At 41.3% G+C, this 56299-nt stretch overlaps 11 protein-coding genes and 1 non-coding gene across 20 annotated transcripts; 5 read left to right on the forward strand and 7 right to left on the reverse strand.

Moving 5' to 3' along the window:
- Positions 1-3097: 3097 nt before the first annotated feature.
- Hen1 (Hen1 methyltransferase) lies at positions 3098-10417 on the forward strand. The gene is made up of 4 exons (XM_018105977.3): positions 3098-3445; positions 3519-3582; positions 9287-9456; positions 9523-10417. Exons 1-4 carry the CDS (start codon positions 3279-3281, stop codon positions 10280-10282), a joined length of 1161 nt encoding a protein of 386 aa, XP_017961466.1. The 5' UTR covers positions 3098-3278; the 3' UTR covers positions 10283-10417.
- bsd (back seat driver) lies at positions 3667-9146 on the reverse strand. 6 transcript variants are annotated; one of them, XM_089261563.1, is made up of 5 exons: positions 9034-9146; positions 7341-8043; positions 7119-7274; positions 5014-7055; positions 3667-4943 (listed from the first exon to the last, which is right to left on the reverse strand). In XM_089261563.1, the coding sequence occupies exons 2-5, from the start codon at positions 7810-7812 to the stop codon at positions 4368-4370; spliced, it is 3246 nt and encodes a 1081-aa protein (XP_089117689.1). In that variant the 5' UTR covers positions 7813-8043; positions 9034-9146; the 3' UTR covers positions 3667-4367. The 6 variants fall into 6 exon arrangements, with proteins under 6 accessions (XP_089117689.1, XP_089117692.1, XP_017961464.2 ...); XM_089261566.1 differs by having other exon boundaries at positions 5032-7055; positions 8939-9111; XM_018105975.3 differs by having other exon boundaries at positions 8939-9111.
- A 619-nt stretch (positions 10418-11036) lies between the features above and the next one.
- On the forward strand, positions 11037-12275 carry LOC108654534 (dynein axonemal light chain 4). Its single transcript, XM_018105978.3, has 3 exons — positions 11037-11513; positions 11575-11658; positions 11950-12275. Exons 1-3 carry the CDS (start codon positions 11448-11450, stop codon positions 12112-12114), a joined length of 315 nt encoding a protein of 104 aa, XP_017961467.1. The 5' UTR covers positions 11037-11447; the 3' UTR covers positions 12115-12275.
- A 76-nt stretch (positions 12276-12351) lies between these two features.
- Prp8 (pre-mRNA processing factor 8) lies at positions 12352-21204 on the reverse strand. Of its 2 annotated transcripts, none has more exons than XM_018105974.3 (14): positions 21048-21204; positions 20191-20818; positions 19914-20129; positions 19638-19850; positions 19454-19579; positions 18748-19167; positions 18461-18678; positions 17352-18403; positions 17097-17289; positions 16284-16857; positions 16069-16219; positions 15821-15997; positions 15472-15763; positions 12352-15415 (listed from the first exon to the last, which is right to left on the reverse strand). In XM_018105974.3, exons 2-14 carry the CDS (start codon positions 20805-20807, stop codon positions 12471-12473), a joined length of 7194 nt encoding a protein of 2397 aa, XP_017961463.1. In that variant the 5' UTR covers positions 20808-20818; positions 21048-21204; the 3' UTR covers positions 12352-12470. The 2 variants fall into 2 exon arrangements, with proteins under 2 accessions (XP_017961463.1, XP_089117672.1); XM_089261546.1 differs by having other exon boundaries at positions 20885-21161.
- Positions 19237-19419, reverse strand: LOC115565738 (small Cajal body-specific RNA PsiU2-55). The gene has a single exon (XR_003980875.1).
- A 344-nt stretch (positions 21205-21548) lies between the features above and the next one.
- Positions 21549-22383, forward strand: LOC108654363 (uncharacterized). Its single transcript, XM_018105593.3, has 3 exons — positions 21549-21799; positions 21863-21925; positions 22014-22383. Exons 1-3 carry the CDS (start codon positions 21791-21793, stop codon positions 22221-22223), a joined length of 282 nt encoding a protein of 93 aa, XP_017961082.1. The 5' UTR covers positions 21549-21790; the 3' UTR covers positions 22224-22383.
- Positions 22384-23741: 1358 nt separating this feature from the next.
- LOC108654361 (uncharacterized) lies at positions 23742-25189 on the reverse strand. Its single transcript, XM_018105590.3, has 2 exons — positions 25033-25189; positions 23742-24244 (listed from the first exon to the last, which is right to left on the reverse strand). Exons 1-2 carry the CDS (start codon positions 25042-25044, stop codon positions 23837-23839), a joined length of 420 nt encoding a protein of 139 aa, XP_017961079.1. The 5' UTR covers positions 25045-25189; the 3' UTR covers positions 23742-23836.
- A 1224-nt stretch (positions 25190-26413) lies between these two features.
- On the reverse strand, positions 26414-33225 carry Oda (Ornithine decarboxylase antizyme). Its single transcript, XM_089261578.1, is given in 4 exon segments — positions 26414-27033; positions 27092-27143; positions 27145-27310; positions 33052-33225. Coding segments are annotated over 4 exon segments (768 nt in total). The 5' UTR covers positions 33078-33225; the 3' UTR covers positions 26414-26509.
- Positions 27730-30102, forward strand: SmD3 (small ribonucleoprotein particle protein SmD3). Its single transcript, XM_018105589.3, has 2 exons — positions 27730-28208; positions 28283-30102. The coding sequence occupies exons 1-2, from the start codon at positions 27890-27892 to the stop codon at positions 28417-28419; spliced, it is 456 nt and encodes a 151-aa protein (XP_017961078.1). The 5' UTR covers positions 27730-27889; the 3' UTR covers positions 28420-30102.
- A 302-nt stretch (positions 33226-33527) lies between the features above and the next one.
- CCT5 (chaperonin containing TCP1 subunit 5) lies at positions 33528-35901 on the forward strand. The gene is made up of 3 exons (XM_018105580.3): positions 33528-33760; positions 34185-35166; positions 35226-35901. Exons 1-3 carry the CDS (start codon positions 33653-33655, stop codon positions 35759-35761), a joined length of 1626 nt encoding a protein of 541 aa, XP_017961069.1. The 5' UTR covers positions 33528-33652; the 3' UTR covers positions 35762-35901.
- On the reverse strand, positions 35898-37033 carry EndoG (endonuclease G, mitochondrial). Its single transcript, XM_018105586.3, has one exon. The coding sequence runs from the start codon at positions 36923-36925 to the stop codon at positions 35993-35995; it is 933 nt and encodes a 310-aa protein (XP_017961075.1). The 5' UTR covers positions 36926-37033; the 3' UTR covers positions 35898-35992.
- Positions 37034-37256: 223 nt separating this feature from the next.
- On the reverse strand, positions 37257-52156 carry LOC108654351 (uncharacterized). 3 transcript variants are annotated; one of them, XM_089261561.1, is made up of 12 exons: positions 51970-52156; positions 49876-50452; positions 47998-48133; positions 46847-47916; positions 46655-46717; positions 40074-41267; positions 39675-40019; positions 38955-39272; positions 38742-38889; positions 38480-38685; positions 37943-38126; positions 37257-37875 (listed from the first exon to the last, which is right to left on the reverse strand). In XM_089261561.1, the coding sequence occupies exons 2-12, from the start codon at positions 49985-49987 to the stop codon at positions 37569-37571; spliced, it is 4083 nt and encodes a 1360-aa protein (XP_089117687.1). In that variant the 5' UTR covers positions 49988-50452; positions 51970-52156; the 3' UTR covers positions 37257-37568. The 3 variants fall into 3 exon arrangements, with proteins under 3 accessions (XP_089117687.1, XP_030246882.1, XP_089117686.1); XM_030391022.2 differs by having other exon boundaries at positions 51964-52156; XM_089261560.1 differs by having other exon boundaries at positions 51960-52156.
- Between the last annotated feature and the right edge of the window lie 4143 nt (positions 52157-56299).

The raw sequence follows: 56299 nt of genomic DNA on the forward strand, positions 1-56299 counted from the left end.
CTGAACTAACGTTTGCCAACTTGTTGCCGTGTGCAGCAGCTGCTGTTGATGCTGTTGATGCTGATGCTGCGGCTGCTGCAATTTTGCGGCTACGTTAGCTATTGCTTTATGGCCTTAAATCCTCACCCGCTCACGCCATGACCGCCCCACCCCCGACCCACTCAGCCCATCTCAAATACATTCCCAACCACTCTCATGCCATGCCTCGCTAACCAATGTGGCATGCGCTGCGTATGAGTTGAGCCAACATGAATGTTATTTCATTTACTCAAATGTTTTTCCTACACGCTGTTCGGAGTATGATGAAAGGGTATATGGACTTTTGTTAGAGACCGAAAGCAACTGAACTCCTTCACAATTTGCACATACAGTTTTACAGTTACTGAAGACGTAAGACTGAATCAAAATCAGGGCAAGTAAAGTTACAGCAGGACATGTCTTATTCACAGGAGCTTGTGAGTCTCCTCCTATAAAGAAAGAGTATATCTCAGTCGTTAACATTCGCTTTACAAGCTCTCATTTTTTTAGTGCTTTGCGGCTCAGGGCTTTTGTGAGCTGATGAATTGGTTTTGCGGTCTTCCAGTCAAATGAATTCGGCTCTGAGCTTGGATTTTACATAGTATATTTTTAAACCATTTTTTGTTTAATATAATTTTATATATACTTATACATATATTTATTTGAATTGGAATCTTTTGAAACAAACATAGAGAGAGCGAGAGAGAAGGAGATAGAACACACACACACACCCATACACATAAAAATTCATTAAGTTGCTCAGTTTACCGAACTAATTTCGTTCAAATGCTCAAATGCAAATGTATTTCGTGTGGTTTTTGGGTTCCCTTTTAAACGATGTTCTGTAGCCCGCTATCCGCTGACCAACGACAACAACAACAGCTGCACGATAAGGCAGTGAAGAGCCGAAGCACAAAGCTGATGTAAAATTAGTGCGCACAAATGTGTCCCAAGTGCGTGCGCCTTCCAGACGAGTGTGAGTAGCGTAATCATATTGCTGTCCCAGTCAACAACATCAGCACTAACAACAACAATAAGGACGACGGGGCGAAGCGTAAAAACAGAAATGATATAACGGCACATTTGTAATTTGTTGGGCAACAATGAAGTCGGCGCTTTTGGGCGGCGCGCCTGCATAAAACACATAGCACTTACCCATCGGGTTGCGCCTCTCGCCTGCATAATTTATGCGAAATCAGCGACGCAAACAACCTGCACACGAAGACAGCGCAGCTACCCACCACCCACTAAGCCACCACACCACACCACACCATCAATCCACCTCTCTTGCTCACTCTCGCCATCAAACCCAACTAACAGCTGCCAGCGGCGTCTGCACGTAAAATGCTTTATCCACGTTTCATTGTCGCCCACAAACAACAAAAAACGGAGGAAAAAACGCGAGCAACAAATTTACAAATTTGGGGAAAAAAAAATGTTTAACGCTCGGATTTCATACCTGTCACAGAAACTGAAGATAAAGAGGAGCTGGTAGCAGCGGCAGCAGCGACAACAGCTCAAGCAGCCCAAGCGCCATCTTCAGAGCAAAAGCAAAACTTTGTCTTCACTTACGCGCTACCAGGCACCCCTCTCTCCCCGTCCCTATCACGACCACCTTCTCCTTGGTGTGTTTGCGGGGCTTATGGATAATCACCTTAAAAACAGAGCAGACTTTAAGCAGAGCGCCAAGCGTTGTTTTTATCGCACTTTTTGCTTTCACTTTCGTATGCTGCATGCGCCTTTTCTCTTTCTTTTTTTTTTTGTCTACACTTTGGCTCTGTGTTTATTTTTGCATAATTTTCTTTTATCCTAAGTCCAATGTATTTTTCATATTCTGCTTACCTGCTCTGGCCAGCACTTATTGCTACTCCTCCTTCTCCTGCTTCTTCTTTTACTTTTGTTTGTTGTTGTCGCATTTTGAAATTGTCGTCTCGACAAATTTGTTTACTTGTGTGCGTGTGTACGTGTATGCGTGCCGCACAAAATGGCGCAAAGCCAACTTTCGAAGTGTGCTAGAGAGATGGAGAGAGTGAGAGTGGGCAAAGGAAATAGTGTTAGTGTGAGTGCGTTAGTAAGTTAGAAAATTTCGACTCTGAGCTTTCAATTTGATTCTTGCTCATTATAAAAAAAATTGGGTTCATATAAAACCTGGAAAACATTTTATTCGACTTCTCGGCTTAGATTTTTTTTTTTGGCATTGGCCAAATTCAATGAGACTAAGTTAGCGCCCTTAAATGTTTTCCTCGTAAAAACAACAACAGCAAGTGAAACGGAAAACCGTTTGTACCAAATTATATTATTGCCATAAAGAAAACAGAAAATGGAAACCGAATCTTTTTACAAACTCGTTACGTTTTTTGTTCTTTCCTTTTCAGTGTTTCTTTCGTCATTCGGGCAGAGGTCGCTTAAATGTTTACTTTACTTTATTTCTTGTAGTCTGTTTGTTGTTGTTGGTTATGCTTTCAAGGCAAATGAGTTTGAGCATCACAACAAAGTTAAGAACTAACTTGCTGCTGTCCTGTAACGTCCTTAATGTGTTACGAAAATATCAAACGTAATGAGGGTCAAGCCACGTTTGAGCATTGGCCTGTGCGGCATGGGTGCTGGGCAAGCAGAAAAGGGGAACCTTTTCATTCGGACCAGCTGCGGTTTTTTGTTTGCCTTGCCCGAAGGCAAGCCACCAAAGAGTAAAAGTGGCCGCAAAAGAAAACAAGCACTTTATGCACAACGCTGCACGTTTCAACCTTTTCAGTTAAGAGTTTGAGCAGTCAAAATAGTTTTTAAAAATATAAACACAATGGGGAGTTTCTCTTAAAGGCACCTTAAAACCGACATTTAAATTATATTGATAAGCATATAAATACTTGAAAGTCAAAAAACAATTACCTTATTTATGCACACTCAAAAATGTCGCTCATACTTGAAAGTCAAAAAACAATTAATTACCTTATTTATGCACACTTAAAAATGTCGCTCAAGTCTCTTGTTATCGAAAATTTCGATAAACAACCTTCGTAAACGCAAATTAACAACGTAGACACAATTTGCGCTACGTAAGGCAAATTTTCGTAACGTTAGCTTTGCGCAATTTGCTCACAGAACAGTAAGTTGGCGGCACGCAATTTAACACTATCGTTAAGTTGTCCGCTTAGCAAGTGACAGTGGAATTTTGCTTTATGTCATTTCGGTCGCACTGACACGGAACACAATAATAAAAAATAAATGTAAACAATTTGAGTGTATTCGCAAACCAAATTTTAATGTTTAGCTACACATTGCCTTGCGGGGGTTTTAAAACCTCAACTAAACTCACAGAGACGCGCATATCCTTTGATCCACCTGTTTACGAACAGCGCTACTGCTTGGCCATTCAGATTTTAGAAGATGCGCGTTGGGTAAACGAAATCAAAAAAGTCACCGAATTCGGGTACGTATTGGCTGAACACTTTTCAAAACACATTATTACAAACTATTAATAAATAATTATTTTGTACACGCAGTTGCGCGGAGATGCGATTCTTCCAGCTGATGCGACGCATTGAAACTATCGAGAACATTTTGCAGGTATGTGATACGTATTAGTAATAATAAATATCCGTTAAAGTTTACGTACATACGAATAGTGGTGGGAATTACAAACAACTGATATTTCTTGGGTAATTTTTAAGACATATGATTCTATTTATTTTATTTATATACGCAGTTTAATTCCTAGCTTAGGCCTAGTAATTATGATTTATGCAATAATAACCTTTCATCTAGTTTTATAGTAAATACTTTTTTTTTGTTTTTCTTGTAAGGGGATTATCATTTAGGTAATATAACCGATATCCGGGTAAAAACTTAAACTGCGAAACTTAAAAATTCTTTCAAATAAAAACTATGATTAAACAATAATTTGCTATCAAGGCCAATAACCTATATATATATATATATGTATATATGTCTGTCTGTATTGTAACAATTTCTGCTTAAATTGATGTATAAAAAAGGAAAACAGCAAAAATTACATAAAACATTGTCTCTCTATTAATGTATAGTGCGCTGAACAACTTCAGTATATGAATAGACGACGTTGATACGATTTGAACTGCCTTCGCCTGTCCTTTTGATCATATTTTCTGCTCTGAACTTAACAATAATTTTATTCTCTATAAAATACTTGAAAAACGCAGCATAACTGTTATTCTATATATATGTATGTATATGTAATTTCTATAAGTATGTATCTATATGTAGTTTTTTTGCCAGCTTCAGTTGTTTTTTGCCTTCTTTCTGTACTTGTTTCTTAAAAGTTCGCTCTTCAATATCTAACGTATCGTATCGATAACATGATAACTTGATAACTATCACTTGCGACAATGCCTGGACGAAGAGTTGACATTCCGCCCCTTGCCATAGCTGTTCTCATCATCGTATTGCCACACGCTATAAGCATCGTTCTGCATGTTGTTGTTTGTGGCATAGTTGTTCTCCACATCCGCTTCAGTCTTATATAGACAACGACGCGTCCGCCGCTGTTTGCCTGGATCGTCCGCCACTGCCACCGCCGCTGCCGCATTTCGACTGGACTTTAGCTTAACGGTTTGTTGTTGCACCTCACCGGTGGCCGATGCCATTGTCGCCGTCTGCTGCTGTTCCTTGCGAGTGGCGCAGCCACGTTTATTATTCCCACCCACCGTTGTCAGCGGTGTGCCAACGATTCTGTGTGCCTGCTGCTGCTGTTGAGGGTGACCATTGATGTTCTTTGACTTGTTGCTGCTGCGCTTGCGCGTGGTGCCTTTGCTTTTGCTCAGCTGCGGCAACTGTTGCCCCTGACTCGCTTTGCTGCTGCTGCTATTCTTGCGCGGCTGACGACGTGCGCGACGCGTTTGCCTCGATTCCGTTGTACTTTCACTATCAACACTCTGCTGATCCACATCCATCTGTATCATTGAATCACACATTAATTAGATTTTAGGCATACATATGAAATATATGGGAAGAAATACTTGCCTCTTCGAAATCACTTACTGCCTCTTGCTCGGCTTCTTCTTCGGCCTCTTCTTCATCCTCCTCTTCTGCCTCCTCCTCCTCCTCTTCTTCCTCTTCGTCTTCGGCTATTTCTGCAGCTTCACCTACCTGGTCGTCTGCCTCTTCGCTGTTGTGCTCCTGCACGCTCAGCCCCCTCTCCCTTCTGCTCTGCTCCACCGCCAATATCGCATAGGTCGGCTTGCCCTCGTATCGCCTGGGCAGACGCGAATGTAGCGGGCAGATGACTTCCTCACGCTCAAATTCCTTGACCGCACGCTCGCGTGCAATTTGATCGGGATCTTGCGATAGCACCTCTGCCCAGGAGAATTTCAACTTTTTAGCATTCTTCTTATTGGACTTGGAACGCAGATTCTTGGGTGATACACGATTCGTTAGCGAATGATCTTGGAATGGTGTGCTGTATGTGGAGTTACGCAGCTGGTTGAACGCGCTCTTGCTATTCAAGTCGAATATATCGCATTTGCCAATGCCATCCACCTCATCCTTGATTGAGATGCGCGTACGTTGGATGTCATGACTGCTCAGTTGCATCTGGCTGCAATCGTAGCCCAGACGGCGATACTCCCGCTTAAAGATGTTGCGATAACGCTCATAGTTGGGTCGCTCCTGATAGGCCAGCTGTCCGATCTGCTGCAGGAATTCACCCAAATATTTAGGAACCTGTTTGCCATAGAATTGTCGCAGCATTTCGCACACATCGGTCATGAATAGCTCCTTGGCGCGATGCACCTTCTCCTGCTGCTGCTGCTGCGCCACTTCCTTCCATGGCAAATAACCCTCCGACCAGTATAACAAATTATAGCCCAAGCACTCCAAATCGCTGCGACGCGAATGCGCGCCCAAATGTGCATCACGCGATGTGAACTCCAAGGTGCCGTCGTGGGCACGTCGCTGATCCATAATAAAGGGTCTGTGCACGCCACGATCCTGATACTTGGACGCCAGCCCGAAATCGATCAGGAATATGTGCTCTTCTTCCACCGGAACAAATTGATATTGAGTTACGGTGCGTTTACTTCGTACTCCACCATTTCGCGGATTCTCTGTGATTTCCGCTTTGAGCTGTTTCTGCTTGGTTTCCCGTCGGCGGGTCACCATGCGATTGGAGGTGCGAGCGCGTGCACCTCGTTTCGACGCACTAGCGGCACCCGAACGTCGCGCAAACGCAGGCACAAATTCATCCGAATCATTATCCGAGCTCTCCGCCGACTGTTCACTCTTGGCATCCGCCTTCACTGGATAGCCATCCTCGTTGAAGAGCTCCGAGTAGCTGACACGCTTGGCCGGACGCAGATAATGTGACTTGACCATTTCCTCATACATGGAACTAGAGTTGCAATTATCATTGCGACGGCACGAGCGCATTGGATTCGAGCCACTGAATTCGACAGCATTCTGGCGCGGGCGTCGCTTATTTTTGTTCACTGGCGTCTGATATATATCCAGGCTATTGCTATTGTTGCTATTTGTGGTGGCGCCATCATCAAAATCCTCATCCTCATCCACATCGTCGACATCCTCCTTGATGCCAGCAATGCGCTTCAGCGCGTATTTGTTCTCATTCTTTATAAAGTAGTCATCATCGTTGGTCTCCTGTTCCGAACTGTTGCCACTATCCGTTGTCTGTTGCTTCTCTTCGTAGTGCTCCTCATAGTTCGCTTTGCCGCCCGGCTGCACCGCCTGTCGCTTCAGATATTTGCACTTTGATATCATCAAATTCTGTGCCTTAATATCATTGTGACAATAGCCCTTATCATGCAAGTGCTCCAGCACATTGATGATGTGTATAGCTAAGACTAAGAGTGATTTTTGTGCCACTCGCGCATTCTTGATCAGCGAATGCAAATCCCGATCAAAGCGCGGCAGCACCAGAAACCTGTAGCGTCCGTCTCCAAAGTAATGTGTGCCCGATGCAATATAGCTAGGAATACCAGTGGGCGGGCCATGACTAATGCGTGGCGGCAGCTTCTCTATAGCACACGCCTCGTTGCCATCTGTGGCAGCTGTAAGCGTGAATGGTTTCTCAATAAATAACACTTATATATCATTTCTACAACTCTACTTACATTCCGTCTGATTCGTATTAATGAGACAGTGGATTTCCACAAAGAGTGGTCCATTCGAGTGTGGCTCGATTTTGACCACATATTTAGCGCTCTCTGAGGTGACCGGGCAAACAGTGTCATCCGATGCCAAAAATATTTCGCCAAAGTTGCCCTTGCCTACGATAAGTGAAAGAGCATGTTAATATAAGGCCAATTGTATCAGCTCAGCCCATTTATGCCCACCTATGGGACGTCCTAGGCGCCAGGCTTTGGACAGCAAATCTCTCAATATGGTACCATTGACTACAGAGGGACGTAGTGTATAAACTGGACGCGGCGATTCGGTTGTATTGGAATTATTGTGATCACTGTAGCCGCCGCTGGCGAACGTGGCCAAGGATAATAGAGAGGCACGTGGATTGGACACTGGACACTGGTTGCGTGCTAGATGCTGCTGTTGTGACTGCTGTGGTGTTTGCAATAGTTCGACATTTGCCGAGCCCGATGAGGAGGAGTCCTCATCATCGTTCTCATGCCAATCGAATTGAGTTTTTTGCTCATCGGTCAGGCGCTGACATTTCTCCACCCGGGAGGCTTTAACGGCTGAACGTTTGCGTTTCCGTGCACTGCGATCTGATGGCTGAGTTTTTGTCTCCGTTTGCGGGGACATTCGTTGTTGTTGATGGCTGCGCTCTGCTGCGATCCGTTTGCCCATGTTTTAAACAGGCGGCAGTCGTTGGAGGAATGCTCCAATTTTGTATAATTCGTCAAATTTCCCCCTCTCTAGTGGATTGATCGGTCGGTCAGATGACAGTTTCAGTCAGTCTCAATTTACCGCTGACGGGGCGCATACAGGAACGTTGAATTTGAAATTGAGTTTTGTTTTGTTTTTGTGTATTCTCTTTTGTTAATCAGGTTTTGCTTTTACTGTTGACATTCGTGTTGGCTGTGTGGTAAGAAGAAGAGTGTCACTCAGGAGTTTATTTTCGGTTATGATTTAAATGCCAACACTAAACAACTAGCAAATCAATCAAACTAAACAAAAATCCTATTAGTCATAGCTGTTGTTTAATTTATATTGTTTTTTTTTTCTCTTCATTCTTTTCTATTTTTTGTTTAGCCACCACTAATTCAGGTTTCACGCTCTATTGTTTTGAATTTCGTTGTTGCGCCGGCACAGTGTGAATGGAACGCCGTCGATTTAAACGGAATGGCAAAATTATGGGCACGGGGCACATGCATACCTATCTACATACATACATACAGCCAGGCATAGACACACATGCATACGCACTCACACTGTCATATACTTGCATATGTATTCTGTTCACACACAGAAAACAAATAATTTTAACAAATTTGATAATTCCCCTACGACAATTAATCACTATTGCTAAAAACTGCAAAAACACAATACATATATAATTATATACATAGATTGATGTGAATTTCACATTCATCGACAAAACATACAACACTTTTATCAAGCGCCATGTCTGCGACCGAACGAATATATAAGACAGAGACGGCAGACAGAGTGGCTTGCTTAAATGGAAGGGAATATTGATTTAACTGGACCGCCGGCACAGGCCACAGCTGCTTTGCCAGATCATTTTATTTAATATTAGAACATTTTCCTTTCTCACTTAAGCACACGCACACACAATTCATTGCCAGTTGGCTAAACGTTTGTTTAATTTCCATTTGCCACTTTTCAGTATGTATTTCTTTCACGTATTACAAGTTTTCTTCTTCTTGTTTTCACGTTGTCTTTTCCCCATAAAATGCAATGGCAGAAAAATTTTCATTACGCGTTTAACGGACATACAATTGGTGCTTACACTATTGCATTTTTTTGTTTAACTACACATCCGCTCAATTTTTAACAATTGAATATATTTATTTAGATACTCAATTGATTTTCACAACAAATTACATATTCTTCGTGCACTGCTACCCGTGCCTCGGAACACTCATACACACAAACACACGCACACGGACATACTCAAAAGTGACAAGCCAATGTTTCATTACCAATTTGTTTCGCCATTTTGTTTCGATCCGTTTCTATTCAAAGTGCTGCCAGACTGTTGCACTTATTATTTTGTTGTGAAACAATTTACCATTCGCCCAGGCGGGTAGATTCAAAAATATGTTTAAATTTATTTGCCTAACGTCTATATTTATAGGTGGACATTGATCATGATATCTTAAAGACGCATTTAAATCGCACAAGTCCATTGATTTGTGATTATATGAGGCAAAGGCTAACACCTTTGAAAGTACAAGTGCTGCATGGCAGCGTTGCAGATGCATCGGAGGAACTCAGGAACACAGACGCTGTCATAGCATTAGAGCTGTAAGTTTAAATTAGTTTAATAGTTTTACAATCTTTAAATATATTTATTATTATTATACTTTGCAGCATTGAGCATGTGTATGAGGACGTGCTGGCTAAGATACCTGTAAATATTTTCGGTTTTATGCAGCCGAAAATTGTGATTTTCAGCACTCCCAATTTTGACTTTAATACAATATTCACGCGCTTTAGCTCGCTGTTGCCAAATGGATTTCGTCATGCTGATCACAAATTTGAATGGACTAGGGAGGAGTTCAAGTCCTGGTGTTTGGGCATAACTGAGAAGTATACAAATTATATGTTCTCGCTGCTTGGCGTGGGTGATCCGCCCCAAGGCGAAGAAGCTGTGGGTCACGTTTCCCAAATAGCTCTGTTTGTTCGCAAGGATATATTGGGTATGCCCTTGGCAGAACCACTAACAATACAACCTCTTCCGGATAGTAGCATGTCCACCTATAAAACCTTACGTGTTGTGGATTTTCCATTTCATACGGATGAACGCACGCCAGAGCAAAAAATCTGGAATGAAGTTGAAAATCAGCTATATCAATGTACCAAAGATGAAAATAATTATGATACTGAGAGATATGCTTATAAACTGTCCCTGGATGAGCTAACGCAACGTTTGTCATATCTGGGCGCAACGCGTGAACTATTGGCGAAGCTATTGGAGCAGCATGAGAAAACAGTTGAAAATGATTTTATATTTATTGAGGATAACGAAGAGACAGAGGATAACAGAAATTGGCCGGAACCAGTTTATGAGCAGAACGAACAGAGTGAGGCAATGCAAGCGTATGTAGAGGATGAAAATTGGGATGAGTGAAATGAATAAATATATATATATTTATATATGTTGATACAGCTTCTGTGAAGCTCTCTTTAAAAGGGCAAAGAAAATGTGACTTGACAGAATATCTGAATGCATGTGAATACATATATAATAAACAATATATAACAATTGTTAGTTGTTTGTTGTTTGTCTATAAATATATCTATAAATATGTATATTTTATATTATCTTTAAATACCCAATATCAATTTTCTAGATTTAACACCAACTTTGCCTTCCCAATTAACCAAACCCAGTAAACTCCTTTGGAATACTTCCAAGCACGCAAATAAATCTGGAGTAGAAAAATCTCACATATGTGTGGAATAGTCATGATATATAGTATGTGTGGAGTTGTATAACACACTCATACTCCACAGACTAAGTGCTGCAGCCGCAGCCGCAGCAGCGCATAAATCAAATAAGACAATTCCGTTGAAGGACTCGCTCTCTTTTGGCCAGGGGTTGTTTTGGGTCAAAACTATTCAATTTTCGCAGCAAATGCAGACTCCTGCTCCAGCAACTTGGATAACCAATAAACATATATATATATGTATATATTCAACTCTAGAAAGATGATGACGATGACGAGGCATCCGTTTCGTCTAGCTTGGCACCCTTCGTTGCACGGAAATTGCTTTTGTTTGGCAACTAGAGGGTGGCTAACAGACAGGGCGACATTAAATACACTAACAAACACACAGACACACATATATGTGTGTGCGTGTGTCTTGCAGCAAAGTTAATGGAGTTGACGTCGAGTCAGTTGCAAGTGAAACGAGCTACAGAACAGGCAACAGCACAACAAATTGCCATAGCAGCTACCTTTACCTGGCGTGCCAACAAATTCATAAACATTCACTCATTCACAATAACATTCATTCACATACTTGCCCTCACTCACTCTCACACCGTCTCCCTCACTCTGTATAGAGGTAATACTACCTTGAATTCCATGTCACATATAAATCGGAATTTAACTCAATTTTTATTACATTATTCGTTCACTGTGTGAGTGAGTGCATGAGAGCGCGTGAGTGTGTGTGTGCTTGCGCGGTTTTCGCGTGTCCTCAAATATATATACACCTGCATCCTAGTCGGTTATATAGGTAACATTTATAGTCGCTTAGCTTAGTTACTATTAAGCCTCAGCTTCGACATGGCCGAAGAGGAAGGCGTCAAGGAGGGCGATAAGAAAATCGTGCACATCTATCCGCTCGTCAAGGTTGGTCTCGTCCTCAAGCCAACTCTCAGATACTCTAACCTGATATCCTTTATCCATATAGCACTCGGATATGAAGGAGGAAATGCGTCACGAGGTCGTCGAGCTGGTCGTTGGCATGTGCGAGAAATTCTCTTCCAATTATGAGGTGAGTTCCATGAAAAGACGACAAGGTGAATACCCTGTAATTGCTGATCATGCAGAGTATGATATAGTTGTTGTTATCTATTACTAAGTCCAAGAAAATCTTATGTTAGAGTAAGTCAATTTATAGCATAGTAATATAATAATTTAGATAGATAGATCGCTTGACAACTAAGCCTATAAAAAGAGCTTAACCTCTATCGGTCCTTATCTCACATTTCATCAGACATAGATCTTACATATAATATAAATATCTTATCTAGATCTTAAGCTAAATCCTCTGTCTTTTTCACAGACATGTGCCCGAATGATAAAGGACACCATGGACAAGAAATTTGGCATCTATTGGCATGTGGTGGTCGGCGAGGGGTTCGGCTTCGAGGTGTCCTACGAGACTGAGAACATACTCTATCTATTCTTTGGCGGCAATATGGCCATTGTGCTGTGGAAGTGCTCCTAAATGGAGTGGCTCAAGCAGAGCAACCGACGTACCTAGAAAACTACAAATATAAGTGGAAATTTTTGTATTCCCTCAAGCAGCATATGCCTCCATAGCATATATTATAGTTAATGTTATGTATTAAGTTAAACCGAAATGTAAATATGGCCAGTAGTTAGGTGAGCTGCCATGGCAACTGCAGCAAAAGAGACAACAAATATATATATATATATGTATAAATATTAATAAACAAGTTGGTTAATTTGCAAATATTAATTTGAAGGCTTTTCTTTCTCCTTTCTCTTTTCTCGTTTAGTCACAAAAATTGTCTTATAAAAATGTGTTTTGTACGCGCTTAAAATAGATTTACAATTGCTTTAGGCATAGACATCCTCACGATCAGCGCCGGCGCCATCGCCGCCATCCTCCAGATTGGAGAAGAGCAGGAAATGCGATGTGCGGTGCAGTTCGTGATAGAACTCCTTCGGATTGGCCAATTGCAGTTCGTATTTCATATTCGGATCGTGTCGCACGCCCATGAAATTGTAGTTCCAACTGCCCTGCGCCGGCACCATGAAGAATCCGAGGAACTTGTTGGACAGCAGCATTTGAACGCGTTCATAGTGCGATGGCAGATATCCCTTGGGATTATTGCCCTTGTCCGTATTCTTGGAGCCCCATTCGAAGCCGGACGGCGTCAGTTTGTAGGCCGTCAGGGAGCAGGAGCCGGGCGTGAAGGAGCAGGTAATGACGATTGTCTTCTCGCCATCCCAATTGGAGTTCTCCTGCATGATCTTGGCATGGGTGGTGATGTCCTGCGGCGACAGCTGCGGCAGTTCATTCGGTTGCGTGTGAATCCAGCCAAGTGGCTCCATATCCTTCAGATACTGATGCGTGGGCAGGGCATTGGGCAGATTGATTGTCTGATGTGTGCCCCACTGTGGCGGCATCACAATGCAGCGTATCTCCTTCACCTGCGGATTATCCGGCGGACTCACACCGTACAAATAGCCAGCGATCTGTGCACGCAAATCGGATATCGTGACGAACTTCTTCAGTATATTCTTTGGCAAAATATACGTATAGCCCGTTTCCTTGATATCGTCGGAGCTGACATAGATGTGATTCGTACGCAAGTGCAGATTCGTTGCGGATATCGCACGCACGCGCCATTCGGTCTTCGAGCTAAACGTTTGCGTCTCATAGTTCGAGGTGGTTGACGTGATAATCTCATCTCCGTGCTTGTTCGTTGTGCGCGTCGTGGTGGCCGTCAACTGATTCTGTTCCTTCGTCTGTTTCTCGATCTCGGCAATCTGTTGACGCTGTGCGGACGGTGCGCTGATCTCCATGCCCAGAATGATGTCACGGATCTCGGACTGTGTCAGCGAGGCAACGTTCACGTTGTTCTTCTTGCCGTAATCGGCCAGAATGAGATCCTTCAGCTGCACCTCCACCTTGATCCATTCCTCGTCCGTTAGCGTGGGCCAAATGTGATGCGCCTCCGTTATGGTTGTCTTATCCGGCTTCAGTATGATCTTCGTTCGCTCCGTATTCACGTGCAGGGCACGCAGTATCAATATCAAACGACTGAATGCCGTATATGAGGATATCGTCTTTAGCCAGTCATCGTACAGATTGAACAACACCATTTGCGGCTCGGTGGCTTTCAGAATCAAGTCGCCAAACTTCTCCACCTTGAGGCAGGCCTGGAAGGGCAGCTGCAACTCCGAGCCCTTGATGACAATGTTGGGGAAGTCAAGTAAATGCACCTCAAGCGGATCCAACATGCCTTTGCGTGTGACAATAATCTGCTTCGGCTGCTCCTCAACGGGCAGCGAACGAATCAGGGCAGCCACTTCCTCGGCCGTCTTCCACTTGGCCAGCTGGCCCAAACGCTTCTGACCCGCCCACACGGACGTGTGGATGATCTTCAAGAACAGCTGTCCAGTACGTGGATTGAAGATGAAGATGGCGCCGTTGATGGGCTTCGTGGTCAAATTACCCTCAAAGGTCTTGTGGATGGTGACGCGATAGACATTCGTATCGTCCACAAACCAAATGATTTGATTCGAGAAGAGTTCGCCATAATTCTGGGAGCTAAGGTACGGTTCCGTGGGCTCCGATGAGTACAGTTGCAAGGCCTTGCGTATACGCTCGCGCAGCACATACAGCGCCGGATTGGCCTTCATGATCTTGGCCATGGCCTGTTGGATCAGAGTCTTGCAGCCGGGGAACCAATTGCCGTAGGCCGAGTGCAAATTGTAAGCCAAATCGATGGCAATGAGCACGCCCGTCGGCGACGGATAAATGGACATGTTATCCGTGGTGTAGTCCAGGAACTTTGCCCTTGCATAACGCTCCACGTCGTGCGAATCGTAATCACCCCAACGCAGCTGTATATCCAGCCAATATTTCTGTGTCGTTGTATTGTCCATGGTGTCCTTGGTGTCTGCTAGCAGCGAAGGTCGCGACACGTTCCATTTGTAGGCAGGGAACAGCAGTATATCGGCACACGAGGAATTCATTTTATATGATTTACGCGGATGTATCGTCTCCTTTTGCACCGTCTCAATCTCAAGGGCATCCAGCTCCTGATCGAACACCTGACACAAATCCATGACAATCGATTCGTGTATCTTCTGCCACAAGTGAGCACGGAAGATTTGAATCAGCGAGATTTTCAGTGTGGGAATTTTGCCGTGCATGAAAATGCCCGTTAGATCCAGCTGCACCTGGAAACCGACGTAAACGTTGGCACGATTGATAGTCGGTGACCACCAGAGCGTGAAGCGACGATTGGGTATCTGATTGAGACCAGAGCGCTGAGCATTTGTCAGCTTCTTGTACTTCATGGACTCCTCAAAGCCGGATGCCTTCTCCCAGAACAGACCCTCCCACGTTGGGAAGTAGGTGCCCTTGAACAGTGTATGCTCCAGGATGCCTTCCACACCGCCCAGCGCTTGGATCATGTCTGTGCGATAGTTGTTCAGATTCCACAATTTGCCATCGTGTCGCTGATGTGTCCACCAGAAGGGATTCTGCTTGAGCACCTGATACTGTTTGAACTCAGTGCGAATGCGCCAGCCCTTGTCGTAAGCCAGCGTGTGACGATCCTTCTGGAAGAGCGTATTGATACGCGGTATACCACGATCCCAGCTATCCTCCAGATCCTCCAGTGTCAGGCGACGATTCTGTGCATTTGCTTCCTGTCTCTTTAGCGCATACTCTGCCCAAACACGCTGCGAGTCAATGAATTCACTCTCCCATGGCTGTATATAACGATACAGATTTGGTATAAGCTGATCCTCGTCATGCGACATGCCTGTCAAGAATTTCCCAGTTAGCGAAGAAATGGATGAAATGTATTGCCTCACTTACCGGAGCGGAAATGCGTAATGCCCACGTCGGTCTGCTTGGACCAGCGCAGATCGGATTGCGGTATCAGCACGTGGCCCATGCTCAACATGCCCAAGCCGCCCAGCTCTTTGGGCGTATAGAACACCACGGGCGGGAAACGCGAGGGCATTTTGGAATTCAAGCCAATCTTAATACGCGTCTGAATCTTATTTTCACACTTAACCAGCAAATCGAGGAGCTCCTGCGTATTCACAACAGCCTCGCGGAAATAGGTCATCAGACCAATTAAAGCCGTGTTCCATTTGTTGACAATCTGGAAAGGTTCAATTGAAATTAAACACTTGCTTTAATCAGATTAAATTGAACTCACCTTTGTGAATGTGGTGGAGCCGGAGGCCATTAAAATTTGCCGCACACGATTATGGAAACGTCCCAGCGACTCATCATCGACGCGCAGGAAACACTGAGCCGTGCGCTCCTTTGTTATCTCATTCTGCAAATTCCAAACGCCATCACGATGCGTAAACTCCTCATTTTGCGTGCGACACTAAAGAGTAAACACGAGAAATAAAAGAAATTATTAACTGAACTTAAATGGAAACGGGAAGGCAAAGGAACCTTGGGCAGAATGCGACACTCGAAGCCGCTCATGTTGAATAACAGATTGGGATTGTCCTTGGAATAGACCGAGACGAAAGTGCTCTCCCAGCCAATGGTAGTCACAGAGCGAGGCAAACGGTTCTTGATGTCCCAAAACACAGCGCGACCCCTAGAGAGAGAAAAAAGCAAATATTAGCAAACAATACTGCCAAGAATTGTCATGCTAGACCTACAGATTAACATCGTGCTTCATCAAACGCATTCTCGCATCGCGTGGCCAGCATTTTTTGTTATTGTAGCCCACGATATTCTCATTATTCGGATCTGGATGCTCGGTCAGATAACGCTGAATAAGGTCGCGCGCTTCCTCAGCCGAAAATCTGAAGAACAAATGTATGCGATCCACGTAGCGACAGTAAAGTCGAATAGGATGCGCTGTCTCTGTGACTGCATCCTGGAATGTTAGGAAATCGTTGGGCATTTGCGGTGGTCCAGCCATTTCGCTGGAACGATGCAGACCCAGCACCAACAAATCCAAAACAAGTCCATAGTACTGTGTGATGAACGAAGAGAATTGTAGGCCACGTATAATGCCATAGCTGTTCGTATGATTCATGTCCTTGTAGTTAATAACGACGTTGTTCTTCGCTGTCATATAATCGGCGATATTGTGATCCACAATGAGACGCAACAGACGATTGAGCAAAGTCAAATCAATCTTCTCGTAAAGCTTCTCAAAGCGTGATTCGAGCAGCACATTGCATTCGCCCTCACCGACGTCCCAGACATCCTGCAAATTGTTGATACCTGGCGGAGAGAAGATAAGCGTTAGAATTTGACTTCTAAATTTGTAGATCTCATTAAGTTTACTCAGATGTCTTTCAATTCTTGATGCTTATGCGTCACCTTCGGCGTGAGGTTTGCAACAAGGGGATGGATCATAGCTCATCACTTTGCCACAAATCACACGACCAAAATGCGCAGATATATATGATAGATATAGCACTGCGAATAGTATATATCCAATATGAAAGGCTCTGCTCTACCTTGACACCATTTGTAGGCCAATAGCGGTGGTGGCTCCGTATCGCTGGGCTTGATCCATGGCGGGAACAGTCTGCGTTTGTCTGCCTCATACCACAGATACTGATCCAAATAGGCATCGGTGATCTTCTCCAAGGGCTCCACTTCGTAAACAGGTATTAAATGGCTATACAGATCCATAAATTCGATGCCCACCTGCAAAGAGAAAACGATTAATGAACAACTAAACGCAATCAAGCATTATAAATGGATCGCACCTCCTTGAAAGCACGTTGAGTCAACAGATGACGTTTGATACGGGACAACGCCTCGTGCGGGTTATCGTAGGCCTGCTCAATCAAACCCAGCTCCTCGCGCTGGCTTTGATTCAAGCGCGACTTTACGCTGTACGCTTCCTTCAGACGCTCCAAGGCCAAAATCAGCAGCTTAGTGTCGTGCTTATAGGACAACGGAGGAAAGGGTATGGGCGCAAAGCGACGCGATTCCAACCAATGTACCGTTGTGGTATATATGGCCACCGCCTCTTCGGGCGATATATAAGGACCATCCTTGAGGTAATTATGCTGCCGTTCCTGCTCGGCCTTCAAATACAAACGCGTCAAACGACCCAAATTCTTTTTGCAGACTGTCTTATCGACAGTGGCACCACGACGTATACGCTCACGATTGTAGTGCGCCGTGTTCGTCCACCAATCGGCTTTCATTTTCACATAACGCAATATCATGTTCTCTATGGGTATGGGCAGACCGGGCACCTTCCACGGTATGTTGGCCTTCCAGCAGCGCCAAGCCTCGGACAGGTGCTGGAGTATAGTACGCGCCTTGTTTTGCTTAATACCCTCGGGCATCATGTCCACAATATCGTGCATAACTGAGGCACGCAACTCCAAGTCGAAATGGGATTCAACACGCTGTTTGGTCACCGTCTTGGCCACGCCCTTCGAATGACGACCCTCGAATTGACGCGACAACAGGTTGCCCAGCCAGCGTTCGAGCAGCGGTGTAATGCCACGCATAAAGAACAACCAAACACGCCAGCCAGGCGCCCAGAAGCCACAGCCAGGGCCCTTGCCCACGGGTCCCGTGTTGAAGCGATAGTAGATTAAATGCTTCAAATCCTTGCACATGCGTATCTGCCGCATCAGTTTGTATTTGTAGCGATACATGCCCGTCAGCTGGCCCACATGGGCAAAGATATACTGCAGGCCATCAGCTAGCTGAAAGGCGTCCACGTTATTGAGACGATACTGTACATGCGAGTCAATGATCAGTTTAGTCAGACGCAAAATCTCACGGCACAAATGGAAAGCTGCAAGAAAATAAAATTAATACAAGGCAAGGAATATATCTGATTATGATTAATTACCATTGCCGAAACGGGACTTTTTACGCTCCTTAGTGGTCAAGGTCTTAACCGGCTTCAAGTTAAAGTTGTAGTCCAAATGCAGGTAGTTAAGATTCTTGCGGTGAATAAGCAGATTGAGCATATTATAGCCCTGGCGACACACCTGCAAGCCAGCCTCAACCCAATCCAAGGTGGTGGTTTGGAAGAACTTGGTGGCCTTGAATGAACGGAACAAATAGCTGCGAATAGAAGATATGAAAATATATATAAATATATAACAATTTGTGATGCTGTTTTAATTAACCTACCGTTTCTTTTGCGGCTTCGGCTTGCGGTGCTTCAATGCGTTGAGCACATAGTACTTGAGCAGCTTCTGATAGCTGACGCGCACCTTGACCGGATGACCAGGTGGACAATGTTCCTTGTACCAACACTTGACCAGCGGCACATCAATAGCACGACGTGAGCGACCCGAGCGCATATTGAAGGGACGCGGTGCCCACAGCAGCGCAATGCCATTCGCCGTGTTGTCTGTATAGAGCGGCGTGTCCTGCAGAAAAGGCTGCACATCATCGGGCAACGTAAAGTCCTCATCATCGTCTGGCATGGGCTCCTGGATCTTGGAGTTAGCATTACGATGCGAAATGGGATTGATTAAAGGATCAAAGTAAAAGGCAGGCAAATCAGGATCCTCGGTCTTGATGTAGACAACGTTTGGAGTGTGATACCTGAAAAATATGAATAAATATATTACAAGTATTCTATATCTAATTTCTATATATAAGTTGTGTCTATATTTTTGTATGCAACTATCAGCAGTTAAAATTTAGTCTACACAATCATAACGAACATTTACATTGCACCACCCATTCGAAGACAATCGCTAAATTGGTAGTAAATTGGGCGTGGTTTTTTAATCTAACAGGGCTTGAAGCGTTACCAGCCAGTGTCTTAAACTGGAAACTCTACTACCTTGTAGCTATAAATAATTACATAAATATATAAGTGCCTTACCAGCTGAGATGCACAAAATGTGGCATATTGTTGTATAGATATGGAAATGCAATGCGATACTCCGTTCGTATGGGTTGTCTTATAATAACTTTATTAATGTCATTGAACTCATTCCAGTCCTCATCACTGCAAGAAAAAGCAAATAGTTAAATCATTATTAAATATATTTATTTTAATTACTTACCCAACATTATGATCCTTGATAAGGGGCTCGAACTTGGGCCCTCCAGGTATGGCCATGTTGAGTGCTTTGGCCGTAAAGAAGCTCTTTGGATCAAACAGATAAAAGAAATTATTGTCGACCAAGTCGGTGAGCAACTGATTTGCCAGACGATAAAGCGTAGCCAGCTGTGGCAACGACAGATTCCATTTGCGGTAAGTGGATCCATTTACATAGCTATGAGCAGAAATTGAGTTTATTTCACTTGAATTTGTTTGTTTTTATAGCTGTTCTGCTTACGGTGTATCGACTAATGGTCTATGATCGTAGAACCACTTGTATACAGCATTATCTTCATCGCTGTCGAGCTCGATTTGTATGGCCTCCAGAGGCTCTACATCCAGCACGTTGTCTGCGTAGTCCAATGGCGGCTCCTCGTCATCAAAGGGCGGGAAACGCATGCGCTTGAAGTGACGACGATCACGCTTTTCACGACGCATCATAATCCACATTGTGCTGTAAAATGTGACCCACTGATAAGCTTAATTTAGATAGGAGTTACATTAGTGAAACTTACCCCCACTGTGCTATGTAGACGGGCTCAATTACCCAGGGAATCTCATTGACAAAGGTAATGGCGCCTGTTATGTGGTACAGCACCTGCACATCTCTAATTTGCTCCCAGGGCATAGGCATATTCTCGAGAAGCTTCAGCACAGCATGTGGCATATATTTGAGTGCACCCAGATAGACGCGCTTATCGTGCCGATATTTGCGAGAGGTCATATCACCGTGGTCACGTATGATCTTGCGTATATGCTCCGGCGGCATATCCTCTTTCTGTGTATCAACAAAGCCGAATTTGCGTTTTTCAGCAAATCGCTTGGACTGCAAATGCTGCCACTTGAGCGCCTTCTCCTGCAGCTTATCTTCGGTCAGAATATCCGGCTTTGGCGTTGGTATCTGACCTAGTTGGGGCTGAGGCACTCCCTGTGCCGGTACTGGAATGCCATTGGCATGACCCGCTGGGGGCAATGGAGCGCCCGGTGGTGGTATTTGCTGTATCTGGTTGGCCATCTGATGCTGAGCATGCAGCTGAGCCTGCTGTGCATGGGCCGCCGCATATGCCTGCTGCTGGGCCATCAGTTGGGCGGCCCAGGCATTGGGCGGTATCATATACGGCGGTATAGACATCGCTCAGTCAACTTTAAAACATAAATGAAAATGTATATACATATTAATTAAAACGAAAAAAAAAAAACTATACACACGTTTCGTTTACGCGGAAAAAGAAAAAGAAGCAGAGAGCAGCAGCAGCAGACGTCGCCGCGTTTTGATATTTTCACCACAGCTATTTTAACGCAAAGAATGCAAGCCGCTCATAAAATTCCGTATTCAAACTAAAAATAAATCTTTTATATATTAAGTAGTTACCTAATTTAACAATTTCAATTACTTTTAATAGGATTTTAAACAATTTTCCGGGGTTTCTTGCAAAACGTTTACGATGCGGCAGACATTTTTCAGAGATGACCCGATATTTTTTGCAAGTCAACATCGATAGACGATAGGTTGACCGGGCCCCACTAAACCAAATCGATATTTAGACGTTAGGTAAATATAAACTTTGAATCGATTTCAAAACAAACAATAATAAACTAAAGAAATCCCCCAGCAATGTTCTAATTGTAATAATGAATAAGCAGTAAATGTATTTGTATTGCTTATTAGAGCCTTTTTGATGTGTAGTGCGTCAGAATATTTACTTACTGACGAATTACTGGAATTTTTCGATGTGAAGCGGAAAACATGTTCTCTTAATTTAGTGATTAGTTTTAATTATTGTATGCATTCAGAAACAAAACAATTTTTGTGTAATATATGACCCTGGCGCATATGAATACAAGCATTATAAAACAAACAATTCACACACAATTGACGACTTCTCCAGACTTATGTTTGACCAATCAATGAGCATCATATGAAAAATCAATCTCCGGCTATTTATTTTTTTGCGGACGATATAAAAGATCTACTCCAGGTTGTCGGACAGCACAGTTCAATAACAACAGCGCTACCAAACAGAACCCACTTCTGAACGAAAGGCGCTAATTTGCTAAGAAAAACAACAAATTTCTATTGCTAGATTTCACAAATACTACGAGTAAATATTAACAATGGCAAAGGTAAGAGTTCTATATGGAAATATAACTAGCATATTAATTTACTTAACTATGCTCCATTTCTAGTTTTTGCTTGGCTTTCTATTTTTGACTGTTCTAGTCATGTGTACACAAGCGGCGCCTTCAGAGGTAATTAAATCTTTTCAAATTAATATCTAATATTATTCTTAATTGAAATCCGTTTTATATATTTGTTTTTATTTAATTTTTCACATAGAGTATCGCAATTGCTGATGCTTCGGCCGAGGTGGATGACCTTTCTACGGCGGACAGCATTGGCATCGGCTATTATGCGCCCTCTTACTATCGTCCATATTACGGCGGCTATGGCGGCTACAAATACGGCGGATATAGCGGTTATGGCTATGGCGGTTACAGAGGCTACGGACGCTACTATCGCCGACCCATTTATCCAGTTTGGGGCTGAGATCAAGACACAATACAACGGACCGTTAGCCATTTAGAATGTATATATTTGTGTATGACACTTGTATTTTTATAAAATTAATATTATATACATATATTTATAGCACCTAATATGCAGATACTAACAAGCTAATAAATATTTATTTAACTGAAAAACTAAAGATGATTATCTATACAAAATATGAAATTAAAATGTAAAAAAAAATTAAAAATATTTATTTACATTATTCTATTTTGATGAGAATATATATTATCTATAGGTATATTAACAAATTATAATTAAAAATAACATGATTAAAAAATTACCAAAATAATTTAATAATAAAGATAAAAGGATTTTATATTGACAATGCTGTATAAACATATGTATATATATTTAATGTATACCTTCCCATATACCTTCTAACATTTTATATGTTTTGATAAGATTTCACTTGAATTTTAGACATTTCTGCTAACTACATAAGCTCAAGTGTCTTTCTTTATAATATAATATACATTATCAAAATACTTGCTGCGCCTTTCACTCGACCACTGTGTCAAGCAACAAAATAAAACAAATACGAGCATTGCAGTCGGCTCTAATCGACTGCCTAATGCGCGCTCATGCTGAGTTTATTTATATCTAAACAGTTCTAAAACTAGAGCTATGCCACTTCCATAAGAGATTTTAGCATTAAGAGGGGTATATCTCCCTAATCGGATTATCTAGGAGACTTAACTCTAAAAAGTCTTAACCTAATAAAAGCCCTTTAGCTATATACATTTTTGAATAGTCTCATGTCCATACTAATATCCATAGTAAAGCCAATATACTCTTCGACTTACGATGAGCGAGTATGGAAAACAAGTTCAGACAGTGTTTCTTTTGTTTTTGACACAAGATGACGTCATAAATGCTTTTGACCCCATACAACAATTAACGCCAGCAACAGCAAAAAATAAGTTAACATTTATTACTTGATAAAAAAAAGTTGTTTTTTTTTGTGTTTTTGCACTGATTAACGTAGTTGGAAAACTGGTTTGCAAGAGAGTCTTTAAAGCGCTTCCGAAGAAGATGATAATAAAAAAATGTTGTAGACGAAGCGACGCGACGCCTTCTACATAACAGAAAGTGTTAGTCAAGTATTATATATACTCTATATAAATACATACATATACATATGTATATGTATATAGTTGAACTCTGAAGCCCTCTTGAGCAGATTTACGACACACACAAGCTTCCAGCATAATGAGTGCAGTTCAAAAGGTTCAAAAAGAAAACAATTACAGCTTTGTAAACTTGAATAAAATAAAAAAAAAGTTAAAATATTTTGGGTTTTGTTTGGTTTTAATTGTTCAGTTTTTTTTTTTTGTTAATGTGGCAACGAAACATTTTTGTGCATTAAACTAAACAAAATGTTAAGCGAAAATTTGTTTAAAGCCATGTTAATATATAGGTTTATATATATGTTTATGCGAGGGTGGCATGCAAAGTTGTGGAGTTGCAAATAGATATTTAAATAAAATTCTATTAAATATTTTCTTTAGCCTTTTCTCTGCTTCAATGCAGTTTCACTTGAAGTTCGGCAACTTTTTCATACAGCCCTCGCATATAAACATATGAAGCTTCTAATGATGCCTGCGCGCATGTCCCTTGTGCGTTGGCTTCTTGTGATGCGCGGACTTATGATGCGAGTGCTGGGCATGATTGTTCTTGGAGGCTTTGCCGTTCTTGGGCTGCTTGTGGCGTCTGCCGTGACGGCTCGCCTTGGAATGATGTGGAGCGATTGGCACATTCACACGGCCATGATTCACATTCTCCTTGTCTTTGGGCTCAATGTGTGGATGATGCTTGTGATGCTGTGCGGACTTGTGATGATCAGGGGCTGGAGCCACCACATGATGCTTCTGGTGGTGCTCTGGCAGATGAGCAGCGTGCTGTGGTGCCGCGCCCAGATGCTTCTGTGTCTTCTCGTGGTCCTCGACTGGCTGGAGGGCCAGCCCAAGGGCCAACAACATTGTGGCAATGATAAAAAGCTAAAGATTCAAATTGTATGCAAAAATTAATATTAGAAATATAGCGATTAAAAATTAATAATATTTCAAGAAAAATAACTGTAAATTTTGTAATCTATTCTCAAAATCGAATGTTTATGTAGTTAATATTTAAAAATTAAGAATATAAATACTATAAAATAAAAGAATAAAAATATATAAAATTATAAATTTTTACTAAAATAAATTTTTTTTTTTTTTGTAAAAAAAAATTTAAAATATAAACAAACTAAAAAAAAAAAATGCAAGACAAAATAAATTTTGTATATACATATATATGTGCATATATTTATTTTTGCAATTTGTCAGTAAGCTAGTTGAAGTTAGTAGAAATCAATGATAATACCGGGAGGATGTTTTTTAAATACCTGCACAGACATATTTCTAAGTATTTGTAACTTTGGCTATTGTTGATTAAAAATATATCAACAATTAGTTGAACTTTACCCATCAGAGATAGTTCAACTGATTAACTTAACAATAGCTAAACACTATTTAAGGAAAGCTTAAGCAGAAGGATATAATGTAAAGAATTATAGCTATAAAGTATTATTATATATAATATATAAATATATATCGACCTCATTCATTTATTGTAACCACAAAAAAAGCAATACACAAGAATTCCGTTCATAAACTTTTAACATATTTCATCCGGTTCGGGATTGGGACAGCTGCTATCGCAGCGGATAAGATAACCATATCGGCCCCCTTTCCTTCGCTGTCCCTCTCTTTCTCTCTCTCACTGTCTCTTTCTCTATGTAACTTACCGACTTCAGCATGATATCTCCAATATTAATCCAACTTTCAACACGATTCCCGTTCGATGTGTGCACAGGCAGACGTTCGAGTGTCGACTGCTTTCGGAAACTCTTCCGCTGCCGTTTATAACGTTATCTTTTATATGAGCAGTGAAGCAACTCTCCAGCCCCTATATCATACACATACACACATACATATATAGCTATATTTCTCGAAATGAGTTCGTTTGTGCCATTTTATCGGCTATAAAGAGCGAAATGTAGCATATGCTACAGTTTATGAATTTGAAAGCAAGTAGATCGTCGGTTATAGATGAGTTCAAGCTATAAACTCGACTTCTAGGTAGTCCATTTCGGCTGGATGTGACGCATGAATTATAGACAAAGTTAGATAATATTGATAAAATGGAAATAATCAAGAAGTCCAGGTAAAACCTATAATATAAGCCAGCTGCTTCGGCTATCTCACTCTACATATATATAAATATAATCCACGTCAATATATCGACATACTTATCTGTCCTTCATTAAACATATATATATATAACTATATGAAGTTTATTTTATCATGAATTTTTATTGCATATAATCGATAAATGAACGAAGAAAATGTGAAATTAAATGAAATTAAAAACATAAATACTTATATTTTTGCTCTAGGTTCTGTGTATTTAATCTATTGTTTTCTCTAAAGTGTGAATATATATATGTAGATATATTTGTATATTTCTGTATAGGTTATATGTTTCAAGTATTTGTTTTTAAATTATATAAATATGTTTTGCTTTGCTTTCGAATGATTTTTTCATTCAATGATTATACAAAAATAGTAATAAAAAAAAAATATGTTGAATATAATATATAAAATATGCTTGCTTATAAGGAATACATATATGTGGGAATTTACCAAAAAAGAATATGTATACATAAAAAAAGTGTTAAACAGAATTGATTTTAAACAACAAAAAATATGATTAATACAAGAAAAAGAAAAAATAAAATAATAATTCGGAATCAAAACTTAAGACTAATACAAATTTCATTTTTTTTTGTTAAGTTTTTTCGTAGTTTTAGTATTTTTTTTTCGCATTTTTTTCAATATTTTTTTTGTTTGTGATTATATATGTTGTAGAATAATTTACGACAAGTTGAAGCTTGCTCTTAACGTGGCCAACGCAATGTCGCTACATAATAAAAATAAAGGGAAAATGTTTTGCATTGACAAAGAAATTTTTTTAAAAATATTTCAAAACGATTTCAAAAAGTTTTCATTTGAACACTTTCGGGGTCAATAGGTGAGGGTGAAGCACTACTAAACGGTTTATAGGGCAAAAAGCACTCTCTAAGAGTGTTGAAACTTTAGTTAAATTGTGATTTAATTTGTTGTCTGTTTTGGTTATTTTTTGTGGCTCGATTATATATTGTTTGTGTTGTAAATCGTTTTGATTTTTAAAATTGCTTTGCCAACGCTTTGATGTCCATTCCCCTACTCCTCGATGGTGTAAAGGAAATAGTAGTGTTCATTATCGTTGACAGCTGCTGGTGGTGCCTTCGGTGATTTCCTCGACAGCGGTTCGAAGCCCATAAACAGGAATGCCTCGATTAGACGTGCACATTCCGGTTGATCCTTGCGCATAACCAACACAATGCCGTCGACCTCCAACTTATCCTCGGCGAACTCTAGCAGAGATACGAATGTCTGCTTGGAGCCCCCTGGTGGCAAGTCAGTGGGAAAGGCGACATATAGAATGTTATTCGTCGGATTCAAAATCGACATCCAGTTGGTTGATATATCCTCGGCAACGTGCAATTTGATGGAGATTTGCACGGGTTGATCATGCTGCAAGATCTGACGCAAGACCTCCTGGGAATCATCCTCTGAACATATCGAATGTATGTCCTGCGACTCCGCGTCGGAACAAACCGAGGACGAAGACGGTGAGGATGCCCGGGAGCTGGCCTCAAACAAGCTGCCGCCAGCCGAGTCGACCGAAGACTTACGGCTGTAGCCTGTCGAATACATTTTAATTAATTAAATTCATTGTGAGGAGAATTCGACTATACTTACCCGTTAAGAGCGATGCCCTATCGTGATCTGTTCTGTGGTGGACAGGGACATCAGGACCACCACAGAGGCCCTACGCCGAGAGAGATGCGGTAGGACTCAGTCGACATGTTCGTGGCGCAAGACGAAGTCGAAATCGTACGGAGTTTGCCATCAGAACATCCAGCAACTCCGCTATCATTAAAATCTCTTCTAACAAAGTTACTACTAAACATTGGGTCGCTGTGAAAGAAATAAAAATAGAAGCAAAGAAACCAAAAAGAACACACAAGCATTCACAAGTTAGTATAAATTTAAAGCATTCTATCAAATGATCAATCGATTTTGTAGTTTAATCCCAGATCAAATTTACCAATTCATTTTTATAGGGAAAATTAGTGGCAAGGCACAAAACAGCTTTACGGCGCAATAGCCTGAGTAAAACTAACATACGAGAGTTTCGAAACATGAACTTTATCGGTAAAGTCACATCAAATTAAACACATTTTTTATGACGCAGACTTGTTCAGAATGTTTTTAAAGATAAGAGCGGGCGTTATCTGCGATACAAAATCTACGAGCGGCGATAACACAACATGCCACTCCGATAACTAAATTATCGCGCCATCATGCCGCAGTAATACAACCCTGCGCACGCAGACTTTTTCACCACAGCATGGCGGCTCTGGCAGCTGTAGCACACACATTCATTCACTCGTAAACGTTTGCGCAAAGAAAAAACACCGAAAATTTGCAGCATCTGCAAAATACGCGTAAAATTATTGAATTACAAACCTATTATTGAATAAATTCGCTTGAAAAATGTCGATCGGTGTACCAATCAAAGTTCTGCACGAGGCTGAGGGCCATATAATCACTTGCGAGACTATCACCGGCGAAGTCTACCGCGGCAAGCTCATCGAGGCAGAGGACAATATGAATTGCCAAATGACACAAATTACGGTTACATATCGAGATGGGCGCACGGCCAATCTGGAGAATGTGTACATACGCGGCTCGAAGATACGTTTTCTCATACTGCCCGACATGTTGAAGAATGCGCCGATGTTTAAAAAGCAAACCGGCAAAGGTCTTGGTGGCACAGCGGGCCGCGGCAAAGCAGCTATATTGCGAGCACAGGGTGAGTCAGGCATTTGCAATATACTTATTCGCCGTATCATGTGCTAATGTGCTCGTTTTTCTGTCGTTTAACAGCGCGCGGTAGAGGTGGCAGAGGATCGGGACCGCCAGGAGGAGGACGAGGTGGCGGCCCACCCGGTGCACCCGGTGGTGGCGGACGCGGCGCATGGCAAGGCGGCCCAACAGGCGGACGTGGACGTGGCGGCTTGTAAATGAAGGAAGCAAACGGGTGCACATTCTACTAATATAATTTAAGGGCATTTATTCTTAGCGGGCGGGACGCAAAAACAAAAATACACATGTTGAATATCTTATTATAAAGTGAAAGAGAACAAATAAGACGATAGAAACTTGAATTTCAAAACGTGAAACCCCTTGTTTTTATTTGGCCTAGATGAGTGGAAGAAGAACCCAACACCAATTAAAAGGACAAATGAACAAGAACATATAGATAATATATATATAATTTATACATATATATCGTCGCTTTTCGAATATTATACAAAGAGAGCAATTCCATGACAGTATTAAAATATGTATATAACTTGACTGTCGACGGATAGCTCTCTTCATTTCGCTATTCGCTGAACTGAGGGACAAAAGACATTGGCAGACAGAGAACAGTATAATATATCAGTTATTCGGGGTTAGTTTGGGCAACGTCGAATATCATACAAAGAGAGCAATTCCATGACAGTTTTACAATCTTTACTGGACTGTCGACGGACAGCTCTCTTTATTCACTTATTCGCATTTTCGCTACGATTTCAATGGTTAATCAACACAGACAACACATTTATATTAAATACAGCAGACTGCTCATAAGAGCATCAAGATATGCCCTAATTTGAATACACTCTTTAGTTACTGTTCATACAGAGTAGACTATTGGAATATACTCAACCCGCGAGCCGGGCTGACACTGGCACAAAATATATGCATATGTATGGATGAACATTTCTATGCATATATTATTGCAGCCAATTAAACAACAAACTGCGCACTTGGCAAAGCGTTGCGAACTGAGAGCTTTTTTCTATAGTTCTGTGAAGAGAAAGCAGGGCAGGAGAGCCGAACAGGGTGCCATCCGGCATATTAACTTAACAAGCACAATTGAACAGTGCCTCCCACCTGTTTGCCTCCCCTTCCCCATGACATACTGTGTAATCGATGGCACGTGCAGACATGCAAGTGCAATTAAATTGCTTTCAATTAAACAGGATACACTGAGATATATAAAAACCACCTACCCGATTTGATCCTCTGATATGGGAGAGTCTGACTGGTGTTGTTGCAGCTTTTGTTGCATGTCAACGAGTGCCATCACTAAGCTCTATTACAATTGTATATATATATATGTATGTGTGTAGAAATGTATTTATATTTATCACAGTTGCGTTCTATTTTTTGTTTCTTGGTTTGATCCCGTTATCACAGTTCTGTTTGTTTTTAAGCAAAGGTCTAGAAGTTTACATCGAAAATGCTTGTGAAAGGTATATGCCTCTCTCTCGCTCTCTGTTTGTTTTGTTTACAACGATAAAGAATTGTGCTTGTATTTGCGTTTTTGTTTAGCTGCTAGCTGTACCGCACCGTTAAACGTGTGTCCGCCAACTGAAAGCATCCCACTGACTGGGGCATCATTTATTTAAAAAAAAAAAATAAAAAGATTTAGTAGCTCCCCGACACAGAACACACAGACACACAACTGCATGTTAATGCCTAAGTGTGTATGTGTAAGTTTTTGTGTGCCATTGCTTAGGTTATATAGGCACAAATATACACAGTGGTACAGTTTAGCTATTGTAGAAACAAAACTAACTTTGGGCCTGTTTTTAGAAATCTTGTTCTGAAGGTTAAACATCTATTGCTCTACGTCTATTTCCTTTGTTGTGTTATCTCGTAAAATATGGCAAATGAACAAAAACAAACAGTAGAAATAAGAAAATACTAATTACATTTGCGTTATGGCTGCTTCGACGGTCTATGTCTAGGCAAACACACCAATGAAAATAGTTTCTGCAGCTTTTTTCTTTTCTTTTATTAGAATTTTGTTTACCAGACAAATTAAGTGGACCGAAATATGCGATCCTCAAATAAGAGTACATATATACATATGTATATATAAATACATGGGTTTGGTCGTGCTCAAAACTCATGAATAACAATCGAGATCAACACGTGTTCTAATTTAGAGAAACAAAAAAAATAGAATAAAATTGCAAATCATCGAATTTTAAGAAGCTATAAATAGCCGAAGAAAAGAAAACAAAAAACGATAACGATAAACATGCAGCTAATCGATGTCTGGCTGCGTGACGCGCCGTCTACAAAGGCCGTCACCAACATATATGTACATTGATATACTTATTTACAGATATGTACACAAACATGTATGTATATGCATATGTATATTCATATATGTATATATGTATGCAGATAAGCAAGTGTGCAAACAAAAGCTTTTGCACATTATACGTAAATTCATGTTTCAAAAACACGCCCGACTATTTCTATGGAAATATTGCTTTTATAAATGTATATTTATGCAAGTGTGTGGATCAGCTCGCATTTTACACCACGTATTGATTTTTTTTTATATTTCACGCTAAGCATCATGATCACATCATCATTTAGAAACTAGGTAGCTTCACGTGACAAATTGAGAATAGGTTAGTTTATTTGTTAATACTTTTTGCTTTTGTTTTAGTACCGGTGAAACCAAAAACAAAGTTCTTTTAGCCAGTAATCTAGATAAAAGTTGAGGACAGATAATGAAATCTCTTGCTGTATAAACGAAATACATACATGTATGTACTTAAATGAGTTGCTTGAGTAAGCACGTCAAATGGATGCAAACTGCTGCATTAAGCTGTCCGTAAATATGAATAGACGTTAGGTAGAAAATTGTGACTTTAAGCAAATATGTGGCGCAATAAGCGATGGAAACGCACACAACTTGAGAGATTAAATACATGAGTATACAATTTTTTTTTATTTTCATTATTATTATAGCAATAAGAAAAGCAGCCAACGATAAGCAACTTGACAGTTTTATGATGTTTATCATGATGATAAGATAATAAAAACGTAAACGTGCAGTGGAAAAAAAATGCAGCCTCCATTAAATTTGTGACCTTATGAGTCAGTAGTTGCTGAAGTGGTTTTGTTTTTCTCTTATTTCTATTCTATTATTCTATGGAAAGCTCTTCTCTGCTTCATTAGTCAATTGACCCAATATTGAGCTGTGCTGGCAACGCTTGTTTCACACATACACATAAACATGCAAGCAAGCCAACGAAAACACGCTCTCTCTCACTCACACACATCTATGTACGAAGCTCACTTGCCACACAGCTGAGTTGCATGGTGAGTGGAAATTTCCATTGTTTGTAAATATGTACATGAATTGCCCCTTCACATTAATTTGTATGTGCGTGTATGTGCATATTTGTGTGCTGTGTTGTTTTGTTTGTGATGTAATGTATGCGCACAGTGGACCAAATACATTTTTTTAAGGTTTTAGACAAAGTTGCACTTTGCGGTTGAAGCTTCTAACCGGATGACAAACGCAGCAGTAAATATAAATGACGCAGCTAACAAACAAACCGGTCTTTCTGCTCCTATTAGAATTGCTTAGCTTCTTGCAACTACACGAAGTCATAAGGGTCGAGTTTTTTCAAATTATTATGTTTGTTTTAGCAACGAGATAAGCAAAGAACAAGAGCGAATAACGCTGATGATGTGAGCACTCGTCGGATATGGACATTATGATAAGGAACATATACATACACACAAAAATATTTACCGCATTATAACTGCACAAAGCCCCGTTTGTTTGCATGCAGACGCCTAGAAAGATCCAGACGCCGTCGCAACGAAGCAGTTGCATTGCCTGACAAGTGCAAGCAGTTTGATGTATAAATTACGGCACTTGTTAAAAAATTAACGATAATCGAGAAGTAAAAGCGAATGACATTTAAAGCGACTCTACAATGAAAACACATACTTCTCAATTACATACATACATATGCTGTAAGTATAATAAAGGTGACATTGTTAAAAAAAATTGCATTTGTGCTATGTGCAACGAGCGTTGCCAGATTTGTCTGGTCGAACATGTCAACAAAACAAATCGATGTCCCCTCCTCTGTTGTTATTTTGCACGCAATTTTTAGCAATCAAGCTTTAATTGATTCGCGCATGAACAGCTAATAAATATTTATCAGTGCTTCTCGCTCTCTCTATATATTATTCGTCTCCATTTCAGTTATGCCTTTGGGTGAGAGCCACATACATACGTATGTGAGGCGTACAAGATGGCTGCTACGAAAAGAGAAAGAAAACATAATAAAATACGCAAAAAATAAAGTAAAAAATCACATTTCAAAAATACCAACATAGATTATATTTTTTGAAATCAATTATTTACTTTACCAGCCGTTTTCTTCACTTATCTCATGTCTTTGTTTGGTTATGTGGACTCTCGCACGCACCCACACACAGATACATGCGCATATTAGTACACCTCTGGGTACTTTTGCCTGCGTGTATGTGTGTTTGCATACAGCTCGTATGTGCTAAAATATTACTGTTACACCACCACCATCACCATATTTATTTATTTATTTTTTAGCTATATACACTAAACTACAGCACTACATACAAAACTTTATATGCATTTATTGGCAACCAACAAACTACATAACTTATGCCACCAATTAGATTGGATCCGATTGGTTTCGGTATCCGTGCACTATTTTCTATTTTCTTTTCTTTTTATTATTCACTACAAAATCGATTTTTTTTCACTATATTTCTTTAAATGGCTTTACACCAAAACTTACAGTTTATTATTCATGTTTGATGGCATTTTTAAACTTAATGGTTGCAACTTAACGCACAAAGAAACAAAAATTTGTGATTTATTAGATTTGCTCTGGGTTAGAGAGTAGCGATCGTAAAATCTGCACTTGCGATCTTATTAGTTCGACTGCTGAATTATATATGAAAGGAACAATTTCCTTACCAATATATGAAACCTACCACTGAAGCGATGATTATCAGGGACGATAGCTAGTCACGAAAGCTACAATCGATGAAGTGACGTTTCCCCAACAATGAATATGTTATCGAATGTCACTGAAGCTTAAAAGATTAAAATTTTGTTTGATTAGTTTGTTTATTAAGTCAAAGTAGATTCTTACTTGTACATTTATTATGAATATTTTTCTCTTGCTTAGATAATAAGCATTACTAAGCAACTTATAATTTGCGCAGTGGGAACATATTTTTTTTTTCGTATCGATAGCAAGCTGTTCTCATAGTCGATAACGATTGTGAGCCTTACTGCAGCATTGGCCGTCAATTTTGTGCGTTTCGATCCGGGAAAAGCAAATTTAATCTGTGAAATAAGCCTAAATCCGTGTTCCTTTTAAATTAAAAATCATGAGCGCCTTTCCAGGAACGTTCGCGTTTGACGAATATGGTCGCCCTTTCATCATTTTGCGCGACCAGGAGCAGCAAAAGCGCATCACAGGCACAGATGCCATCAAGGTAACTAAAAACTATTGTAATTTCTAGGATAAAGCAAAGGATTTGGATTAATTGTTATTAATAATAAATATTTTGAAAGGATATTTTAATTTTGAATGCAAGCGAGTTGCTAATTTGTGCATAGAATGACGCATTCAATGCCGAATATTCCAGATGTTCTTTGCAACCGGCATTTGCCACATATAAAACTAAAACTTAATGCACAAAGAGCTAAACTATATTAGTTTGCTACAAAACTAAGTATTGCACTTAGTTTGTATTTTATAGCACTGACATAAGAAAAATTCAAGTATTTGCCGTTTAATTTGTGACGTCACTTATGCACTTTGAGGTTAGATGCGGTGCACAGATGTTGCCTATCAGCCGGCTGAGTCACGCGCATTAATTACCATGTAAATTCTAACATGTTCTTCTTGTCTTGCAGACGCACATTATGGCAGCAAGGCAGATTGCCTCGACGCTGAAGACATCGCTGGGTCCCAAAGGTCTGGACAAGATTATGGTCAGCTCCGATGGCGATGTTACTGTGACAAATGATGGTGCCACCATAATGAAGCTAATGGAGGTCGATCATGAGATTGCCAAGTTGATGGTGCAACTGTCGCAGTCGCAGGACGATGAAATTGGCGATGGCACCACTGGTGTGGTTGTCCTGGCTGGCGCTCTGCTGGAGCAAGCAGAGGGCTTGATCGATCGCGGCATTCATCCAATCCGTATTGCCGATGGCTTTGAGCTGGCCGCTCAATGTGCCATCAAGCAGCTGGATGCAATTGCTCAACCCTTCCCCGTGGATCCCAATAACAAAGAGCCACTCATTCAGATCGCAATGACCACGCTGGGCAGCAAGATTGTGAATAAATGCCATCGTCAGATGGCTGAAATGGCTGTCGATGCTGTGCTCAATGTGGCCGATATTGAGAAGAAAGATGTGAACTTTGAGCTCATCAAAATTGAGACTAAAGTGGGTGGACGCATGGAGGACTCTATGCTGGTCAAGGGCGTCATTGTAGACAAGACCCTGAGCCATTCGCAAATGCCCAAGGAGCTGAAAAATGTCAAGCTGGCCATTCTCACCTGCCCCTTCGAGCCACCGAAGCCAAAGACCAAGCATAAGTTGGACGTTACCTCTGCGGAGGATTACCGAGCACTGCGCGACTACGAGCAGGAGAAATTTAAGCAGATGGTCAAGCAGGTCAAGGATGCCGGCGCCACTTTGGCCATTTGCCAGTGGGGCTTCGATGATGAGGCCAATCACTTGCTGTTGCAGCAGGAATTGCCCGCCGTACGCTGGGTGGGTGGTCCAGAGATTGAGCTGATTGCTATTGCAACCGGCGGACGTATTGTGCCACGCTTCGAGGAGCTGACACCCGAGAAACTTGGCTCCGCTGGACTGGTGCGTGAGATGGGTAAGTCTTGAATTAAATTGCTCTCCATAGCTGGCTCTAATCTTTGCCTTTGATTGCAGCCTTTGGCACCTCCAAGGACAAGATGCTGGTCATTGAGGAGTGCAAGAACTCCAAGGCTGTCACAATTTTCTTGCGCGGAGGCAACGCCATGATCATTGCCGAGGCGAAGCGTTCCATACATGATGCCATTTGTGTGGTTCGTTCGCTCGTCAAGGACTCGCGTATTGTTTATGGTGGTGGCGCTGCTGAGATTAGCTGTTCCCTGGCCGTGGCCAAGGAAGCCGATCAGCTATCCACATTGGAGCAATATGCATTCCGTGCCTTTTCCGTTGCCCTGGAAAGTATACCTTTGGCTCTGGCCGAGAATAGTGGACTCCACCCGGTCGAGACACTCTCGGAGCTAAAGGCCAGCCAGGTGGCCGAGAACAGGCCCAGCTTGGGTGTCGACTGCATGCTGACTGGCGATTCGGATATGAAGAATCACAATGTGGTCGAATCGTTGCACTCGAAGAAGCAACAGATTCTGCTCTCCACACAGCTGGTCAAGATGATACTCAAGATCGATGACGTGCGCTCCAACAGCAGCGGCATGTAATGTGGAACAAGTCGTCTACACCCACACACACCCATTTAGTTCTCACACACACACACTCGCGCACACACCACTTCGCTATGCTCTGCTTCATAATACATATATGATTTATATATATATAAATATTTGTATAACTGTATTAATTGTTTACTGTTTATTAATCGAACACAATTCTTTGGAAAAGAAACAAAAATTCAACAACTAAAAATACAATTTACTAAAAAATATATTGAACTAAACCTTTTTGCCATTTATTGTCGCCAATTGTTGGCGATTCATCTTATCGAAGAAGAGCAAGCCGGCAGCGCGCTCCACCGTTTCGGGCGGCACCTGGAATACCTTCAGTGGCGTATCGTTGCTGATCACCTGGTTGGGCATCACATATGCCTCCATGTGCAGCTTCTTGTCGGCTGCCTCGGCCACAATTACCTTGTAGAAGTGGGTGGGCACGGCTACAGTGTTGGCTCCAATCACCTCGTACTTGACATACGACTTGCCATCGTCCTCCTTATGGGGCAGGTAGAGTGGTCCTGTGCACACATAGACATTGGGATGGCTTTGCGTCAGCTTCCGTACGTACATCTCTAGGGAGTTCCAGGAGTCGCGATTGAAGCCTTGACCCACTTGCGGCGCCATGTTGGAGAGGAGGAAGGTATCTTCGCAGTGCTTCTGATGCAGTCGATGATTGCCGGCGGCGGCCATGTGACCACGATCGTAGCCGGATCGACGGTAATCGGTGTTTTGGGCGCGGAAGTACGGATGTATGCTTTCGTCTGGTCGGAAGTCACATTTCGACCGATCGACTGCATCATTTTTGGCCACCGATGCGGCTGTCAGGTGCTCGAACACCCAGTGGGGCACGCGATTGCGCCTGTCGTAGGAGAGCACGTAGTCGGAGTGGGAGCGCACATTGTCCATGCCGGGAAACCCGTATTTCATAATCTCTGCTATACGTGATGGCCGGGCAGTTAGATTTACTTCGCTGGCAGGTATCAGTTCAGCAGCGGAAACAGTGGAAAACACTGGAAATCCAGGTAAGCGTGCGAGCGTCCGTTCACAATATTCATCAGCGTTGCTCTGGCGACGCTCTGTGTAAGTACCCAGATAAAAGGCCCCTAAGGCTGTGGCGCTTAGGGCTAGTAAGTTTTTCACTTTTGTGCTCGTCATTTTATATTCACTTTAATTTACAATATTTACAAAAAAGGCCCGTGCGCCTATTGCACAATTCTTACATTGCCAGCTGATTCAAAAGGCAGTATGACCGTAGCTCGAGATTTGAAAAATACGATAGCCAAAAGCAACAGGCATGAGTTATCGATTACATGGTGCGTAACTTGGATAAATCCAATAAACTTAAAATTCAAATATGAATGGAAGGGTGACTGCAGTTTGATAATTTAAATAAATTATCGACATATTTAACTGACATGAGAAATCGATAATCTAGTAATTTATGTATATATACATATTAATATAAAAACCCGCACAAACACGCACCTCAGTTAACTAAGTTATTTATTATATAAACTTAAATGCATAAGTACAAAGATTTATCGTCGGCACGAAAGTTAAAGAAATTAATAAGTTAATTGGTTTTTATTATTATTTGTTGTGATTACGACGGCAATTTGCAATCAATCTCAATGAAAAATCACAGCGACACATTTGCGAACGTGTGTGTTGCGGCAGACAAACGGTGAGAACATCATTTTCGTCATTGTTAGAACTAAGTGATGATGGGTGAGGGCGGGCGCAAGGGCGAGGGTGTGTCTTATGGGAACTACTTAATTAGGCCTGTAGCGTGCCAAACTCAGCACGTCTCCTTGTTGCAATCAACGAAATTACTAAATTCGGTGGCATTGGGCGGCCCCTCGCTATAAAGATAAGTGACGGGCCATAAACGGGCCGCTGCGAAATCGCTGAGACTCTGCAGACCGCCGGGCCGTGGCGGATGCTGTGTGTATTCACTGCTAGCCGAGGTTGCCTGCAGCTGGTGTGGCTTTGGCTTCTGCTTGGACAGGCTGGAATGTGTAGTGGGCTTGGTGCTGTTGCCAGCATCCGGATAATATCGATCGCTGCACTTGCGCCACTGATCCGGCTCATCGCCCACAAAGCACCTGTGAAGGGAAATGGCGGCAATAAGGATATCATGTTAGTCATTATAGAGTTTAGTTCCGCTCTTACCAGGCATAGTCGAAGCCGCGACTATAGCCACATGGATGATCCGTTTTGCAGCAATAGTCCCAGGCGCCAATCTCTGAGCCGTCCGTTTCACAGGAGTAGAAGCCCGTTATAAGATTCTTCTCGCATGGACTGCTCCTGCGGCAAGGTTTGCCAGTTACGGTATAATGACGCCAAGCGACATCGCCTTTCGATTTTCATATATCGTAAAGTTAGTTAAATAATATTCTCTATTGTTAAGCATTAACATTCAGTTAGTAATGTTCATATAGGGAGTTGATACTTGGATTCGTCTGGGTTATGGGTTATAGTGTTGCTACCCGGATTCGTCTGGGTTACGTTATAGGTTACAGGTTAGGGTAATACTACTGTACATGCTAGTCGACATTATACATATATACATAGACATACCTCCAATTACAAGCTAATTATATCTAAATATAAAATCTAGTTCTGGGGTTATAGACAATTTGGAATCGGTTCAAACTCTGATTATTTACACAATGATGGACGTGCAACAGGTTAGAATTGTCAGTTTACCCGGTTCCCGGAATATATCCATGCGTCGATCATTATTGACACGTGAGCCACCGATCGTGTTCACCTTGTCCCGGCAAGTCCAATCGAATGGATTCCAAGCGAACAGCCAATAATCACGCTCTTTGGTGTGCCTATAGTGCACATCGAGCTTGAGCTCCGTTTGATCTAGATCAGACATTTCGCAGTTGAAGGAGCTGGACTGCGAGCTATTAAAAAAAAAAATCAGTTAGAGTTATAGAGATTTTCGATCGAATTATCTTACCCATAGCTAAAGGCATAGCACTTGAAGGGCGTCGTGTCACGCAGGCGTATGCATTCCTTTTTACAGGCCATCTCCGAGGGCGCTGTGATCACCTTCTTAATAGCTGGAGGTAGTAGGCGTGCCGGCGAGCCATAGCCCAAGTAGCACACTGGAAAAATGGAGAAACTCGAATTAGCTCTGGAAACTGTTTCTATGTTACCTTGGTCCACCCACATTTCTTATGCTTCTCATCCACAATGGGCTGAATTTCACAGCCATGTCCGTAGCTCGCACGCTCAAAGATGTCGAAGGCTGCATCCAGTATCAGATGCCGTTCCTTGTCCATGTCGCGCACAGGCCAATCGCTCAGCTGGCAGTTGTCTATGACGCCCGCGTGGCGCTGCTGGCCGTAGCGGAAGGCGAAGGCTCGACACGTAAATTTACTGGAGCGTATGCACTCCATCTCGCATTCGCCCACGGTGCGCACCGTCAGCGAATCCCGCACAATGGACTTGAAGAAGCGCGTGGCATCGATGGCGCGGAAGAAACATTCTGTGGGGGAAGAGGAGAAGAAGGTATTAGTCTAAAAATCTAAGAGGAGAGCAAGGAAAAGAATTGGCCTGGGAAATACTATAGCTAGAAGAGGAGAAAAGGAATAAACAGCAGAAGGGAAAGGCATAGTAAGCCGAGGTAATAAACCGAAACATTTGATGGGAACAGTATAAGAGAGCATGTGGTATAAGAGAGCAAGAGAAAGCATTAGCCTAGGAAATACTATTCCTTGTCTAGCTGAAGGAAGAGGGGAAACGACTGAGGGCTTCTAAGATTTTCTCTAGACTAAATAAGATATGATTACGCTTCTTCATGAATGCTAAGTCTAACCGCTTCTCTGTCTCTCTTGACTTAATCAAGATAATATATTAGCCTCTCCATCTCCTGTTCTTCCATACTCACGTGCATTTCGTGGATCGGAGAGCGCTGTGCTGGGTCCATCGCTGCGTCTCGGACTGTGCGGCGGTGGCTGCCTGCACACATCCATATCATCGGCCATCGAGTATATGTCGTAGTCCCTATCCGGCTCTATGTCCACATAGTAGTCGAGCATATTGACAGGTCTGTCGCACAGCATGCAATTGTCGCGACCCGCCTGATTGTACCGATAGCTGAACGTGTGACAGACGAAGCTAGGCCGTTGATCCGAGCACAAGCGTTCGCATTCCGTCAGCGTGGGCACATTGAAGGCGTGCTTCACGGCTGTCTTGTGCAGGCGGAAGCCCTCGCTGGTCTTGGCAGAGCATTCTGAAAGAATGACAGGATTGTAGATCTATAGCGATCCCCTTCCCATTCACTTACCATCCGGGCCAGGTCGCCTAGTCCATTGTTTTCTGTAATCGTTGCGTATTCGGGGATAATCATGATCGTAGCTGGAGCCGGGGTAGCGTAGCACCGCATTCGATTCCCTGGGCGGCTCGCGATGCGTTGAGCCCAGATCGAAATAGTTGAAGTCGTGCTGATCCTTGCGACGCTGCGACTCGAAATAGGAGCTCTGCTTGTTGCCATAGCCACCGCCGTAGCTCTCCTCGGCCCCGATCAAATAGGGCACGAATTTATTGGGCTTTTTGTAGGACGAGCCCGGTGGACCGTCGCGATCTAGGTAGTTGTGAGCAGGTCCCGTGGCCGGTGGGCCGGGCCGACTGGGCTCGTGTGGACGATAGGGTGAAAAGTCATGGCCGGGACGATACGATGGTCGGTACTTGTCTATGCGATCCGGTTCGGGACGTGGCGGCCTGTAAGCCGAACTGTCGTAGCCCGAGCTGCTGGGCAGCGTTTCCCAGCGATCGGGTCTATAGCGTGATGGCGGCTCCGGTCGACCAAAATCATGACGATCTATATAATCGGGACGCGAATGATCGCCAAAGCTGCTGGGCGGCGTATGGCCATAGTAGCCCGAGCCGGAGCTAGAGCCATGCGAGGAGAACTCGTAGGACGAAGAGGAGCTGGAGGAATGTGAGCTGTGGTAGTCCGTGGAGAAGGGTCGATGCTCGTAGGAGCCGCTAGATGGAGCCGATGGACGATAATGGCCCACAGCGGTGCTATGCGATGGAGGAGGAGGCGGGGGAGGAGGACGATAATGATCACGATCACGATCGCGATCCCTATCTCTATCACCATAGCCGCCGCTGGGCTTGAAGTAAATCGGATTGCTGCTAATGGGCCCCTTGGAGCAATCCTGGCAGGCATTACGCCTACAGCTGCTGGGCGCATTGCGATCCCTCTCATAGTAATCGTAGTCCGGATGCCGCAACAGATTCGAGTCCCTGCGATTGGCGCTCGAATACAGATCCATTTGGGACAGGGGTATCTCGATCAGCTCGCAATCGCCCTGGCCATGCCCCGAGGGATCCAGGCGATAGTTGAAGCCCTCGCACATGAAACGCTTCTCGTGGCCGCACTCGCGCATGCAGTCCTCCACCCGTTCACAGGATATCGAACGGCGTATCCAATGGGGCGCTATGCGCTTGCCAGCCAGCACACGCCGGAAGCAGGCTGTAAAGATGAAGTAAAACAGATGCAGACAACAAGAAAAAGAGAAACAACAACAACAACAGCAACAGCAGCAAGTGAAGCAATCAGAGATCTTGGCGTCGCTGGCTGTAGCTAAAGTGGAAGTCAGTGAAGCGCGTCCAAGATCGGTTGCCTCTACATGATGTTGCTACATGTTCTGCTTTTGACATCCGCTCTTTTTGCCGCCGCTGTAAATTATATTCGAGTCATGTTGCTGTGAAGCGATCCGCCCCCGGTCGCCGCCCCAGCAAGGCCTTGCCGCCGCTTAGATTATCGCGCGGAGTGGAGAAGTTCTTATTTGCCAAATTGTGCAAATTACTTTAAATATGCTGCGCAGTGTTACTTCGGAATCTTTGTTGGCCATTGACCGAGTTGTACCTCGCCCAAGCGCAACCTACCTTTGGCATCCTCCACAATTATAATTGTGCTGCTTATGTCGCTAACCCCGACGCCGCTGCCGCTGCCGCTGCCACCGCTGCTGCTGCTGCCACTGCTGTGTCTTGTAGGACTCACGAATTTGGCTTGGCTGCCGCAGCTGGCGTAGAGCAACAGCGGCAACAGCAGCCATAAAAGCATTAGCGAACGCATTGAAACGCGCGCACCGAACCACTAAATCCACACACAATTTTTGTATTTTATATAATCGAGCTCGGTTTGGAATTCTATTTAAATGTTTCTTTTTTTTCTCTTTTTAAACAATTTTATTTTTTTATATGCTCACTGATTACGTAAGTCGCGTTTTATTTCGGTTTTTTGAATTTGAATATCAAGCGTAGCACACACACAGTCTGTCTCGCTCACACACTGTCTCCCTCTCTCTCTCTCTCTCTTTCACTCTGCTCTGCTTTGCAGGATTCTAATTGGATATTTGCAGCGAAAGCTCTCACTCACTCTCTCACTCTTTCTCTCCCACTCACTCTCCCTCTCACTCTCGCGCTCTCTCTCTCCTTCTCTGGCTCGCTCTCTTTCACTCTCACAGGATCTAGTCTGTAAACGCGTCGACGCGCTGCTCTGGCCTTTCTAGCCTCAACTGAGCCGCTGCTTTGGTCAAGCTTGCGGTTTTATACACGATATTAGAAAATTTTAACGCGCGCTCGAGCGTTTTTCCACCAAAAAGCTTTCAATTTTTTCCCAGAGCTTTATCTACTATTTTTTTTTTGTGTTTTGCTGCTCTTGATGCTGTTCTCTTCTCGATGATTTAGCCAACGGGGCGTCGTCTTTAGAGCCTTGAAATATACACGCTTTTAATGAGTGCTCTATGCGCTCTTTTTTATTTATTTATTTATTTTTTTTTTTGGCTAGTAGATGGCTTATCTTGGTTTTCAGATGAAAATACGAGGGCAGCTGTTAATAGTTGGTATCTGTAGCTCCAGCAGCTGCACTGGCAGCAGCCAAGCGTTAATTGACGTCAGTCAAGGATGCCAGCCGAACAGAGTGTGTATTAATTTCAATGAGCACTGTTTGGGGGCAAATACAATGGGGACTACGCAGAAATTAAACTAGTGATCTACTTGATTAGCGTAGGGCGAGATATGAGATCAGTTGGGTGCATAAAGTAGGGTTTTGCACAGCTATGAAGTGGGGCTTAAAGAATTGAAAATATTGGCGATATTTTCTGTAGACAGAAGAACTATATTTGCCAAGACAGATTAAATGTCATACATGTAGTTAAGGGGATGATCATTTCTGCATAATCAAAATCTTTTAAATTTCTGTATATAGGGAAAGCTTCGTTTTCATTGTATAGATTATATATTGTATAGATTATATATATATATATATATATATATATATATATATATATATATATATATATATATATATATATATATATATATTATTATAGATATTTTATAGAAAATCGTTTAGAATTTTCGTATATATTTTATATGAATCATTCAATATTTTCCATAGACTAAATGACTCATATGATATGAATCTGATTTATATGAGATTAGTTGGCTAGGAGTACATTTAATTTACATCTAATTAAAATTGTCTCACTCTTAAATGATTATTCTTTATATGTATTTTTAAACGAATATTTTTCACGCTCTGAGCTCTACAAAAGCAAAGTAATTTTTTGTGTTTTTGCAAATTCATTTAGTTTTAATTTATTTAACTAACGCTCAAGTATTGTTTGTTGTTTAATTTTTTTTTTTTTGCTCCAATATAAATACTTTTAACTGAGTTCTAGTCATAGTCTTTCCATTATGTATATTTATATCAAATTTCAAAGCTATTTATCTGCTTTCCACTTCAGCGAATATTCTTAGGCTTAGCGCTAAGTCAGTTAAAACAAAGCACACATACAAAATAAGTTTGTTGCTTAAGTCTTTTGTTTTCTAGACGGCAGAGGCTCTCTTCTAGCAAATCTATGAGTAATACTTTTAGAACTTTTGCAAAATGATCTATTTCTATAAGCTTGAAGTCAATTTTCTCATCTGTTCAACTGCTAAGTTTAAAGAAACTAAATTTCTTTTTCTATATCAAAATCGAGTTCGTTGCCTAAGTCTTTTGATTTCTTAATCCTGATTCAGCCTTATTGTGGTTCCTTTTATAAAATATCTTATTGAGTCACCTGCTATAAGCATTTTTCCATCTGCCGGCCGTTTTTTCCACCTACAAACCCGCACTCAAGTTCGTTGCCTAAGTCTTTTGCAACACGTTTGTCCAGCTTAACACTGAATAAGCCCATAACGCACTTGCAGCATGCATAATTCATATGCCACCTATCATGTACTCTGTCCGAGTCTTTGCTATATCATCGATCATAACATAGCTCGAGCGCCTAAACCTCCCCCCCTCCCCTCTCTCTCGCTCTACCATTCGAAGTACACAAAAAGCCAAACAATCTGAGCGCATTTCCGTTTCTTAATCAATGTCAAAGCTGTCATTTCAATGGGTTAGCTTCTGTTTTTTCTCTCTCTCTCTCTCTCTCTCTTTCTGTTTTTATTTCTTAGTGCATTCTAAGAGCAACAGCAACAGCATTTGCATACAATGCAGCCTGTCGGGGCGCTCGTTCAAGTGCACTTGCTCTTGCACAATTCCCAAAAGGCAAAGTACGGCAGCCGAAAAGAATCAGAGACTTGAGCTTCCGCTACCAAAAAACAGAAGAAGTAAAAGAAGAATAAGAGGCATATAATATAATCGTATTACTCGCACTCTTATCTTCAGCCAGCATCTGTCCCACGCCCAATAAATTCAGCTAACAAACTCGCACGCAGAGCCAACGATTTAATTACATTGTCGCATGGATCGTAACAAGCATTTGAGCATTTGAGCATTTGAACTTGGGCTTATGTCACCCCCTATTTCTGCTTTGGTTTTTCATAAAGTTCATGTGCTCGTCACACTCGAGATCATCGAAAGGAAGTCGCGTCTAAAATCCAAAATATAAATGACTCTTTGATGAGTGGGCAAAGCAATTTGTTGGTGCTTGTTTTTGTGGAATTGTCATAAATCTTGTGCACTTGACAACTTAACTAAATTTAAATAAACATATATTCTTAGCTAAAGCTGACATCATGGGGGTGTACTAAAAGAATGTGCTGCTCCCTAACTAAATCGAAATTAGTTGCGTCATAGAGCACTGGAAAATAACTAGGTACTACATTGTACTTTAAGAGATTTTCTAAAAAATAGAAAATTCAATAAAAAATAAAAAACAAAAAAAATAGATAATTCAAGCTGGAGCTATAATAGAATGAAAGCTGTATAAGCCTTAAGGATGTATTGCCTTATGGGAGAGATTTTGCCTTTATTAAATTGTGATGGCTCTCGCTATGCAACGATTCAGGGCTTCGATTGAGAAACTCAACAATATTTATTCTTGCTTTGAGAATTAAAGGGAAAAATGTTTAAAAAAAGATTACAACAATTTTAAATCTTTTTTCTATTTCTCTGAGTGCAAACACTTATTGAGATATCCATCAACAATTTTATATAATTAATTTAATTTCAACCCACAAGATTTTGGTGTGTAGCAAGAAAAATAAAAATAAAATTATTTATATAAAATTGTTGATTCATATTTATGAGAAAAATTTTAGCAAATTTTCAACGCAGTCTAAAGTTGTTAAATAATTGATAAGTATTAATTATTTAATAATTATAAATATTTTGTTAATCGACTAAAATGCATGAGACAAGCGTCTAATTGCATTTTAGAGCATAATTAGAGAGCACATTTTTAATAAAAATCATATATAATTTTAAGTAAAATGTTTAATTAGTTTTAGCTGGCAAGTCAAGCGTCTAAGCGCACTTTAGACTCGCATTTGATTCATATATTTATTATTTATGCTACGCAATCAGCTGGGTTGAGTTGTTAATGGAATTTGCTATGGCTTTTAGAGACTTTTTTTGTAGAGTTTCTGATTAATATACTCATTCTTCTAGTAGTTTCAGTTGATAGAGAATAGCTTAGATTTTTTTGCCTAAGATTTTTTAGCTTAGTATAACTTAACAGAAATCACATCCTTGTAAAATATGCTCAAAGAGTGAGAAAACCAACTAAACATAACTTATTAAATACTCAAACCTTAATTAAGGGATCTACATTAAGACTTCTCTACCAAGAAGAGTTCATATAAACGAAAAATATATCAAAATGAATCATCATGAATCATATTATATGCTATAAATAAATTATGAATGGTATTCAAAGCGCCTGCCCTGCTCTATTGAACTAGTTAACCCCTTTAGCTATGTTTTGTTTTACAGCTAATTTTAGCCGCTTAAGCTACAATAGAATGGAATAAAAGATATAATCTATTATTATATATATTTTTCAATATTTCAAAGTCTCCTCTAAACATGCTGCCCCCTTTATGCATGCCCATCGTTAGCTAACCCACTTGGTTGACAATTTTTCATAAACTTTTGCACTCGACTTTGTTTTTTTTTTTTGTTTGCATTCAGCATGCGAGCTAAATTCATTTGTTTTGTTGTCCGTGGCGCGCGAGCTTTCGATTATTTAGCTTTTGGTGTGGTGCACAACCCCACCGTTTTGACCCACTGTAGCCACTGTCCACCCACATCGACGATAGATTGACGCATTATGCTTAGTCTAATGGGTTTTTAGTTTTGTTATGCGAATAAAAGCCAATCCCGAATGTGGGTCAACTGTCGACTCCGCCTCCCGTTTCCTTCCGCCTCTCGTAATGAGTTTTAATTGTGCGCAATGTTAATTCTACTTAGATTTTAGTTGTTACAACTAAACTAAACGCAAAAAGAGAGCTAATAAAATGTTAAATAAAGCGAATCGCATCCAAAACCTCCTCTTTCCCACTGTCGGTTAGCTGGTCGCGAATCCAAATTAGTTGGGACTTGGTTAAGATGGTTTCACATAAGATTTCTGCACTTACCATTCATTTCGTCCATGGGATAACGATCACGATCCCTGTCACCAGGCAGGGGCATAGTTGGCTCTGAGTGAAGAGGTGAAAAGAAATTTAGTTGGGATTAGATGGGCTCGGAATTCCGGATCGGTAATTGATTAAGCGTTTGCTAAGACCTAGAACAGAGGGGACTCTACTTTATATTGCTCATGGCCTTACTTTTATTGTTATGCATGTAGTCCCCGGGATTGAAGTAGGTGGCTATAGTCTTATCATCATCGTAGTAACCATCTGGGCGCATTGCACTACCATTGCGCCGCACATAGTCATCCCTGGGCGGCTGAGCTGAAGGTCTATCGTAGGTGGGCGGGCGAGCTGAAGAGCCAGGAGCAGGTCCCATGCCATATCCTCCATCGTGTGCTACATGCGGTGGCGGATCAGGTCGGTTCGTGTAGTCCGGTCGAGGCTCCCGATGCCCATCATAGCTAGTCGTGGGTCTTGGCTCGCGATGCCCATCGTAGCCGCTTGTGGGCCTTGGATCACGATCATAGCTGGCTGTGGGTCGGGAGCCATATGAGGGCGGTGTGGAGCTATCGTAGGGGCGTGCGGGCGGACGTGCATAATCTGGTCTATCGCTGGCATAGTCCGGTCTAGGCGCATAGCTGGGCCGCTCCCCGGAGGCGGGCCGCAAGGTCGTGGGCGAGTAGCGTTCCGGCGTGCCATAGCTGTAGCCATTGCCGTAGCCCAGCCCGAAGATGGGACGTGGCGGCCCGTGGGGCGTGGGCCGTATGACATCATCCTCGTGCGGCCCATACGACGGCCGGTAGCGCTCATCCACCTCGGGCACATTGGCCGCATAGCCGCCTGGTATGTAGACCTCCTCGTTGGGCGCCGGATAGCTGTGCTCGTAGAGCGTCGGGTATTTGTAGAGCGGATAGATTTCATGCGAGAAATAGAGACGATCGCCGACGCCCGGCGGCGGTCCAGTGGGCGGCACTGGCGGCGGCTGGGCCGGCACATCCGGATGAGTGGTGTGCGGCGTGGGATCCACGACCAGCACTGGCGTATTGCCCACATCGATCGGGCGATTGGGTAAATTCACGGGCGTTACGCCCGTACTGATCGGACTCGAAGCACCGTCCAGCTGATTGTCGCTCAAATCGAAGCAATTCGTCTTGCGCGCATACAGATCAAAGTCGGGATCGAAGATGACGCCACCGGGCCGCCCGCTCCCGCCACCATACTGCTCCGATGACAATTGACATGTGCCGTTTCCGCGTCGATGAACACTGCACAACGCGAAGTTAAAATGAGTTAAAATTGTTGTTACTCATTGAGCAATCGGACAAAATTGGCAACACGCCGCTCACCCGAACGAGATCGCCTGACACTTCTCGCCCGCCTGCAAGCACTTCTCCTTGCACATCTTCAGCGAGTTGGTGTCTTCGGTGCGGAAGGTCTTCTCAAATGGCAGCATTGCCTCCAATGCGATGCGCTCGAAGCAATCTGAAAACAAAGCCAAATGGACTTTAGTTCAATTTTCAGGTCTCTCGCTAATTGGCCAATTGCAATTGACCAAAGAAAAATCAATACAAATACAAATACAAATACAAATAAAAGTTCAGCTTATGCAATGCAGAGCCACGCCCACACGTGCAGACGGCCAGACGCCCTATTGTCACTATGATGTCACCTGCATTATTTATTCAATTCTTTACGTTTATTTATTTTTGTTTTCAAGGCCATTTTATTGTGGTTTTGCTCCACTGTACGGTAGGTTAGTTTTATTGTCTCCCCACACTTGGACGCTTTTGTTCTTTATTCAAATCGTTTCAGAATTTTATTTGGCTTGCGTGCCGCGCGGACGCAGTTGACTGCCATTAGCCCCACAGGTGCTGGCACCACAGTTGACCCCCATAGCTGACTCCAGCTCCGTATAACTCCACTCTCCCGCCACAAACGACTCCCCATGAATTATTCAAAAAGGTCAAACTAGCGACAACAGCCAAGAGACAATCTGAAAGACCAGCAATATTTGTATTGCCCTCTGCCCGGCTAGCTCGTGTCGATGATTAATGATGGATTAGACCATGTGCTTTATGAGCTGTGCTCGTTGCGCCATTATGGCATGTGGGTGGCAGTTGGAGCTGTGATTTGCGCCTAAATGTAATAGTTGGCTATGGAAATAGATTTTTATTGTTTTTTTTTTTTTAGAGTGAGCAAAAGAGTGTAGCAATGCAATTAGGGGTAAGGGAGAGTGTAATGTTGAATAGTAAAGTATTAAGTAAGGCTACTTGATGTCGCATATATCGGAAATTGTTTGTAGCGTCGCTTGTCCCTGATAACTCATGTTGGTATGCTAAATTCACCCTTAACCTCCACTGAGTAGCACTTGATCTTTGAAAAGAATACAGATAGACTTTTAGTCATATCTTTTCGAATCAGGACTAGGAGCTCTAGACGCTAGGAACTGGCAACTTGGTCTAGAATTGTTCTAGTCAATATATTGACTTTACTCCATCTCGCTATTCCTGCTTAAGATCACTGTAATTCTATAATGCCTTTGGAACTGCTTTAAGCCATTGAGCTTCTAGAGCCGCTCTTAAATAGAATTCCATGAAGATCTTCAAGTCTGCTCAAGGTGTAAGTGTTCTCTGCAAAATCTTGGCTCTAAATAGCCCTAAGGAACAGCGTCAACCCTTGCATAAACTCTTAGCTACACTTACAGTTGTATGAGGTTGATAGATCATAAGGAAGACCCTGATTCGAGCTTACTAAAGAGAATACAGAGAATATTTTCAATAGTTTAATATAGCTATCTAGGCATATAGTAATCTTTTACTGTACTTATACTGAATGATGAAAAGTAAGTGGTATAAATTATAACTCTGTTTCTATTCTGTTCTATTAACCCGAAACCAAACTTTTATTTGTCATCTATTTCATCTCTCACGTTATTTACAAACTATAAATAGCTCTAGTAAAAAACTCAACCTATAATTATACATTATAACCAATACATAGACTACTCCAAGCATTACGAACTATTCTAGGTCTATAAGAACCAGTTGGCATATATCTAAGGTCTAACTGTTGCTTGCTCAAGAATATAAAAGTATTTCATTTTTATAGACGTTAATGGGTCCATAAAAACCGCAGCGAATACGTAATTAAAATGATATGTTAATTGTTTCATCCGCTTTGTTTACCCCCCCTACCCTTCTACAATGTATTGCCCCGGAACTTACCATTGCGCGCCGAGACCAGCTGATTGTCCACGGTGAGCGCAGCTGCCGCATCGGCGAGCAAGTGCAGCATCCAGAGGAGCAGCAGACGCCGCCGGAGCGCAATGTTCATCATTTCACTTGGTAACGGTACAAATAATTTCCCTTTTTTGTTTTTTTGCACAAGATTTTCCCACTGTTTTTTTGCTGTTGTGTTTTATCACTTGGTCACTTCCTTTGGCATTCTCGTGGAGAGTTTTGGGTTAAGTGGACTGCTTGGATCGACGGGAGCTTGGGAACTGAAAGACAGCGCCAAGCGCTAGCGTCGTAGAAACCTTCTGCTTCTGCTCTTTCTTCACTTGTGTTTGTTTTTTTTTTTTTTGTGCTTTGTATCTTTCTCTCCTTTCTTTTTGGATTATGTTCGCGTGCCAGTGGGCATCATTTCTTTAGAGCAGTTTTATGTAGTTGTAGTTGTTTCTTTATATATATATATTTTTTTTTTGTGGCTTTCGCGTTACGTTTCGCTACTTTTCACATTCTTTTCACCGTTAATTATATTGCCAAAATATGCAGATCGTTAGCCGAGCCGAGTCGAGCCGAGCTGAGATGAGATTGGATGAGATGAGATGAGAGATGTGGGAGATCTCATTTATTTATGCGTTCACTCAAAAGAAATTCAGTTCTTCTTCTTGTGTGTGTGTGTGTGAGGGAGAGAGTGTGGGAGACTGAGGGCGTGTCAGTCATTAACTGAACTTTAGTTGTCTTCCTTGATTGCGTCACTAGAACTCGCTTAGAGGCCTTTTGACCTTTTGCGACAAAAGTTTTTCGGCCACTTCGTAATTAAGCATATTTGAATGACAAAGTGCTCAGCAATGCGTAAATACAATTGCCATCATTGCCGTCGCACTTGGCCAAATGTAAATATCAAATACAAAACAATAACAAATATTTAAAAAATTAAAAATTTATTAAAACAAAAAGATATAATTAGCTAGAGTCAGCGACTAGCAGATGCCCTAAAGTATAAGCAGAGTTTGTTTTGGCAATTAATTATAGTTTTCTACATCAAATACTTATGGAAACGCTTCCGTACATGCGCGCACACTCTCTTACTATTGAGTATATGACCTCTAATAACTTCGGTTCCAGATGTACAATATTTATAAAATTTTCAGAGCAGTCAAGGCTTGAGCTACATGAATTTGCATTCATCTTTTGGAGGATAGGGGCGTGATATCCCAAGACTAAAATGTTCATTGTCTATATATTCTCCTATATATTCTACATTTGAAATCTTGTATATATCGCTTTAGCAGACTTCGAGTTATGAGAGATAAGGCGAAATTATTATTGAGAATGGAGTTAGGCATGGCCCAAAAATAATGGACTTCAACTGCTTGCACTATAAAGTATATTCACTCCAAGTTTCAGCACTCTCGCTCGTGTAGCTCGCGAGTTCCGATAGATGGGCAGAGTTACAAAAGTATATTACTAGCTCAGCTGCGCCCATTCAACTCATTCCTCCAAGGATTACATGTGCTTTGACTGCTCAGCCACGCCTACTCCTATCTGTTACGTACATATCCATGAAATACTTAAGCTCTCTACACCCCCATTTTCAGGGTATGCAAAACAGCTTAAAAGCCCGCTGATTAGTCAAAAACGTTTAATTGCTTGTCGCGAGCGAAAGAGACAGCCGAAGAGCGGGTCGGAGACAGGCAAAGACGCCGGCAATTAATTTATTATGACAGCTTGAGAAAAAAGATAAACTTCAAATTATGAATGATTTATTGAAAAAGCGACTCGGAATAATTATGAAAAAAAAAATATATTATGATTATTATTTTTTTTTTTTTGCATATAGGCAAACTTCTGAAATTCGTTTTTGTTTTATTCTTGCTGTTTTGCAAATGAAATTTCACTCGGGCGTTAAGTTTAGTGGGCAGATTCTCACTTTGGTCTTTCCGGCCGAATTATGCTGAGAAGTGTAACGGTAAAACTCTTGATTAGCTAGCTTCCGTTGCGCTTTGACATTTTTGGCAAAGCGGTTAATGACAAGCAATCGCTCTCTCGCTCTAGCACACACACGCACACGCACACACAGAGACCCACCCTTACAGCTGCAGTGCAATTTCAGTTTTGTTGCTTTCTTGTTTTGCAATTCTTTTTCTATTCTTTTTGTTGCCGTTATTGCTGTTGTTGTTGCTTTTCTTTGGCCGCTTTCGTTTCGCGTTTGGTTGCGCTGCGTTTCGAACTCGAACTCGCCGATCCGCACTCGCTAAACAATTGAAACTGAATAAAAAATTCTGATTTAGTTGTATTCGAAACTCATTGGATGAGCAGCAAAGCAGCGCAGTTGACGCTGACGTCAACAGCGGCAGCGCTGCCAGCAGCACACTCTTTTGTTGCTGTTGTTGCTATTACTGTTGTTGCTGTTGTTGTTGTTGTTAGTGGCATTTAGCTTCGCATTTAGCTTTGCCTGGCGGCAGCGAAGTTTGGCGCTTTAGAGTTCATCATTATGATCATTAGCTGCGCCCACTTGAGACGCGGCAGCGTGCGGCCCAGCTTGGGCTAGCTGGGGGCTGGGGTGTCGAACCTGGCTGGCGCTTGCCTTGGAGGCAACTTCATTATGGTCGATGTCTGCTTCTTCTGCTTTTTCTTCTCTTTACATCGCCGCCGTCGTCGTCTTCTTCTTCTTGCTGCTGCTGCTTTTGCCTGCCGCCATTTCCTCTAATCGCTTGGGAATGACTCACGTAAAATTATTTCAATCAGAAATTGTAGCGCAACAAATTTCGATTGCGAGTCGCACTTGGAATGCCTTTTATATATAAATTTTTATCGATGGGAGTTTTTTGTATTCTTTTTTAATAATTTGTAAAAAATACATATATGCATTTTTTATATAAATTTCTAATTTTTTCATAATAATATATAATATAATAATTATTATTTTATATTTTTAATAATAGCATTATTGACAACAATTTTTAATAAAATTATAATAAATAAATATAATAATAAATATTGGCATTGTTTTAATCTATAAATATATCTGTTATTTATATTCTTTATATAATGATTTCTATCATTAGTAAAATATTATAAATTTATTATTTAAAATAAAATATAAAAATGATTTATAGTTGGATTTACTCTACTATATTTCAAATTAAAATTCTTAACTTTAATAGAAAAAATGTAAATAAAATCAAATTTTCGAACTGCTAACTTTAAATTGAATATAAAAATAGAAAATGATTTAAAAATATTTTTTATATATATAAAATTATGCTCCATAATTATCATTAAAACTAAAAAAATATAACGATGCCTATTTAAATTAAAAGTTATATCTGACTTTATGTGTATATATATGTATATAGTGTATACACAAGGCGTGATTACTTATGTGTGCGCAATTAGAGACAAGTGTTTGGGTTCTGCAATCGTTAGCTGTTTAGATCTTTTCTAGCTGTAGAATTAGTAGAGCAGTTGAATTAGAACCAACAGCTCAAGCACCAGCAACAGCAACAGCAACAGCAGCAACAGATATAAAGAACCAGAACTTAAAGGAATGGCATAATAATAATCTTAACTTGAACTACTAAGTTTACGCTTTGTTAGAGCCACTAAAAAGAGCACAATTCAAATTGCTCGGCCAATGCACCTTCAAAACTTGGCTTTAACTTTTATTATTTTTTTTTTTTTTTGCTTTTGCTTTTTTGGTTTCCAGCGAACAGCTGAAGCGTTAATTGGTGCAAGTTTTCACTGCAGCCAAAGGTGTTGTGCGTGCGAGTGTGCGTGTGTGTGTGTGTGTGTGTGTGTAATTTTTGGGGGGCCTTATAATTGGCGACACCTTTAAGTGTCGACCTTGTCATGCTCGCTGACGTCGTCTAATTCAGGCCGGGGCTGTTCTTCATCAGCGCCTCTGCCAACTGATGACGCTCGCTGTCGATGTTGATGTCGACGGCGACAGCGACGGCGACGCCAGCTGCGCAGTCAGCAAGCTTTAAGCGAGCGTATCCAGCAATAAGGAGCAGCAGCAGCAGCTAGAGAAGCAGCTGCCCAAGCTGAGCTCATTCTGAGACTCGATTCTCAAACAGGAATTCCTTAGAATAAAACCTTTAAAAATGTTAGGGTGTGCTTTTAATGGGCAGTGCATGACTAATAGCTACCCTGTCTAGTTTATTGACATGTAGTTTATAGCATATATTGGCTACTTGGTTCTAACATATCCATTAAATTTTTAAAATATGTTTAATATTATTAAAATACTTACTCAATCGAAAGATTAAATTAAAGACTTAATTTGACAGTTTTACATGTAGATCAGTTGTGGATAAACATGAAGATCAAGATTCGAGGTTAGAAGGAAAGAGAAAGATCTTATAACTTATAAGAATTACAGACTGGACTTAGGAGCTCTCCATAAAGTTTGTGCACTTACGGGTACTCCTAATGGGTTTAATACAATATACAGAAGCGTGCATAGACAAATGAGAGATTTTTATATTAACTAAGATTTATTTATGAACTGGCATATACGTAGTTCCTGCGATTTCTAACACATTCTATTGTCTATTAGATAACTTCTAAGAAACACTATATACCCTGTTCACCCATGTACCACTGAGTTCACTTCGTACACAGAACCAATTAAGCTATATAGGTGCAGTCCACTCCAGTCCAGTCGAAGGTCAGCTAGCGAATTTCTGTCGGAATTAGCATATGCCAACAGTTCCAAAGAAGAAGCAGATGTTGCGCCTCTTGCTATAAATTTGGCATTTGTTGAGATTGCACAATTCGCACCGATTTGATTATCTTGATATTTCGATGCTCTTTTATTTTCGTTGTGGGCTGCTCCACATTTTTGGATTCCAAAAAATTTTGCGTTTCAAACAAAAAAGAAGAAACAAAATGTCGCTTAGGAATTCAACAGGCGAACAGCGAATGGCGCACGCGTCTCACATGACAAGTGCACAGAAGCAACAACAACAACAACAACAACAACAACAATTGACAACAACAACAGTAGCATTTGGCAGCACGTTTTGCAGCGTGAAAAATTTCCATATATCGCGCGTGTCTAAGCAAAAATAAATAAATAAATAGGAGCCGATATCGAACACAGATATCGTTAGCTCGTATCGAGCCCAAGGAGCATGTAATTATATATATTTTAATTATTATTATACATTTTTAATAATAGCATTATTGACAAAAACAATTTGTAATAAAATTATAATAAATAAATAAAATAATAAATATTCGCATTTTTTTAATCTATGAATATATCTGCTATTTATATTTTTTATATACTAATTTCTATCATTAGTAAAATATTGTAAATTTATTATTTAAAATAAAATATAAAAATGATTTATGGTTTTATAGTTGGATTTACTCTATAAAAGTAAGAAATAACTAATATTTTCTGGCACTATATTTCAAATTGAAAGTCTAACTTTAATAAAAAAAAAAAGTAAATAAAATCCAATTTTCGAACTGCTAACTTTAAATTGAATATTAAAATAGAAAATGATTTTAAATATTTTTTATATATAGAAAATTTCACTCCACAATTATTATTAAAACTAAAAAAATATATTTAAGTTTATTCAAATTAAAAGTTATATCTGACTTTAGTATATATTTTTTGGTCTGCCTTCTGCGACCTTCTGCTCGCCTGGTGTTCGAGCCGAAATTAGCTAATCGCAGTGCACTGCTGTGCACAGCTAACTTAAGTTAGCCAGCGCGCCCAAACGGGCAGAATAAATAGCTAAGAAGCACAAAGGGGTTGCCAGACTAAATAAAAAAATAAAAAAATGGTCTGCGAAACCAACTGCCCTCGTCGGTATGCAACAGTTCTTGTTTTTTACACATGAAATGTTATGCCCAAAAGTATGCAACACCAAATTGTAAATAAAAACGGATTGATTTATTTTATAATTTGATCTATTTATTTAATATATTTCGCTTACAATTTAAGAACATTTTATGTTTAAAATCTGTTTATTCTTATATTAAGTCGAGTGTCCTTAAAAGCAAAGCCAAGATTATAGGTTTATATCTATACAGGTAGAGGTATATACAGTTAATATAGATCTATCTAAAGTTAGAGAAATTAATTCTTTCATGTATTCCAATTTCATTCGCTGTGTGCGGGCAACATCTCAGAATTAATAGCAGAATTAATAGCTAATAAGCACACAAAAGAGTTGCCAGACTAAATAAAAAAATAAAAAAATGGTCTGCGAAACCAACTGCCCTCGTCGGTATGCAACAGTTCTTGTTTTTTACACATGAAATGTTATGCCCAAAAGTATGCAACACCAAATTGTAAATAAAAACGCAAAGATGTATATCATAATTTAATCTGTTAATCTGGTGTTCGAGTCGAAATTAGCTAATCGCAGTGCACTGCAGTGCACAGCTAACTAAAGTTAGC

This window comes from Drosophila navojoa, chromosome 5, assembly GCF_054131105.1.
Source record: "Drosophila navojoa isolate 15081-1374.11 chromosome 5, UAZ_NAV_1.0, whole genome shotgun sequence".
NCBI classification, from domain to species: Eukaryota; Metazoa; Arthropoda; class Insecta; order Diptera; family Drosophilidae; genus Drosophila; species Drosophila navojoa.

Excerpts from the sequence above, each read along its gene's own strand:
- Hen1 (XM_018105977.3), top strand. The coding sequence starts at position 3,279 with ATGTTTAGCTACACATTGCCTTGCGGGGGTTTTAAAACCTCAACTAAA. Across the intron at positions 3,583-9,286 it reads CTATCGAGAACATTTTGCAG|GTGGACATTGATCATGATAT; the intron begins GTATGTGATACG and ends CTATATTTATAG. Across the intron at positions 9,457-9,522 it reads GCTGTCATAGCATTAGAGCT|CATTGAGCATGTGTATGAGG; the intron begins GTAAGTTTAAAT and ends TATACTTTGCAG.
- bsd (XM_089261563.1), bottom strand. The coding sequence starts at position 7,812 with ATGGGCAAACGGATCGCAGCAGAGCGCAGCCATCAACAACAACGAATG. Across the intron at positions 7,275-7,340 it reads GCGCCTAGGACGTCCCATAG|GCAAGGGCAACTTTGGCGAA; the intron begins GTGGGCATAAAT and ends CACTTATCGTAG. Across the intron at positions 7,056-7,118 it reads TAATACGAATCAGACGGAAT|CTGCCACAGATGGCAACGAG; the intron begins GTAAGTAGAGTT and ends TCACGCTTACAG.
- LOC108654534 (XM_018105978.3), top strand. The coding sequence starts at position 11,448 with ATGGCCGAAGAGGAAGGCGTCAAGGAGGGCGATAAGAAAATCGTGCAC. Across the intron at positions 11,514-11,574 it reads ACATCTATCCGCTCGTCAAG|CACTCGGATATGAAGGAGGA; the intron begins GTTGGTCTCGTC and ends TTATCCATATAG. Across the intron at positions 11,659-11,949 it reads AATTCTCTTCCAATTATGAG|ACATGTGCCCGAATGATAAA; the intron begins GTGAGTTCCATG and ends TCTTTTTCACAG.
- Prp8 (XM_018105974.3), bottom strand. The coding sequence starts at position 20,807 with ATGTCTATACCGCCGTATATGATACCGCCCAATGCCTGGGCCGCCCAA. Across the intron at positions 17,290-17,351 it reads CTCAACGTGCTTTCAAGGAG|GTGGGCATCGAATTTATGGA; the intron begins GTGCGATCCATT and ends TTCTCTTTGCAG. Across the intron at positions 15,764-15,820 it reads GCTCCACCACATTCACAAAG|ATTGTCAACAAATGGAACAC; the intron begins GTGAGTTCAATT and ends GAACCTTTCCAG.
- LOC108654363 (XM_018105593.3), top strand. Across the intron at positions 21,926-22,013 it reads CACAAGCGGCGCCTTCAGAG|AGTATCGCAATTGCTGATGC; the intron begins GTAATTAAATCT and ends TTTTTCACATAG.
- SmD3 (XM_018105589.3), top strand. The coding sequence starts at position 27,890 with ATGTCGATCGGTGTACCAATCAAAGTTCTGCACGAGGCTGAGGGCCAT. Across the intron at positions 28,209-28,282 it reads AGCTATATTGCGAGCACAGG|CGCGCGGTAGAGGTGGCAGA; the intron begins GTGAGTCAGGCA and ends GTCGTTTAACAG.
- CCT5 (XM_018105580.3), top strand. The coding sequence starts at position 33,653 with ATGAGCGCCTTTCCAGGAACGTTCGCGTTTGACGAATATGGTCGCCCT. Across the intron at positions 33,761-34,184 it reads CAGGCACAGATGCCATCAAG|ACGCACATTATGGCAGCAAG; the intron begins GTAACTAAAAAC and ends CTTGTCTTGCAG. Across the intron at positions 35,167-35,225 it reads TGGACTGGTGCGTGAGATGG|CCTTTGGCACCTCCAAGGAC; the intron begins GTAAGTCTTGAA and ends CTTTGATTGCAG.
- EndoG (XM_018105586.3), bottom strand. The coding sequence starts at position 36,925 with ATGACGAGCACAAAAGTGAAAAACTTACTAGCCCTAAGCGCCACAGCC.
- LOC108654351 (XM_089261561.1), bottom strand. The coding sequence starts at position 49,987 with ATGATGAACATTGCGCTCCGGCGGCGTCTGCTGCTCCTCTGGATGCTG. Across the intron at positions 47,917-47,997 it reads TGTCAGGCGATCTCGTTCGG|TGTTCATCGACGCGGAAACG; the intron begins GTGAGCGGCGTG and ends CGCGTTGTGCAG. Across the intron at positions 38,127-38,479 it reads GGATATATTCCGGGAACCGG|GCGATGTCGCTTGGCGTCAT; the intron begins GTAAACTGACAA and ends GAAAATCGAAAG.